This window comes from Schistocerca piceifrons, chromosome X (assembly GCF_021461385.2).
Source record: "Schistocerca piceifrons isolate TAMUIC-IGC-003096 chromosome X, iqSchPice1.1, whole genome shotgun sequence".
NCBI classification, from domain to species: Eukaryota; Metazoa; Arthropoda; class Insecta; order Orthoptera; family Acrididae; genus Schistocerca; species Schistocerca piceifrons.
In genome coordinates this window covers 380,357,635-380,429,723 of record NC_060149.1, presented here as the reverse complement: position 1 = coordinate 380,429,723, position 72,089 = coordinate 380,357,635, and the positions used below count along the sequence as shown (strand labels likewise).

Genomic DNA, 72,089 nt, shown 5'->3' with positions numbered 1-72,089 from the left:
ATTCGCGTGAACATTGCCCGTCACGCCAAGCTATTTGCTTTTTCTGTAATAGGAAAGGACATGTTCAAAGTGTTTGCCAGAAAAAGCTCAGATCAGACAATCACACCTATTCCAGGCCCTTTGCTTCGCGCCGGAATCGAACCAAGGACACTCAGGATCGTGGACCTTCGCCCATGGACATTCATGTCGTTACTTCCACCCCGTCCTGTGCCACTTTCTCTAACAGTGACTGTGTTCGTCTCACAAAAAGTGTGCGTCGACGTCGCCGGAAATCGCGTCAATTAGCAAGTGATGCTGTGCCTGTATCAGTTCAAATTGCACGAGACAGTCGCTCTTGTCGTCAGCAGGACAATAAACTTTTTGTAGATTTGGACTTTAATGGCAAGGTCATACCATTCCAGCTCGATACCGGAGCTGCAGTTTCACTGCTCAATCACGACACGTACAAACAACTGGGCAAACCTCCGTTGCGTGCCGCAAATGTTCAGTTAAAAAGTTATTCAGGACAGCTCATCCCTGTGTTAGGACAGTGCACTCTTCTTGCAACATACAAGGGAAAAACAAAACTTGTGTCATTTTACGTTCTTCGTTCTTCTACTGCAGTGAACTTGTTTGGTTTAGATTTATTTCAGTTGTTTAACATGTCTATTGTAAATCAGGTCCTATCAGTGAATCAGACTGTGCCTTCAGACAGTGTTTCTCGGCTATGTGACGAATTTGCAGACATGTTTGCACCGGGCTTAGGTTGCGCTAAGAACTATGGAGCACATTTGGAACTGAAAGTAAACGCGCAACCGAAATTTTTCAGAGCGCACATTGTTCCCCACGCATTGCATGATGAGGTCGCAAGAACATTAAACGATCTAGCATCACAAGGTGTGAGTGAATGTGCGCAATGCCTCTTCCCTTTCAGCTCTGCTTCATCGCTTACGCTGTGCAGGTGTTCCGTTTCTCTGGACGACGGAATGCGAACGCTTTCGCCAGTTGAAATCGGCGTTGCTTTCTCATACTTGCCTTACGCCATTCGATCCCCAGAAACCCCTTTTGTTGATGGTAGATGCATCGGATTTCGGAATCGGTGCTGTGCTTGCGCACAAAGATGGGTCGCATGATCGCCCTATTGCCTTTGCGTCCAAATTGCTCTCGTCTGCCCAAAGAAATTATTCCCAGATAGAGAAAGAAGCTTTGCTCTCGTGTTTGGTGTTACTAAGTTCCATGATTTCTTGTATGGTCGTCACTGTACCATCATCACAGACCACAAACCTTTGACGTCGCTTTTTCATCCGAACAAGCCTGTACCTCCACGTACAGCGCAGAAATTCATTCGCTGGTCTATTTTCCTCTCGCAGTACCGCTACGATATCTTGTATCGGTCCACTGCTAAGCACGGAAACGCCGATGCGTTGTCCCGTTTGCCTGTTGCTGAGGATAAAGCATTCGATTCTTCTGAGCTTGCTTGCATGTTCATTGATTCGGAAACCGATGAAGTGGTCGAATCGTTTCCGACTGATTTTCGTCGTGTAGCTACAGCCACCGTTGCTGACCCTGTCCTTGCTACCGTTTTGCGTTTTGTTGCTACGCAATGGCCTTTGTCAAAGTCTCGGATCGAGGATCCGTTGGTTCGCCGATTTTTTGCTCACAGGGCGAGACTTTTTGTTCGACGTGGTGTTTTGTTGTTGCATTCTGATAATGATCAATCCAGAGTCGTGGTCCCACGTTCGTTACAGTCCTCTGTTTTACGGCTTCTTCACCAAGGACATTGGGGTATAGTGCGAACGAAACAACTTGCTCGTCAGCACTGTACTTGGTTCGGAATCGATGCTGCGATTACGAATATGTGTTCTTCTTGCATGGCGTGTGCTGAACAACAATCCGCACCGCCGCGGAAAGTCTTTGCATGGCCAAAAGCCACTTCCCCTTGGCAACGCTTGCACATTGATTTTGCTGGTCCGTTCTGGAATGCTCGATGGTTGGTTCTCGTAGATGCCTTCAGTAATTTTCCTTTTGTTGTCCGGATGTCTTCCACGACGTCCTCCGCCACCATCCAAGCGTTGTCTGCTATCTTTTGCATTGAAGGTCTTCCGCAGACTATTGTTTCCGACAATGGCCCACAATTCATGTCTGCAGAATTTCAGTCATTCTGCCAGGCCAATGGTATTCAACATCTGACATCCGCGCCGTTTTCGCCTCAGTCAAACGGTGCCGCTGAACGGTTGGTCCGGACTTTCCAGTCACAGATGTTGAAGTTGAAAGAATCGCATTCTCGGGAGGACGCGTTGTTGCTCTTTTTGTCATTGTATCGCTCTCAGCCCCGAGATGGTCGCTCGCCAGCTGAGTTGCTCCACAGTCGTCCTCATCGAACCTTGATGTCTTTGCTTCACCCGCCACATCAGGTTCCTGTGCAGCGGCAGACTCCTGCTTTTGCTCCGGGCGACGCTGTATTCTATCGCAACTATCGAGGTTCACAGCGTTGGCTCGCAGGGCGCATTCTTCGCTGCCTCGGCCGCGCGATGTATTTGGTTTTGGGGGCCTCTGGTGAGGTGCGTAGGCATCTCAATCAGCTGCGCCTCTGTCGTCGCACAGGTTCTGCCGCTCCCCGTCTGCTTTCAGCGACGGTGCCGTCCGGTCAGCGCCCTGGGGACCCATCTACTGACTCGCCTCATCCCCAGGTGTTACCGACGATGCCTTCCATTTTGCCCCATGGCGATGCGCCGCCGCAGCAGCCGCCGCCGCCGCCGCCGCCAGTTCTCCAGCCGGCGCCGCCCGCAGTGGACGCTTCGCTGCAGCCACCAAGCGCCTCCCTGGGTCACGCGCCGCCGATCGCTTCCCGTGACCAGCCGTCCTCCGCCATGGAACTCTTGCCTGCTCCGGACCCCATGACGTCATCGCGCGTCGGGTACCCCGACGCAATGGAGGTCGACCCTTCGGCCCCTCCTGTCTGTTTACGGGCGCATACACCGCATGTTGATGTGCACCCTGGAGTAGGTTTTCAGGCGTTTCCTAGCTCCCCTCGGACCGAATGGCCGGGTGCGGGTGGCACAGCCTCACCTGTTGTTAGGCTCCCCACCTCATCGCATACATCAACATGGGGTCCTCCCCACGGTGGGCGGAAGCCTTATAATACGACCGTTCGCCGATTTATGGGGGAGGAATGTGGTGCCACCGCCAGACACCACACTTGCTAGGTGGTAGCTTAAATTGGCCGCGGTCCACTTAGTACATGTCGGACCCGCGTGTCGCCACTGTGTGATCGCAGACCGAGCGCCACCACAAGGCAGGTCTCGAGATACGATAGAGCACTCGCCCCAGTTGTACGACGACTTTGCTAGCGACTACACTGCCGAAGCCTTCCTCTCATTTGCCGAGAGACAGTTAGAATAGCCTTCAGCTAAGTCCATGGCTACGACCTAGCAAGGCGCCATTAGCCTTACATAGTTTGAGAGTTATCGTATGAAATGTCTCATCAAGAACGTTGTAAACCAACAAAGAATTAAAGTTAAGTATTCGAGGAGCTGCATACTTTTCTTATTAGAATCAATACTTATCCTGTTCCAGAATTCACGCCAGTCGGCATGTGTGTACGCGTGCCTTTCTTTCGGCTACCCGTCACTGTGGACTGGCTGCCTTGTCAGTCCACATCACACAGCACCTTTCTTTGGCAATTTAGTTAATGGTTTAGCTACCATGATATAATCCTTAACAAAACAATGGTAATAATTAGCAAAATCAAGAAAAGATTGCAATTCCTTAACATTGATGGGAGCTGGGAAATTCTCAGCTGCTTCTCTTAGTCTTAGATCTGGCTTAACTCCATCTGCACTAATAATATGTCCCAGGTACTGAACCTGTGACTTTGGAAAAAAATATTCTTCTGTTTTCAAGCTTAAATGTGCACTTTGCAACCTTGACAACAGACTTGTTAATCTCCCCACATGTTCCTCGATTCTTCTTGAAAAAATTATGATATCTTCTAAATATAAAAGACACATAGTAGGTTTCAAACCTCTCAACAGCAGGTTAGCAAATCTTTGGAAAATGACAGGTGCATTCCTTAGACCCAAAGGCATGTGTAAAAACTCATCCAGTCCAGAATGAACCACAAAAGCAGTCTTTAGCCAATCTTATGGTGCAACCAGAATTTGGTGGTAACCAGAACAAATGTCAAGGGTGGTAAAATACCTACAATTCCCTAATCTGTCCAGTCTTTCATCAATACAGCATAGAGTGTAAGTACTGTGACCTTATTTACCACCCACTTACCAGTGCATAGATGATGGGTTTTCCACTCATTGATTGACTTCTTGAGTACCACAACAGGTGGCTTGCAGAAGGTTGAATAATCCCTGCAGCCAACTATTGTTGAATAGTAGCCTCAACAATGGATTGTACATGAAATGGTAGTCTGTATGGTTTCTGAGCAATTGGTGTAGCATCTCCTTATCCTGACTTGAGTTGACAACCTGTCAAGAATGCCACTCTCATTGATTGGGTCAACCAGAAAGTCTGACTGCTGTGTTATCTGGGTTCTGACATCAGTCCAGAGAAGTCTCCCTGTAATTCTGCTGGTTGTAAAATGGGTGTTAGTTTTTAACACCCGTGTATGTGGTTCTGTCAGAGCCTGTGGAAGAGGTCTCATACCACAGGTTCCTCAAACTGAGACACATGCTTGTTGTCAAAATGGGGAGTTGCCTCACTGAATTGCACAATTGGCATCATATAATCTATCACTGCCTGAAAAGGGTGTAGGAAGTTGTTCCCTAAAATGACATTGAAATTGAGCCTGTGTTTTTGCAGTACTTACATATCAAATCCATACTTTTTCCCTTCAGTCTGGATATTTATGAAACAAGTCCCTGCAGGCACAATTATTTCCTCTCCTAATCCACTTGTGGCGTGGTAGCTTAAGCACATGGTTACCACTGTGATACGAAAAATAAAACATTAATATGACCTCCTGTATCTCCTAACATTTCGACAGTCTTTCCCATGAGCTTGCTTTCAAAAACTACATTTGCCACCTCATCAACTACTCCTTTCCTGACAGGATTTATTGTTCTTGCAAGGGGTGATGGTGGGTGGCAGGGTCTGTCCCACGCTCATTTCTCCACTACAACCTCTCATTTTGCCTGTTATTCCACAGTGGATAACTTTGCCCCTGATTTTGTGGGCAGGCATTGCTTATGTGACTTATTCTATTTCATTTTGTACAGCATCATATGTGACAGTGTTCAGCTGTGTGATATGGTTTTCCACAATGTCAGCAATTACGTTGACACACGAAAACATAGTGCAGCTCATTGTTTTGAAAAGGAGTTGAGACAAATTGAACCACATCTGCATGCAACAGAGCCAATCTCATGTCCTCGTGTAATTAGGTGGAAGAAGCCATTTTAACTTCACTCCCAATCTGCAGGATTATTCTGTAAATGAATATGTCAGTAGCTCTTCGATTAGAACCTTGTTGTGTGTGGCGTCTTTCCCCATCGTGTACATATGAGAAGATACAGTTTACACCCAGTCTGTGAGAGCCTCAAATTCTTCACCATTTTTCTGGTGCAAAGTAGACAAATGACCTCTGACGTCTGTAATAACGAAGTCCTCTCCTGTTGGAGTAGTGCTCTGCTAACCCCTTTGCCAGAACATCAACTGTTGTTGCACCACATAAAGCATCCACTGATTCCACACAGGTGAGCGTGCCACTGTAAAGTTTCAGTTTTGTTACATTTAGCAAAAAACTACCCAGCCAGAAGAAACTGCATCCTATGGCTTGGACATTTTGCAAGAAGGGAACAAGAGAGACTGCAGGAAGGGTGCTAGCAACATTTGGTACATAAGTTACTATATCCACTGCAGAGGTCTTGCTTGCAGTAGTTTGGCTTGACACCTCTCTAGGTTTGTGGTGATGCAATAGATCAGCAATCTGTCCCTGTAACTGTAATATTTGCAGCACTGATGCATTAACCTGTTCTTGAAGTAGTGCGGCATAATCTACCTCAGCATTTCCAGCAGCTGCTGCTTCCTGCCATTCTGGCAACCCGTAAGAGCATGTATTGGGTATGGTTCCAATTTCTAGGGCCATAAGTCCTAGAGACTGGAAGATTTTAACAAAAGAGAAAAGGTCTTAACATGTAAATGAACATTAAAACCTACCCACAACATATTCCAGTGGCAGCAGCTTTCAGAAAAATGGCAGCATGAAGTATACATGCATTACACTAAGACCTACTTTGACTTTCCCAGCATCAACTGAAGCAACATGAAGACAGCAGTGTCAGCAAGGCCAGCGCATGGTGCAGCATGTTGGCAACAATGAGGACCGGGACATTGGCTTCAACATGGGTCTACAGTGGCATGGCAGGAAGGCTCAGATGGACATGCAGTAACATAACAAGTTGCTCATGGCAGTCTGGCACCTGCATTTGTATGGTGGTGGCATTGTAGCAAGATGGACTGTAGAATGTGTCCACATGCTGAAAAGGGCCATTCACAGCTGAACACAGTGGTAGCACACCCCCCGTGCATTCCCCTGTGGCGTGGCATGTTGTAGGTGTGTCTAAATGCCAAAGGAATTCAGACTACTGTGTAGTCCAGCCCAATGTAGCCAAGCTAATGGTGTACAGCCAGCTGTCTTCCATGGAATTAATATGCGGCAACTATTTGCAAGGAAGTGTGCCAATAACCCATGCCAAACAGTGAGCCCTAATCCAGTGTCTGGAATCAGCTGTGCTGTGGATAGGTTAGGACTTAGGCAGAAAGTGGGCACCTAGGAGTGTCAGGAAATTTGTTGAAAAGTCAAAACCAGAACTGTTTAGATCACTGACTGAGATTTACTGCTACATTTCCTACAACTAACGGATACAGGAAAATACAAATGGTGTGCCAGGAGGCTGCTGCAGCCAGACTGAGGGACATGATTCCCAAATAGAGGAGCAGGAGTGGGAATGTTTCTTATATTTCATTTTATCTGTTTCTACTATCGTGTTATAATTTCATGTATTCACTCGTTCCACGACCATGGAGGCTTCTCCTAATTTGGTCCCATGGAACAATAAATAAATAAATAAAAAACATCTACTCAGGATGAGACTAACCCATGGTACCAGAGAGCTCTCACGAGTCTGCTCTGCATCCCCCTTGTGACCATTCCTAGCCCTCTGATTGGCTGGTAGAGGATACTTTGGATGTGTCCCTCTGTCAGTAATCCTTTGCAACAGTATTCCCCCATGTGACCATTCCCAGCCCTCTGACTGACTGAGTGAGGGTGCTTTGGATGCATCCCTCTGTCACCAATGCTTTGCAGTAGTGTCTGTCAGCAGTACCCAGTGTGGGAATGCTGTTCACTTAGAGTGAGCATGGGTAGGTAGTATTCTTGCCTCCTATCATTTGCATCCATGAGATGGACCATTGCTGGCAGAACTGCTTCACAGCCGCCACCATCGGACTCTGCTCCACCCTCCTCAGCAATAAGCGCTGAAGGAAGGCCATAAGTATCACTTCGCACTGCATTATATTGTGTTTTTCAGAATTTTTAGCATCAGCAGAAGGTGGGCACAAGGTGAGATCCTTCGTTGATTTGGCAAGTGCATTTATCTCATTTCAGGCCCAGATAGATTGCTGTGCCAACATCACAATCAAATTCGCCACTGTCATTCACAGTGATCCTTCTGTATCTCTTCCCCCACATTCACAGATTCTGAAGACAGCGCGGCTACAGCAGCTGCCAGAGTGTGTCATCAAGACATTGCAGGACGACCCCATGGAGACGGAGCCTTCGCCTCCTCTGCCTGCTCTTGTACTACCGATGGAATTGGACATGCCCACACTGCAGCAGCCAACACGTTCTATATCTTCGTATGGGCCTCAGGAAGTGGACGTGTACTTTTCTGGGCATTTTCTGGGGGACGTTTCCACCAGAGCGAAGGCCGGATGGTGGGGTATGACAAGAAGTCTGATGTCCCCTGCAGCCACAGCTTTCAGTTCATCAGAGCATCCACACTCCTGCCTCCCCTCTCATTGTTATGCTCCATATACGACAACAGTCTGTCTCTTTGTGGGGGAGAGGGGGGGGGGGGGAGGGTGCGAGGAATGTTACGGCGTAAAGCCAAGTGCTGGCATGCCAGTCAGGAATGATAGAGAAGAGAGGGCTGTGAGAAGAAGTCAGTCAATCACACACTGACTGACCTCCCTTCCAGGATGACAATGTGACAACAACATCCCCTAGGCGAAGAGGACGTAAGTGCCACACCCAGCTGGTGGCAGCCACTTCACTAGCAGCTTCAAGATTAGCCACTTGGATAGCAGCGTCAATGTTAGGCACTTCGATAGCAGTTCAGGAAAGACTTTGTCAGTTAGAGATCTGCAGTCACTGTGAAGACTGATTATTTCGTATGTTGCCCTTTGCTTGTGACACATCTGTGTAATTGCCAAAGTTAAGTATCTGTAATTGTCTTTTTGTAATAAAACTCATTAATACAAGTTGTTTGATTGTTCATCTAGCAACCTGAGTATGCAGGATTTCTAGACACAGCAGGTTGATTGTTATGTTGTATTTTAAGTTCCACACATTTCAAATGTTTGAAATGTACCATTTGGGTTTTTGCAATGTTCTGTTCCAACCCATTTAACTGGAATCAGTTTTCTAAGGTATCCAGTGTGCTTACAATGGAGCTCAGAATTTTTTCTGAATTGTCATCTTCAACTAAAACAGAAGTATTGTCTGCAAACAGAACTGATGGGGAATTTATATTTATGGGTAAGTCATTTATGTAGAAAAGGAACAGGATCGCCCCCAAAATTGAGACTTCAGGCACACCTTGTGATACTGTACACCATTTAGAATAACAGTTCACTGCTTCTGAGCTGATAGTTACCCTATGTTTTCTGTTGTGTAAGTGTGATGTTAGCCAATTTAGAGCAGTGTCCTTAATCCCATATTTGTCTAATTTGTAGATAAGCAAGTCATGGTTCCAACTTTACTCCTCTGATTTGCCTATCTTTTCGATGAAATTATTCACTGCATCCAGCGTGTTTTTTCCTGGTTGAAATCCAAATTGGTTACTTATAATAACGCCAATTTTTTCTTCCTCTGGATCTGCCACTATTGCTTTATCATTGGAAAATCTGAAGCAGTAAATATGAATAACATTAATTTTGGTTCCAGTTGTGTTTTTTTTCATGCCTGCTCAATGAGCTTATTATGTAAGTAAGGTCTTACCATCCCCCCACCCGTTCTGATTTTTGCTTCTTTCTTGCAATCATTAATATCTAGTTCAGTACTATCCCTTTTGTATATAATCAAAGTTAATCACCTGTTCTCCCAGTAAAGTTCCACTTTACACATTGCTTAAATAGTAATGTCCAATTCACCATATTGAATACCTTTACTAGATCAATAAAGTCTATTTGTTTTTCTGTTTACTTGTAATCTTTTTTCTAAAATTTGACATTGTATCAATATCTCCCTTCTCATTGCTTTCCCTTATCTGAAGCCGAACTAATCATTGGCTAAATTTCACTTTATTTCCTTGTTAAATCCTCTCTTTAACTATTGTCAGTAATATTTTTGATGTATGTAACAGAAGGGCTAGTGTTCTTTAAGAGCAACATAGTGAGAGATAAAAATAGGAAGCTGCTCTTTGACACAGAAAATGTAAGTGACAGATGGAAAGAGTATATTGAAGACCTATACAGGGGTGTTGAAATCAGAAGTTTAGATGAGTATATTGAACATGAAAACAATAAGTGATCACTGATAACAAAAGAAGAGTGCTTCCTTGCACTACATAGGTTAAAACCAAAAGGAGAAATGGGTATAGATGTCATCACTGCAGAACGTCTACAAAACAGTAGTATCACGAAAAGTAAATTGTTTGTGTCTAAATGTTGTGCAATGGCTTCACAAAAAGTAGAACTATTGCATTAACCAAGAGGCAAATGCAAAGGACTGTACAAATTAGAGAACTATTTATGTACATGTCTAAAATATCACGAGGAATATAATGGATCAATCTGCAGTTATGAAGTTGATGGAAATCTTCACATGATCATACATTTTTATGTAACTTCTTTCCCCTCCTGATTGTTTTGTGTCAATAAATGTTCGATTCTGTTGTTGTGTGTTTTGCTTTTAAATGTTTGTATGAAAACTTCCACCTCATTTGTGCGTATTCTTTTGTATCATTAAAAACAAATTCTTGCTTCACATACAAGCAAAAATATAATCACGCTTTTTGTGGACATGAAGAAAGCCAGTGACAGTTTTCACTGGTGCATGTCTTAAATAAATACTGTCCACACTAGGATACAACAACAAAGCACTTTTGTTACAAGTAAACTAATTCATTACTAGTTCAAATTTTTTCTGAATTTCATGATGTAATTCTATGGTGTCAGAGGATCATATTGTCTGCATAACATACTACTGAATTAGTAGGAATGGAAAGATAAATCATTAATTGCAACAATGAAAAGAAATCGACAAACGATCATTCCTGCAGTACAGTAGCTCATACTTCCTTAAGTAAGAGGTGAACTGTCACCTGTTGCCTCAGTAGGGCTCCACTACAGATAAAAATGGATAGTATATGCCATAAAATTCCAGTGTTGCAAGTAGGATGTTAAAGGGTACACAGTCAGTGACTTCACTGTGATCACAAAATACCAGATCCTTATTTTCAAATCTAGTTTAGCACTTAGTTAACAATTCCAGTGACAGCAGTAGTAAAATTTTTACCGTGTTGGAATTCAGACTGCCTGTTGGAGAAGATATCATGCTTTTCAACGTAGTTATTTAGCTAGTTGTATATAGGAGATGCAAAGACTTTGAAGAAAACAGGAACAATAGAAACTGGTCAGTAGTTTTTGGGCAGATGCTTATGCCCTTGTTTTTTGAAGGATTGGTATAATGTTTGCTGTTTTGAGTGCATCAGGGAAAATTCAAGACTCCAAACGTCAATTAAAAATGAAATTAAGTGGTTCACAGATAAGATTTTTATGAATTTTTTAATTGAATGAAATTGATTTATTTGCCCGTAAACAATTATTGTATTTTGTAAGGCATCATCAGTGCACACACAGTGATACAAATGGTTATACAAATGATTATACATTGATTAACATATGTAAATATTATTACATAGCTATTGCTTATCTTGTATTCATAATATAATTAGTTTTGTTACACAGATTACATAGACCATAAATTAGGTTGTATGCCATATATTTCAGATTTGTTTGTTTCAATCACATTTGTAATAAAAGATCATCTTTTTCTCTTTATATATAAATTCATTTGTGTTACAAGATGCTTTTCCTTTCAACCATATGTCAACCACTATTTTAAATTTATTTTCATGTAAGGCTCTTGTGTCACGTGGTATATTGCCAAAAAATATTTTGCCATCACATAAGAAATTCTTTTGATGATGATGATGATGATGATGATGATGATGATAATGTTTGGTTTGTGGGGCGCTCAACTGTGCGGTCATCAGCACCCATAGAAAGTCCCAATTTGTGCACAGACCCATTTTTTTTACACAGTCCAATCTAGCCACTGTCATGAATGATGATGAAGATGAAGCGATGAGGACAACACAAACACCCAGTCCCCGGGCAGAGAAAGTCCCCAACCCAGCTGGGAATCGAACCCAGGAACCTGTGATCCAGAGGCAGCAACATTAGCCACTAGAGCACGAGCTGCGGACAAATTCTTTTGAACTTTTCTTAAATGAGCCCAACAATGTCCATTAAGTTCCTGTTTCTGGTCTCATATGAGTGCACATCCTATCTATTTTCATACGTGTGGACATTCTGTTTAGCATGCATGAGTACTTTGAGTAAGTATGGACTGGAGACCATAAGTATTTTGTGCACAATAAAATATTGTCAGCAAGAAGTTAAGTTACTCAAACCAAAAATGCCTCTAATGGCTTTCTCCTGCCAGAGGGAAACCTCTTTTGCTCCAGCGTAGTTTCCAAAAGACGTATTCCATAATGCAAGTGTGTATGAAAAAAGGCATAATGTCCCATAAGCATGAGTTCTTTACTTACACAACCTTTCAGTTTCCTAAGGAGATGTAAAACTTTTAGTAACTACTGCAAAGCTTCTCTGTGTGGATGTTCCAATGTAATTTACTATCAAGGCATATGCGTAACAATTTTACAGAATGCTGGAGTTCACTTTATCCATTATTAATATCTCTGTAATTTTGGGGTGAATTTCTATCACCTTTTTTGTGTATGGGTAAGTTAACTGTCAGTTTCAGACAGTCCAGAAATGTTCCCTCCCTTAACATTCTATTGATAATGTAAGACAAGGGAATGCATATAGCATGTATTATTTTCTGTAGCATAAAACTGGAGAAGCCATATATGTCTTCAGTTCTGGAGCTGCTCTGTGATTTGACTACATCCAGCATATCCTTAGGACAGATAGTTCTCCACCTAAATTTTGGCAAGTCTACTGTAAGCTCTATTTCCTGTGAATTGGGAAGTCTATCCCCATTATCATCTAAATTGTTTCCATTTGTCATAGCTAACTTTCCAGAATTTATGAAACTATTATTTAGCTCATCTGCACTTAGATGAACAGGTAAATTTCCTGCTATTAGCCCTTTTCTGCACTATTTTCCGGTCTACTTTACATTTGTTATTGTACTGAGAAATATACTTATCATTGGCTTTTTTCATTGCAGAAATGATTTCTTGTCTGTAAAGCTTTTTAATTTGGCATATGAATGTCTACACCCTTTCTTAGTGCACAATTTGTCAGAGTAATTTTTTAACATAATTCTTAAAGTATCCAAGTAAAGTGTATACCATTCAATTACATTCCTCTTCTGTTGTTTACTTGCATTTAATCCATTTTGATTAGTGATGAGGGCACAATATTCATTATAGATAATGGTAATGGTATGTAAGAAATAATCAAAAGCATCACTTAATAATTCATTCCCCATGAGAATGGTACACCAACCAATGCTCAAAAGTTTTTGTGTGGGATTTGTTACATTTGGTGGATTTTACTTTCTCACTGCCCTGGGTTCTATTGGTTGATCATAATTTTTTTTTGGACCCCCATTAATTTTAGGAATATTCCATCATGCTCAGAGGCTATAGGTTTAACAACATTTAAAACCACATCATCTTTGCAAATGTTTGATACCACATTATCCAGACAGGCAAAACGTCTGGTAGGCTTATATTAAGACGAGAAATTATATGACTTGAGAATATCCAGCAGAAGTCTACTTTTAGAATATTCCACCATCACATCAGTATTAACATCACCAAATGTTAAGATTTTATGGCTCTTATGTTTAAGTAAGTACATTAACAGATTATCTATATGTTGGATAAAAACTTGGTAGCAGTTTTGGGGGCACAGTATGTAGATCTACAACAATCTTGCTTCTGGGAAAGTAAATGGTAGCAATTACAGTTTCTCCTTCCTTCACTTAATGTTCGAGATCTACACTCCTGGAAATGGAAAAAAGAACACATTGACACCGGTGTGTCAGACCCACCATACTTGCTCCAGACACTGCGAGAGGGCTGTACAAGCAATGATCACACGCACGGCACAGCGGACACACCAGGAACCGCGGTGTTGGCCGTCGAATGGCGCTAGCTGCGCAGCATTTGTGCACCGCCACCGTCAGTGTCAGCCAGTTTGCCGTGGCATACGGAGCTCCATCGCAGTCTTTAACACTGGTAGCATGCCGCGACAGCGTGGACGTGAACCGTATGTGCAGTTGACGGACTTTGAGCGAGGGCGTATAGTGGGCATGTGGGAGGCCGGGTGGACGTACCGCCAAATTGCTCAACACGTGGGGCGTGAGATCTCCACAGTACCTCGATGTTGTCGCCAGTGGTCGGCGGAAGGTGCACGTGCCCGTCGACCTGGGACCGGACCGCAGCGACGCACGGATGCACGCCAAGACCGTAGGATCCTACGCAGTGCCGTAGGGGACCGCACCGCCACTTCCCAGCAAATTAGGGACACTGTTGCTCCTGGGGTATCGGCGAGGACCATTCGCAACCGTCTCCATGAAGCTGGGCTACGGTCCCGCACACCGTTAGGCCGTCTTCCGCTCACGCCCCAACATCGTGCAGCCCGCCTCCAGTGGTGTCGCGACAGGCGTGAATGGAGGGACGAATGGAGACGTGTCGTCTTCAGCGATGAGAGTCGCTTCTGCCTTGGTGCCAATGATGGTCGTATGCGTGTTTGGCGCTGTGCAGGTGAGCGCCACAATCAGGACTGCATACGACCGAGGCACACAGGGCCAACACCTGGCATCATGGTGTGGGGAGCGATCTCCTACACTGGCTGTACACCACTGGTGATCGTCGAGGGGACACTGAATAGTGCACGGTACATCCAAACCGTCATCGAACCCATCGTTCTACCATTCCTAGACCGGCAAGGGAACTTGCTGTTCCAACAGGACAATGCACGCCCGCATGTATCCAGTGCCACCCAAAGTGCTCTAGAAGGTGTAAGTCAACTACCCTGGCCAGCAAGATCTCCGGATCTGTCCCCCATTGAGCATGTTTGGGACTGGATGAAGCGTCGTCTCACGCGGTCTGCACGTCCAGCACGAACGCTGGTCCAACAGAGGCGCCAGGTGGAAATGGCATGGCAAGCCGTTCCACAGGACTACATCCAGCATCTCTACGATCGTCTCCATGGGAGAATAGCAGCTTGCATTGCTGCGAAAGGTGGATATACACTGTACTAGTGCCGACATTGTGAATGCTCTGTTGCCTGTGTCTATGCGCCTGTGGTTCTGTCAGTGTGATCATGTGATGTATCTGACCCCAGGAATGTGTCAATAAAGTTTCCCCTTCCTGGGACAATGAATTCACGGTGTTCTTATTTCAATTTCCAGGAGTGTATTATCTTAACTGTATGGTTGAGATAATCTTCATCGACACCTATATCAATACTCCGCAACCCACCCTTGGCGGAGGATACCCCATGCCACTACTAATCATTTCCTTTCATAAATGATCACTTTTGATGTATACTGATACCCTATCATTTTCCATATTTGATCTAAAATAACCACTTAAAAATTTAAAGCCAACTGGAATATACACCTTGCATTCGTGTTCTTTAAACTAGTTTTCGTTAAGGCATTGTTTATCACACTGCAGTTCTTCAAAAATAGTTTATTTCTTACTGATTTTGTATTTATATGGAAGAAGCTAATACACACAAATCATGCTTGCTTTTATTTTTCAGCGCACTTAGTAAGTAATCAAACACTTCCTTTTAGTCCAGGAGTATATCGTGGGTGTAGGTTCAGGAATTTTCTTTGTTCCATTATGTCCCATGTAGCTTCACATTTGTTGGGAGCACTTTGTATGTATTGTTCAAAAGCAAGGTTTTTGATCAGAATCAGTTTTATCTTTGCAGGTTTTCTTTATGTTTTTTATACACTGGTTACACAACCAAGCAATGGTGATTTCTGAATAGGGCATTTTGAAACTGTTGTCATGTTGGAAGAAATGTTTTGAAAGACTTATGCATACCAAGAAAACAAGCTGAGGGGATTTTGTATCAGATATACATTTTTGACTGTTTTGTTCATTATAACCACTGAAGTATGCAATTAAGCAATATTTCCAATTTCACGTTTTTTATTATCATGTCTAGTTTCGACGAGTGACTATTTATCATCAGTTATCATGAAAAGTTCTTTTTTTTTTTTTTTTTTTTTTTTTTTTAATAACTGTCCATACAGAATTGGTTCCTCTAGAATGGTTGTTTCTGAGGTACAATGTGTTTGAGGATGATATCAAATCCACAGCAGAACTAAGGCTGAGATAGGCTCATACACGTCTATCATACAAGACTGGAAATTATGTCCAGCTAATGGTAATTTGTTCTCTAGTGGCATAATCACTTCCACAAAGAACTGACTTCAGTTTTCTGGAAATGTGAAACAAGTTCCTTCATTTCCTTAACAGGCACGTTTTTGTCAATTCTGTTGAGATGGGTTTGGTTTTCCTAAAGTTTCTACCATGGCTTAAGCTCTAGCCGATGATACACTCTATGTGCATCTTACACATGCATTACTAATCTCTGCCAGATTTTATCCTCAACCATGGTGGCTTGAAGGATCAGTGCCACACTACAAATCAAAAGACTGAGGTTAGGTCCCCTGTCAGTCATAGAATGTTTTTCTGTGACTTTTTGCTTTTTTCATTGTTAATGTGACAATGACTAGTTGCATCATGGTTTCAGGTCCACATTAAACTTTAGGTCAACCTATACCTAGCTGGGTAAGTCGGTTCAAAGGTCTGAGCAAGGGAAGGGCACACCACCTCCATCAAGTAGGACCATGCCTAGTAAAGCACTGTCTTCAAATCAACCTTCAGGTTGAGGACAGCTTTACTTTTATATACAAGAATGCCTTTTATACCATTACACCTCGCGATGCTGCAAATTGTGGTGCCCTTTCAGTGTTCTCCTAGCAATCTGTTACGGAGGGGAGTAGAAGGTCTGTAAACAATGGAGCAAATCAAGCGAGTTTCTAACTCTAAACAAAGGTGACTGTAGCACTGTCAAAAATAAAACTCAAAGCTACTTCTTTGAAGAGAACATGTAACAATACACATGTATAGTTAACAAACACTAATATGTCTCGTGGCCGGCCGCAGGTGGTCGAGCGGTTCTAGGCGCTTCAGTCTGGAACCGCGCGACTGCTACAGTCGCAGGTTCGAATCCTGCCTCGGGCCTGGATATGTGTGATGTCCTTAAGTTAGTTAGGTTTAAGTAGTTCTAAGTTATAGGGGACTGATGACCTCAGATGTTAAGTCCCATAGTGCTCAGAGCCATTTGAACCATTTTTTTGTCTCGCGTAACTGAACTGAGATTGCTTCGTGGCTGTTGGAATAAAAATGGTTCATATGGCTCTGAGCACTACGGGACTTAACTGCTGTGGTCATCAGTCCCACAGAACTTAGAACTACTTAAACCTAACTAATCTAAGGACATCAAAGACATCCATGCCCGAGACAGGACTCGAACCTGGGACCGCCGTGGTTGAGCGGTTCCAGACTGTAGCGCTTAGAACTGCTCGGCCACTCCGGCCGGTGATGTTGGAGTAAGGTTTAAATGTGGCCTTGCTGATGCCTGTTTACATTGTGACCACAATGACTGCTTGGTGGTCTGGTGTCGCCAGCTACAGCAGAATTGAACACAGTGCATTGTTGGCTGTGAGGTAAGCAGCTAGGTGTTGGCAACCCCTACAGGGTAGACAACTGAGGTATATAAATGAGATGCAAAGGATGCTCCTAGCCTATAAAACCAATGTTGGTAAATATGGCCACTAAAGTATATGTTTCTAGATAATTTTGGATTCACATGAGGAATATTCAGCCACAGTTTTTACTGTTTAGGCACCATCCCAATTCATTCAGTCCTTGGCAGGATTGTCATTTCTCTCTGGTCTAGAGCAGTAGAGGTCATGGGTTCACAGGTGAGAAGATTGACACAGCACCTCTCAGTTCAGTGTATTTATCTGTTCTTCCAGCCTGTTGTTGAATATATATGGTTTTCATAAAATTCTTCTTGGGTCAAGACGGTGTTGTGTTGCAAACTAAACTAAATATTTGATAACTACTCTCCTTAGTTTATATAATGCCCTGATGAAGACTGCTTGCAATAGTAGCCCAAATCTACTTAGTTTTACATACTTCAAATAGTGGCAAAACATGGTTTCTCTTACATTATGACACATTTACAGGGAGACACTGTGGCCACAAAAACTTATATACTTATAAGGAATTTTGTAAGTTTCGTGTGTTGTTGCTATCATATTTCTTAAACCAAACAAAGCAAGAAATGATTCAATAAATTATTTTGTTATGCAGGTAATGAGCAACGTGTTGCATTGGTTGGGACAGCTGAGAGGACTTGGGATTAAATTCACAGCTGGCCAACAAGGTTAATGTTTTCTAAGGCTTACATATTTCTTTTGGAAAATGCCACAGCCAATTAACTTCCTCAGTCCAAGTTTGTCCTCCAACATTAACTTGTTCATAAATATTCTAAATCTTACAACAAATCCATAACTTAATTTTTTAAATCCACAATTTGCAAATGAACACAAAGCATACCATTACATAGTCAACAAAGTAAATTAAGGTTTGACTTCAGCATACTGTCCCATCAACTCAGGATTCTGGTCATCAGCATAACTAACCAGCTGGGAAAGCACATGTTAGGCTATGTACACTGTCCAATCACATTAATGTGACCACATGTCATAACAGTGAATATGGTCTGCACGGATAGATGCATACTTGTGTTGATCCTTTATGCCTTGCAGAATGATGAGACCACTCAGAGAATGCCACAAAAGCATTTCCCAGACCATAATGCTCCTTCCTGTGGCTTGGACCCTTCCAATGATTGTTGCAGGGTATTTGCTTTCAGACTTTTCATGCCAACAGTCATCTGTCTGATGGGGCATAAAACATGATCCATCTGGAAAGACCATTCAGTGGATGTCTAGATGTGGTATTGGCATGCAAATTTCAGCCTTAGTCATTGGCGAGCAACAGTCAGTACGGATGCATGAACCAGGTGCCTGTTGCAGAGGCCCATACAACGTGTACTGAATGGTCATTGAGGAGACACTGTTAGTAGTTCCCTTGGTTCATCTGGATGGTCAACAGTTGCACATCTATTTTCTGGTACATATCTCTGCAGCTCTAGTTCATCCTCTCGTCTAGGGCCTGTGGTGCACCACAGTTGCCTCAGGGCCACTTTCGGATAGCACAATTTTATGAAGCACAGTATACTATAACCACAGTGGCACATGAACAGCTTAAAAATTTAGCCTTTTCGCAAATGGTTCCACCTTTGACCCGAAAGCCAATGATCATGCTCATTTGGATGCTCGATTTCCACATTATGCAGATGACACCACTGTTTCCCAGGTTCCCCTGACAACAGTGATCCCTTGGACCAAATTTACACATTATTCGCAGCACCTTTTTTCTGAATCAGTAATACCTTGCTTACATGACATGAGTGACTCCACAGCAACAGCAAATGAGATGTATGAGACTGAAAAAGTCCAAGGCAAGCTGTTCTTTGAGCTGATTTCCATATGAGAGAGGACACCTGTGATATCTTTTATCAGGCATGGTTTATGTGGGGTTGCAAATATAGTTTGGAATCAATATGTATTCCAGGCAGTTTTACATATTTTGATTCTACATCTTTAACTAGTCCCAGCTGCAGATGTTGAGTTTTCTTTGGATTACACAGTACTTTGTTAGATCATAACCAGTTTAGTGTTAAGGAGATAGTTTCGTGTGATTTCTGGTGCAATCATGACATATCTCGATCTGTGGTGTGCAAAGTTATATAAACCACACAGCAGATAACTGACTGAAGCCCAATATTATGTGGCAAATCATTAATTGCAACAATGAAAAGGAATGGCCCACAGGCAGAGCCCTGAGGCACAGCAGAAATGACCAGAAGATCGTGTTTTTCAAAATAGTTATTAAGCTGTATGTGAAAAACTGCTTCAATTATTTTGCAAAAGATGTAAACATTAGACACTGGTCTGTAGTTCTCAGGGAGATGCTTTTTCCCTCTTTTTGTATATAGGTATAACTTCTGAAATTTTGAGATGATCAGGGAAAACTCTAAATTATAGACATTTATTCATAACTGTTTGGACAGGGATGGGGCATATGACATAGGTGGTGACCTGAACAAGATAGCTTCCCTGACTCATGGCACCAACATACACTTTGTTGAGCTGTTCCGGCATCATGATCGACCACACCTTGATGGACCTGTGAGGTGAATCAATGTAGCGTTAGGGATGGCTCTGACTTTGCTTATGATTCTCTGGTGCCAGTCAGGACTATGAACAGATAGGGTTTCACTAGGCATGGCCTACACCTTAACAGGACTGGGAAGGGAAGATTGGTACAGCTGATTCATGAAAGTATAGGGGGGTGGATCTCGGGCCACACATGGTCAAATACCTGTTGTCATAGGTAGAAAGAGTAGGTCTTTTTTAGGATAAATCCAGACAACAGGTTCCCCTGCCTAAAGAGTATCTCCAACAGTTTAAAAAATACTAAAACAGTCACTCACAAAACAGATTTTAACACTTCAAATACCACACATACCAGATGTCACAAAGAAAAATAAACCATTGTAAAGAGTAACATGGGGCATTTCACAGACTTAACAATCCTCCATGAAAACATGCAGTCAATAAAAAATAAAATACAACTGTTATAAGTTGAGCTCCAATCTTTGAACTGCACAGTAGTTTGTATTACTGAGCACTGGTGTAGACACACAGAAATACAACATGTAGAATTATCATTGTATGAAAAGGCAAACTCTAACTGCAGAACTACTTCAGGGGATGGAGGATCATGCATTTATATCAGAAAAGGAACACAGTTGAAATCAAGACATGACCTCAGTACTGTAAGTGAAGACAAACACTTTGAAATATCAGCTATTGAATTAACAGGGTTTGATATCACCAAGAAATTAATCATTTTGTGTGTGTATAGATCTCCCAGTGGTAGTGTGGACACCTTTTTTAATAAATTAACAGAAGTTCTAGATAAAGTCTCAAGTACAAACGTCAACATAATTCTGTGTGGGGACATTAACATCAACACTAATATCAAAAATGATTCCAGCAGCACCTTCATAAACATCCTTCAAAGTTTTGGCATGTCCCTATTGGTCAATAGTGCAACAAGGATTACTATGACGACTTCATCAGTAATTGAGCATGTGGCCATAAATATGGACAGGGAAAAATGGGATGTAGCTGTAAAAGATCTCGGACTATCAGACCATCTCTGTCAAATAACAACAGTAAAATCAGGCATCGAATCATTCCCTAAACTACAAGCCTACAAACGATATCTGTCAGAAATCAAAATAAAAGACTTTTCAAAAGAACTGGAAAAACAAAGCTGGGATGAAGTGTATAAGGAAACCAATGTGAATATGAAATTCTCTAAATTGTCCACATTGTTTTAAATTGAACTTTGAGAACGCATTTCCAAAAGTACGCATGTCTGTATCAACATCTCACATAAACAGATGGATAACAGCAGGTATTAAGAAGTCCCCCCACACACTTAAACACCTCAGTTCCATGAAAAAGATTTGCAATGACCCAGAATTCTTAAATTTCTATCATAGATACAAAAAGATCTATAGGAAGGTTCTGAGTGCTCCAAAAAAGTCATTTAATGACAAAATAATATATAATTCAGAGAATAGAAAAATGGTTCAAATGGCTCTGAGCACTATGGGACTTAACTGCTCTGGTCATCAGTCCCCTAGAACTTAGAACTACTTAAACCTAACTAACCTAAGGACGTCACATACATCCATGCCCGAGGCAGGATTCGAACCTGTGACTGTAGCGGTCACGCGGCTCTGGACTGTAGCGCCTTGAACCACTCGACCACTCTGGCCGGCAGAGAATAAAAGCAAAGCAGTCTGGGACGTTATAAAAAAGGAAAAGGGGGGAGGCAAACAAACGCAGAATAACATACTGCTAAGGGAGAAGTATAAGGTAATAAATGAGCCACAACACTTAGCAAACTAAGTAAACAAGCATTTTTCAAGTCTTGCAGAGAAGTTACAGCAAAAATTCCCCAAAACAAATATAAAACTTGTAAATAATGTTGCACTAAATACAATGATGTTACTTCCAACCACAGAGATAGAAGTCAATAAAACTGTTCAAAAAGTGAAAAATAAAAAGTCAGTAGGCTTAGATGAAGTACCAATGTGTGTACTGAAACAATGCATAGGGATTATACAAGGCCCCTTAACAAATATAATAAATGAATCCTTGATGTCAGGAACATTTCCCGAGCAATTAAAACAGGCAAGAGTTGTACCTTTGCTTAAGAAAGGTAATGCAGAAGACACAGAAAATAACCAGCCCATTTTCCTGCTGTCACCATTCTCAAAAATAATAGAAGCAATTTTGAAAGACAGATTAATGAATTACCCGAATAAATACAATCTTTTAAGTGAATCACAGTTTGGTTTCTGAAGTGGCAAAAATATGGAATCAGCCATAGTAGAATTTACAAAAGTTGTACTTGATGCTTTTGACAAAGATGAGTGTGTCACAGGCATATTTTTGGATCTTTCTAAGGCAGTTGACCACTATATTCTATTAAATAAATTAGAAGCATTAGGAATAAGAGGGGTAGCTAATGAGTGGTTTTGATCATACCAAACAGAAAGGGTAGAAAGAGTAGAGATGATAACACATACTTCAACCAGATCTAAACATTTAGTAAAACACTTATCAGAATCAAAATACATTAATAAAAGGGTTCTGCAAGGTAGCATATTAGGACCAATACTGTTCCTGATATACACCAATGACTTTCCCAGTAGTGTTACTCATGGTGAAAAAATTCTCTTTGCTGATGACAGCAACATTATAGTCACTGAGAAAACAAGAGAACTCCTTGCTGAGAAGGCAAATGAAACTCTCAAGGAAGTTTATGATTGGTCAATAAGTAATAAAGTGACATTGAATGTAAAGAAAACTAATACCATGACTTTCAGTTTGAAAAGGACAAATTACGATGTTAAATTAATTGTAGATGGCACCCCTACAGGCTGTAACAAATGGAAAATGTCTAAGAATGAATATTGATTCTCAGTTGAAGTGGTGTGAACACACAAAGATACTTGCAAACAGAATGTCATCAGCTTGTTATGTCCTTAGAATCCTATCATCATTGTGTAACATGCAGTAACTTTTAGTTGCATATTATTCATATGTACACTCAGTTCTTAGCTATGGTATTCATTTTTGGGTAGCAAATGCACAAACTATGAACACAATTTTCAAAATCCAGAAAAGAGCCATAAGAATAATAACCAAAAATACTAGTCGAGCTTGTTGTAAAGATCTGTTCAAAACACTGGTGATTTTAACTGCTCCATGTGAATACATTTACCAATCAGTTGTACACATCAAAAACAACATTGGTAATTACTGCACAAACAGCTCTGTCCATGACCATGCAACAAGAGATAGACTCAACTTACATTTACCAAGTAAAAATAAACGTAAAACTCAAAAAGATTACAGAAATTGCAAAAATACACTTATTTAAAAAGGCAGCTAAAAAGTACCTGTTATGCAATACATTTTATACATCGAAGGATTACTTAGCTAAAACAGAGTAGGGGTTTGATAAAAAATGTTATACAAATAATACTACTACTACTACTAATAATAATAATTATTATTATGAAACATCCAACATAACACTTTCACTTTATGTTTTTTTCCTTTCTAGAAATACCTACCCCCAAGCTATGCATAATACAATACTCTTCCTCTTTCTAAGCTCAACATCTCACTCATTATGGAGGAACGCTGACCTAGTTTTTCAGGATAGAAAATGGGACGCTGCGGTACAGAAAATGGCCCACAGTCACCAGTGTGCGTGTGCAGTGACTGGTGAGATATGAGTGGACAGTGTGGCATTACATTATTTAATAAGTTATTTGAGGAGGAGGAGGAGGAGGAGGAGGAGGAGGAGGAGGAGGAGGAGAAAAGTATTTTATACCAGGAGTAAATCTAATGATTGTCTCTAACTCGAAGTCTGTAAATATACGTGTATGCGAATTAGCTTATTTTAAATTGATCTAAATTTGTAAATACCGCGTGATCAAAAAGGCAGCATAAATTTGAAAACTGAATAAATCACGGAATAATGTAGATAGAGAGGTACAAATTGACACACAAGCTTGGAATGACATGGGGTTTTATTAGAACCAAAAAATACAGAAGTTCAAAAAATGTCTGACAGATGGCGCTTCATCTGATCAAAATTGGAAAAATTAGCATAACAAAGTAAGACAAAGCAAAGATGATGTTCTTTACAGGAAATGCTCAATATGTCCACCATCATTCCTCAACAATAGCTGTAGTCGAGGAAGAATATTGTGAACAGCACTGTAAAGCATGTCCGGAATTATGGTGAGGCATTGGCGTCAGATGTTGTCTTTCAGCATCCCTAGAGATGTCGGTCGATCATGATACACTTGCGACTTCAGGTAACCCCAAAGCCAATAGTCGCACGGACTGAGGTCTGGGGACCTGGGAGGCCAAGCATGATGAAAGTGGCGGCTAAGCACACGATCATCACCAAACGACGCGCCCAAGAGATCTTTCACGCATCTAGCAATATGGGGTTGAGGGCATCCTGCATAAACATCATACGTTCCAGCAGGTGTTTATCAGCCAGGCTGGGGATGATGCGAGTCTGTAACATATCGAAATACCTCTCACACGTCACGGTAGCAGTTACAAACCCAGAATCACGCATTTCCTCGAAGAAAAAAGGCCCGATAACAGTAGATGATGTAAATCCAACCCATACCGTGACGTTCTCGTCGTGCAATGGAGTTTCCGCGACAGTTCTAGGATTTTTGGTAGCCCAAATTCTGCAGTTGTGGACATTGACAGACCCTCGGAGCGTGAAATGAGCTTCGTCGGTCCACAACACATTACTCAACCAATCGTCATCTTCCGCCATCTTTTGCAACGCCCACACCACAAATGCCATCCGCTTCACTACATCGCCAGGTAACAAACAGTTCATGATGCCAATGGATTTTGTAGGGATAGCATCGGAGGGTACGCCTAAGTGCCAACCAAACAGTAGTGTATGGAATGCCGGTGCGACTGCACGAGCGCTGACGTCCCCGTGGATAGATGAACCCGCTACAGTCTCCATTTCTTCCTGCACTGTCTCAGCAGCATTACGCCTTGTGCTCGGTCGGCCAGTACGGGGTCTATCATCTAAACAATCCGTGGCTTCGAACTTCAAAATCATTCTTGCCACAGCTACATTTGTCAACGGACCTTTACACGTTCGAGTCCCTTTCCTATGGTGATAGGATCGTAATGCTGAACCAGCACATTCCCCATTCTGATAATACAGCTTCACTAAAAGCACCTTTTCAGGTAACGTCAACATGCTGCGACTGCTGGCGCATCTGATTCTCTCTCTCATTACAGCTCCTTTTACACACAATTGTCATGCTCAGTCAGTGACGTTTTGCTGCCCAGCGTCATCTGTCGGACATTTTGTGAACTTTGTTTTTTTTTGTCCCCCCCCCCTTTTACAGGGCTGTCCCACATCACGATCGTTATTTAAAACCTATATAGATATTAGCCTTAGAACATGGTCTCGTAAATGTAATACTATGGTATTAGAAATAAGAGATGTAGTTTACCTACATCATTTATTGTTTGCTGATTATCAAGTAGCCATATCACAAGATGGGGAGGATGCTCACTACATGTGCAATCAACTAGCATTAGCAATCAAAACTTGGGGTTTGAAGATTAATTACCCAAAAACAGAATACTTGACTAATGATTCAGATGAGCTATTCATTAAAGGAAAGAAAATCAAAAAGATAAACACTTTCTGTTATTTGGGATCCATTTTAGAAATCAAGGGAAAATCAGAGTCAGAAATCAATAAAAAGAATTAGTAGCGGACAGGAGGTCACTGGGATGCTTAACTCAGTCTTATGGAGGAGGAATGTAATGAGCAGAACTAAAAACTTAATATACAAATCCATATTAGAGAGTGCGGTTCAATATGGATCGGAGACCTGGACTATTAACCTGAAGCACATTAAAAAATTACAAGCTCTAGAGATGGACTTCTGGAAAAGATTGGCAAGAATCTCCAGGAAAGAGAAGATAAGGAACATCGAAATGATAAGGAGAATGGAAATAAAAGAAAGAATATATGACATAATGGATAGGAAGAAATTACAGTGGTACAGGCATGTACAACGAATGGAGGAAACCAAAATTGATACTGGAGTGGGAACCAGAGGGAAGGAGAAGAAGACGAGGATGACCTATGACCACCTGGCTCCAAAATGTACAGCACACAATGAGGAGAATGGGTGCAGAGGAAGAGCAAACACAAGATCGAAACACCTGGAGGAATATTTTGAAAATATAGTTTAAGAGTGTTTATTTTTTGTAGAGTAATTTCAAAGTAAATTATTATGTTGGAGATAAGCCTCTGTAATGAGGAAAAGCTAAAAAAAATCATATCTAAGTACAGTAGAGCTGTACTGAGTGATAAATTGCATTCTGAGGATGTGACTGCTGGCAATGGGAGGGAACGGGGGTGTAGGGTAGAAGTGTGAGGAAAGGCAGGTCATTAGAATCAGGTCACTTGCTTCCCTCATTTGTGTGTTTGCAAAATGAAGAGCAAGCAAGTGAGTCCTCACTCTTCCTACACCACTAGTCACAGGAAACAACTACACATTGTTTCACAATCGTACCAACCTTTCTGCAGCACGCCTTGTAAATCGCTGGTGATACAGTGCGCAAACACACCTGGAGAGAGTAGAGATGATAACACATACTTCAACCAGATCTAAACATTTAGTAAAACACTTATCAGAATCAAAATACATTAACAAAATGTGTTGTGCGCAGACATGTCTGGGAAGTGTTTTTCCATAAAATGCGTTAACACTAAATAGACTACAGATATTAGTTACTAGTAAAACTACACATATCAAGAGAATCTACATAAATCTCTGCACACCACATTGATCTGCTAAAAGGAAAATTGATTGTTGATTGTTCGTCATCCTGTACGACTGTTGTGGCTTTCTTTGGGGAAAGGTCAGTTCCCCCACCACGAGAACTGTCCACTCTTCAGTTTATACGCAGAATGATCGACTATACCCTCCCCAGCATTTGCTGTCCAGTTCTCTTATGTAAGTAGGCAAAATAGCTTCATTGTTTCTATATACAACATGTTCCAATAAACAGTGGTTGAGACGTGCGTAATCTGTAAGAGTGATGTTGTCAGTGACCTATGGAATACTGGTGAGAAAGAAATACGGGGACTGGTAAACGCCAGTTATTCTAAAAAAAATTATTAGAGAGAGAGAGAGAGAGAGAGAGAGAGAGAGAGAGAGAGAGAGAGAGAGAGAGAGAGAGATATGGGAAGGCTGAAAGTTCCAGGAACCAAAAACACATTGTTGTTCATGCATCTTGCATAAAAGAGGACAGCAGAGCTAAGTCAATTAAAAGATTTCTAAGACATGCTATTTCAGAGAAATGTCAGCTGGGGTAAAACATTTGCATTCAGCTGAAGTGAAATTTGATTTTAAAAATAGCTGTCTGTTTTGTGCAGAAGCTACTGATGGTGAATTTTTTGATAAACAGACAAAAAACAAAAAATGGCGGCAAAATTTTTACAACGTTCGATCCTTCAGTTACAATAATACAACTACAGTTTGTGCGGAGGAGAGAAAGGATGAATGGGAAGACACCAACTGAACATGTATCTGTTCTGTTGGGTATCTATATCCTGCAGATGCAATATATAGCATGGACTGCTATAGAAAGTTATTTATAGTCTCAGAACCTAAATCTAGAAAAATTGTACGCCCTGAGGATGAAGGAATTAATGTGTCAATTGAGGAAATATTCAGTTACATAGAGGGGAATGATGACTGCCAGTTCACTTTAGAAAAGTTTTTCGAGCATTTTTTTGCAAAATTACCTCATATAAAGACAAACTGAGATAATAGTATGGGGATCACATTGTTTTCTGCACAATCTGCACCAGAAAAACTATTGTGTACTTTCGTTGTTGAGGTGAAAAATTTTGAATGAGGCATTGTTTGAAGTGGAAAGATGAACAAGCAGAACGGGAAAGAATTGTAAAAGCAACTGCCACTATAATCTTACAAGTTATTGAGTTAGTGGCATATGATAGTACTGTTTTTCCACTTTGTGCAAATTCTGTAGTGGGGCTGATGTAATGGTGCCTCGTACACACTTCGTCTTCATGGACTACATTTCAGTGAAGAAAAAGGCAAAACAGGAAATTGAAAAGAAGCTGACATCTACACTTCATGCCCTCATTACTACCATTTGCCCTTGATCATTCATATCACCTACGAGGGTCATTCAATAATTAAAGAAACAAATTGGTCTGTGAGAAAAATTGTTAGTAAGGCAAGTTTGGTACTTTTATGGCTTTAAGTTGGCATCACTGGGATGAACCCTGAATGGCGAGTCCTCTTGAAATGTCCACATTAATTGAACAACGTCCTGTTATTTATTTTTTACTTGTTGAAGACGAGAAAGCAGTGAATATATACTGTAAAATGTCTAAAGTTTATGGCGAAGGTTGTATGAATCATGCAAATTTCTACAATTGCATGCAGCAGTTCAAAAATAGTCGCGACTCAATAACTGACAAACACTATTCAGGCTGACCAGTTGCAGTTTCAACTCACTCACTTGAAAGTCGAATAGATGACATTATTTGTGCCGACCGCCGTGTGACTGTGGAAATGATAGTTGATAGGGTTCAAGTTAGTACTTGTGCAGTTCATAATATTATGTATAACAAGCTGAAGCAGCGCAAAACTGTGCAAGATGGGTCCCAAAGGAGCTAACGCAGCTACACAAGGAAACAAGGTTGAGAGTGTGCACAGAGCTAAAGGAACATTATGAAATAGAAGGTAAGCACTTCCACAACAAAATTTTAACTTGTGATGAAACTTGGGTTCACTATTACGAGCCAGGATCAAAAAGACAAAGCATGGAGTGGCACAACAACTCACTTGTCAAGAAAAAAAATTCAAAACCCAAGCATCAGTAGGAAAAGTCATGTTGACGGTGTTTTGGAATACTGAAAGTCCAGTTTTTTTGTGATTATCTTGAACAGCAGTGTACAATGAACAACCAACACTACTCAGATTTGCTTTTAAACAAAGTAAAGCCAGCCATGAGAGAGAGATGTCGTGGATCTAAGAGGAGAGGTGTGATTCTCCAGCAAGACAACGCACATCCTCGCATTGCTCAACTAACCTGTGAAACCATTGACAAAATTGCCTGGGTAGTACTGCCTCATCCCCCTTCAGTCCTGATTTAGCACCTAATGATTTCCATTTGTTTGGCGCACTGAAGGAGGCATTACATGGGAAAAGGTTCCAGGACAATGAGGACATGAAGTTTGTGGGAAATTGGTTCAAACATCAAGATAAAGAGTTCTTTGCAGCTGGAATAAAAAAGCTTGTAGCCCACTGGAACAAGTGCATAAATGTTCAAAGGGAGTATGTTGGAAAGTAGAGGAAGTATTGTTTTGTAAAAATAAATGCTTTTCCTCCAGACCAATTTGTCTCTTTTAATTACTGAATGACCCTCATAAATACATGTTGTCATTCTCTTCATTCACAGGAAGTTGGGATTAAAAAGCTTGATCAGTCTGAATGATGTTTTAGGATTCAGTGGAAAGTATTATGAAACACAACAGCTGGAGCTATCAACTGTCTACCACACTGAAGGCCTGCAACATTTTGTCATTATGTTTTCAGAAATGTCTATTTCAAAGTCTGCACTATTGACAGCTGGAATACTTTTCACAGTGTGGGACATATCAAATGCATCACCCCAGACTCAGCTCTCCACAATCTGAAGAGATCCAGAAGCTTAAATCAGTTCCTTCAGTCACAAAAGTAGGGCACTGGGTGTTATGGAACTTCAGGTATTTGAACATCAGACAAACAATATATTATTGTAGGGTAGTGTCCATGACTTGAAGGTGATTAGTCCCACTTCGTCTGACATATTAACACACACCATGCCATATATGCTGTGGCTGTGTGGTAAGTGGCTCCATGCCATGCAGTCCACTCTACAAGTGCCAGCAGTTTCTGAATGGAAGGGATTTATGAAGTCTGGCAGTAACACAATGATGAAAGAAACGCAATAAAATTCTTACCTTTCAATAACTCACCACCAAGTGACTAGACTACAGTGTATACAGCTTTAGAATACCCTGATAGCAGCAGCCAGCAGCAAGGTGCTATAATTCATTTTGTTACTTTTGATCAACCACCATACATAAGTCTCAAAAAATCCAGTCTGCAATTATTTCTGAGAGATTGGGAGGATTTCACACACTTACATCCTACATGGTGCGCATTGGTCACACAATGGCAGGGACTGGGTTGAAAGAAGCGTTAAGTTTAGTTTATGCTGCAGACTCAGTTGAGAAGATGTTAATTTGACACGCTTGCAGTAGAGGTGTTTGCGGACACTTACTTGTTCACGCTGTTTTAATGCAGATCATTCTGGAAGACCGCAATGTCTCAAAAGAAGAAAAGAAGTGTGTTATCAACATTTTGAACAATATAGAAGATATTACTGCACAAAAAATAGAGGTAGAGGCTTGTCTGGCATCAGTTTTAAATAAATTCAAGAACGAGCTGGCTCTTCTCAAGAAGATTGGGTGCAGTATTTTAACACAGTTTCATTAATGAAGAATTTCATAGATTCTGAGTGGTGTTGTGATTAGAATGGCCATTTAGCCTGTGTTCAGGAAATGATACCATTCTTTCATGCACATGGTCATTTTCATTACATAAAATATGCCCGTCTTTACATGCAAGACATGATAGCATTAAAAACTAACAACCCTCATGTGTTGAAGGATTTTGCAGATAAGGGTTATTTCACCATAAATCAAACTGCTTCCCCAGGGCAGGGGTTTGTTCAAACACAACCATAGAGCAGAATTTAATGGGCTCCATTAAAAGCTTAGGTGGTCTGACACAAGGAAGAGGCATAGCCAATTCCATTATGGTGAAGTGGGTTGGAGGATTCCTTGGAGCAGTTGCCATCTGCTTGTCATTAGAGCAGTTCATTGGAGTGGCATTTTCAAAGGGGAGCAGCATGCTGATCGACAGGTATCATGACAAAATAGGCATGAACAAGACTGGACAAAGACATGCGAGTGGTTCAATGACCATCCTCCTTTTCCAAAATGGAATTCACTTATGCCTCTGTCAACAGTGATGATCGAAAACTCAAAAATAAAGTCATTAATCCCTAGAAATTGGTACCAGAACCATGCAAAGTTATAATGGTTGCAATTTTGGTGACATATGTCGTCATCTTTGGCTAGTATGAACAATGCCATAGACAATGAAGATGTTGCAAAGCTTATGGAATACGAATTATCTCTATTCCCACTGGCTCTTTTTAATGAAGGGGAATGAGGAGATGAAAGAAATTTTCTCTGTATGATGCTTTTCCAGAGGACAATTATGCAACTCATAACCTAAGAAACGAGTGCCAATGTAATAGGTAGAGACTTCCTCTTTCGTCACGTGAAATGGATGATGGGCACCAAGTTTTCCGTACTTTGAAAGCAATACATAGCTTGTGTACTCAAATATTATGGTCAAATTTGTACTGTGGTTTTTGATGGATATAGTGACATCAACAGTAAAAAATGTGCAGAGTGGAAGAGAAGGGTCCCCACAAAAACTTCAACTGACATCAATTTTAATGAAAACCTGACAGTCACTGTTCGACAGGAGCATTTTTCTCCAAAATGTGAACAAAACCTGGCTTATAGAACTCCTCAGTGACAGCAAGGGGATACAAACAATAGTTATTACAGGCATTGCTGGTGGAACTATAGTGAGATGTGCATTAGAGAAAGCTGCCCTGCACCCAGCTGTCACAATAATAGTGAAAGGTGAAAGATGTGTACTCAATTGTTTTACTCATCATTTTTTCATGACCACCATTAACGTAAAATTTACGAAGCCTGGTAGGGGCAAGGTTCAATCCAAACTGTTTTCAACAAACTCTAACAACTTCCTTTTGCTGAAACCATCCTCATCCTCTCCTCCTCCAGGCATTTAGCAGGTGTAACACAACCTCCATAACTTATAACAAAAGTAAAGTAGCAGTGGTTAAACTTTCCACAAAATTCCTAGGCAAATGAAGAAAATAGCCAACATTTTCACTAAAAACTTCTGTTAATGCCTTTTTACAACACCATTTCCTGTTACTTACAGGTATTTTGATTACTTACTTAAAGGTACAATAATGGTTCAGTAGCCCCCTACTGCAGAGTGAATGGGGATGGAATCAAGAGGAGGATGGCTTGATCTACCAAATGGCAACCAAAGATCCAGTTGTACCTGAAGCTACACTGAACAACATCTTTTGCCAATGTTCTACTGGGAGTGGGAGAAGATGTTAATGCCAAAAAGCCAACATTACATGTTCCACAGTTTGAGACACATACTACAGTACACGTGCGAATGGTGCACCATTCCTCGGTCTGCAAGGTGAGGTTTCAGTTGATTTTTGAAATGAACCCATTCAACAAAAGATGCTCCTCTATAATATTTTCTGTTATTTCCAAGTTCAAATGCCGAGTGAGGTGGTGCAGTGGTTAGCACACTGGACTCGCATTCGGGAGGATGATGGTTCAATCCCGCATCTGGCCATCCTGATTCCCTAAATCACTCCAGACAAATGCCGGTATGGTTCCTTTGATAGGGCAGAGCTGACCCTTCCCTAATCCAATGAGACCGATGACCTCACTGGTCTCTTCCCCCAAACAACCCAACCCCCTCTAAGTTCATTGGGTATTAAACATTAATTTTATACCATTAAGACATTATTGTTAATAATTTGCAATTTTTCCATCCCCTGCAATGTGGAAACTATTAGTTTGACTGTACAAAAATTTGCAACTACACAAATTTTTTTCTTCATCATCTGGACTAATGCAGTCTGTGAACAACTTATTACATTCCTCTTTCTGAGATCCAACCATATCATGCTTCACTTCTTACCGACAGCCACGTAATCATAATCTGGCCAATGGCCTTGCCACAGTTGTAACACCGGTTTTCAACAGATCAACAAAGATGGTGCTGTTGGACTTGGTGAGCACTTGAATGGCTGACTGTCTGGGTCTGCCGAGTGCTGTTGGCAAGTGGAGTGCTCTCAGCATCTGTGACGCCAAATGAGGAGAAACTTGACAGAGAAGTAGCAACTTCGATCATAAAAACTGATGGGAGGATCAAGATTTGTGACACACTCATCTGCTATGCTAACAATGTGTACATCTTGAGAAATTAGCTATAATATTGTCCAAACAAGTATTCCCACACGTAGGGCTACTTTTAGTATAATATAAATTTAATTTTCTGAATAGGTTTAAAAATGATTTTAATTGAGTTCATCTGAGCCTAAAAAAATGTTGAAACTGACACAAATTGCAACGTTTGTTTTAAATTATAATTTTTTTTATCATTTGCTCAAATCTCTCAAAAAAATTATTTAGTGTCACTATTTGGAGATCTGTACAAACTAACAATATTACGATATTCCGGTTGAACAGTCTTACACAACTAAATATGTTTTAGATAATGTTATATCGGGTGATCAAAAAGTCAGTATAAATTTGAAAACTGAATAAATCACAAAATGTCGATAGGTACAAATTGACACACATGCCTGGAATGACATGGGGTTTTATTAGAACCAAAAAAATAGAAAAGTTCAAAACTGTCCGACAGATGGCACTTCATCTGATCAGAATAGCAATAATTAGCATAACGAAGTAAGACAAAGCAAAGATGGTGTTCTTTACAGGAAATGTTCAATACGTCCATCATTTGTCAACAATAGCTGTAGTCGAGGAATAATGTTGTGAACAGCACTGTGAAGCATGTCCGCAGCTACGGTGAGGCATTGGCGTTGGATTTTGTCTTTCAGCATCCCTAGAGATGTCGGTCGATCACGATACACTTGCGACTTCAGGTAACCCCAAAGCCAACAGTCGCACGGACTGAGGTCTGGGGACGTGGGAGACCAAGCATGATGAAAGTGGCGGCTAAGCGCACGATCATCACCAAATGACGCGAGCAAGAGATCTTTCACGCCTCTAGCAATATGGGGTGGAGCGCCATCCTGCATACACATCGTACGTTCCAGCAGGTGTTTACCAGCCAGGCTGGGGATCATGCCATTCTGTAACATATCGGCATACCTCTCACCCGTCATGGTAGCAGTAACTGACGTTTTGCTGTCCAGCACCATCTGTCTGACATTTTGTGAACTTTGTGTTTTTTTTTGTTCTAATAAAACCCCATGTCATACCAAGCATGTGTGTCAATTCTTACCCCTTTATACATTATTCCATTGTTTACTAAGTTTTCAAATTTATACTGACTTTTTGATCACCCGATATCTTGTCTGATAAATACTGCAACAACCATCCCTTTTTCTCTCCGCACTGCACAATATATTGCATTTTTTTTTATCTTACAAAAGCATTCAAACTCAGTTTTTTTTAAATCCCAAAGCCTTTAATATTCCAGAGAAAGATTGTCAGTGATGTTTTCCAGAGACAGTTACACTGCTTTGTCTAAAATAGAAATGGTAGTCTAGTTCAGGGACACTTTCTTGTCCTGCAGTTTTGAAAACCATATGTATAATGGGCTGTCTATATGCCCTGCTTTCCATAGAGTTGATAGTTGCTATATTTAGAAGAGTACTTTAAACTTTTTTCTGGCCTGTTCAGGTGCATGCCATGGTTAGTACATAACTCTCCACTAAAGCTGCTTACATCTAAAACATGACCATAGGCAGCAATTAGAAAGTTTGAAGCTGGCCTAAGGAAATAGAGTGTACATTCTTGTAAAAACAGTTAATGGACTTTCACCGCGAGTTTCAACATACTTTATGTACCTCTGAACAAAGGCTTTTCTCAGAGTATTGTACAAACAATTCATAAGTATCATTATTTATGTCAAAATGATCAGATGTGCCAGTTTTTTGAAAACAGGCCTAGTATTTCTGAGTGAAAATTATTATTTAGGAATTACTTTTATTTCAGTGCCAGCACATTTCTTAAAACAATAGTTTAGAGCCAGTATTTTTTTTTTCCTTTTCTTTTCATGCAAGAATTACATAGTTCTTCGTTTATTTGCTTTTCTTTATTCTATTCCTACACTCCACACAAACTATTGCTGTCAGTTTTACTTCAGTTGTGATCAACAGACCTCTCCAAGTCCTAGCAATTCATCCCTTCGGACAAAAAAAATCTGCCTAAGTATATTGAACACCAAGCTACTTTTATACAGAGTTCAGTATTATGAATATGGAACTTCAGCTCCCATATATTCAAACAATCTTTTTTGCATTTCTACTCACTTTCAGGCGCACACAAACCTGAAAATGTGTGTGTGTGTGTGTGTGTGTGTGTGTGTGTGTGTGTGTGTGTGTGTGTGTGTGTATAGAGAGAGAGAGAGAGAGAGAGAGAGAGAGAGAGAGAGAGAGAGAGAGAGAGAGAACCCACCCAGGCCACACTACTGCTTACTATTTATCTGAAAGAATTCAGACACTCCAGTTGAAATGGAATAAGGTTTCCTTCTCTGCTCTGTAACCAGGACTATTGCCATTGTATGAAGGGCAAAACTGTCCAAACCATATCACTTATCCTATGCTCCAGTCGTGTACATTGTTGGACACTCAAGGCAAAAGGAGGGTGTTCAGTGTCGGCAGAACTGGAGTTCCTGGTCTTTGCTACACTATCATGCTCACCTGACCTATGAGTGAGCAAAGTATCCTATCAGCATATGGAGTACTGGGATTGGGATGTTTTGTTGCTGATTAGTCAGATGTCCTCATTATTACAGTGGCTGAACTGCAATCCACTTAACTCATATGTACAATATCTATCTTCCTCCTCTCGTTATATATTCCTGGTTGTTGCTAATTGCAAGCTGAAACTATCTTCTCATCCACTGACTGCAACTGCTGCTGCAGCACCATATCAGTGATTTCTGCTCGACATCACAGGGACACCGCCTCTGCTGTCCATATCAGTAACACCCCCCCCCCCCCCCCAAACAGCAGGCCTGGTTTTCTGAACTAACCAAAGCTGTCCCATTAAGTAGAGGAGACTGGCACATTTTTTGGTTGTAGAATATACGGTCCAGTCGCATTTATGTCACCACTGCCTATGTTCGCATCAACATGCAAAACCTCTCACAGATAGCAAGTGGTAGCACTAGCAATAGAGGGTATATAAAGCATGTCGGGGAGGAGGGGGGTTATGCAGGAAACAGGGCTGTAGTTGTCATAATGCAGAAATGGAAAGATTTACCTGATGTCCAAACAGGCAAGACCATTGGCTTTCAGGGCAAGGGTGGAAGTGTTTCTGAATCTTCACCGTTTGTAAACTGTTTGTGTGCTGCTGTGGTAAAAATATACTGTACGTGGTAAAATAGTGCAATCCAAATCTAGCAACTGTGATGCACTATGGGCCATACATGACATGGGCAAACAACAGCTGCAGAGGCGTGCACAGACAAATATATGTGCAACTAACTGTCCAGTTGAACCACGGGGCTATCAACAACCATTCAGCCTGGTTCATGCGCCCACAATGACTGCTGTTCGTTGATGATGAAGGCTGAAATTTGCACGCCAGTACTGCAACTCAACATCCACTAAGTGGTGACAGGTGGTACCTTCAGACAAATCACACTTTATGCTCCATCAGGCAGATGGCCAACAACCACATGTGGTGATAAAATTTATGATGTCTCTAAATACGGTGTATTTGGAAAATCAATGTAAACTGCATAGAAATGCAGAAAGCTTCCCATCACTTTATAATAACTGTGCTGCTGATATGTGTGTGTACTAGATAGCAGCTTTTACATTTGCTGTGGTTGTGTAAGTCAGTTTCATAATCAAGGATCTAGAAGCTGAATGAATACCATGTAGAAATGAGGAGTCAAATTTATCACACTTTCCAACACTTTTTTTCCATTTACAATAAATTAACAAATTAATATCTGTAGAGAGCCAAGTATCATAAAACACCAGTTATGTGTTAAGTAGCTGACAGAAAAGTATGTTTTTTTTTACAAACTGTGGTCAAATTATATTATAAATGAAATACTTAACTCGTTACTTAAAATTCATCTCATCCACTTTGTGTGTGTGTGTGTGTGTGTGTGTGTGTGTGTGTGTGTGTGTGTGTGTGTGTTCCATTACAAAGGAAGGTGATTGATTTTTAACAATAGTTATGCAAGTATATTAGATACTTCTATTTCTTCCATAAATACTGTTTTTTTTTTACATTCAGTAAATAAGTATCTCGTTACTGCCACCTTGTATAAAGGAACTCCTTCCACAAAGAGGGTCCAATTATACATTATAAATCTGTGGTGAATAAACTCAACCTTACACCACTTTAAATGCATTCAGCAATCCAAATGCTGCAAATATTCAAAGTTCATCTTTTAAGTCATCATCCTCATTAGCACCAGGTGGTGGTGGTCCACCACTACTCTGATACAGTTTTGCTATTATTGGCTGAACCACATCTTCTAATTCCTTCTTCTGCTTCTTAAATTCTTCAGTTGATGCATCCTGGTTGGCTTCAAGCCACTTAATCTTTTCTTCAATTGCCTCCTCCATTGTAGTCTTATCTGAACCGCTCACCTACAAGAAAATTTAAAAAATGTACACACTGCTTACATACTGACCAACACAATTTATTTTTTTACTCTAGGATTAGTTTCAACCATTAGAAAGTTAAATTTAAATTCAAATGCAAACACTGTACAGAAGCTCATTAAATATAAAAAAAATCTGATTCAACACTAAGAAATTGTGATACATTACTACACTAAAGTATTAACACCGCAGGGTACATAGTGAGACCCTTGGGATCCAAACCAACTGTCACTTTATGACCAGTGCTGTAAAGCTTTTGGTATGATATGACAGTACTATATTATACTTTGTGCAACTGATAATACTGTTAGCACCAAAAGTAATACTGAAGTTTCTCTTCACATTATACTAGAATACTACCTGACCAACACCTTTCAACTGCATTAAATAATTTAATGCTTTTAATGTTACCATGAATGATTGGTATAGTGCTCTTTATGTCATCATATTTCCTCTCTAGTACCAATAAACTATCTCACATTCGTCATACATGTATATTAACATTACCAATAACTATAGCATGTATTCTTGTATTACATGTATTCTCAAACAATACAAAATGACATTTTATATGCCACAATTACACATCACCACCTGTAGTACAGTACTCTATGCATTTTGACATTTAAAGATATCACTAGTTAATAAGGACAGAAAAAAAATTTTTTTTAACAACTCAGTGTTATTTTTTGTCAGGTTATCTTTCAAATTATGTTCTTTATATATCTAAAAAGAAAGATGATGAAACTTACCAAACAAAAGCGCTGGCAGGTCGATAGACACACAAACAAACACAAACATACACACAAAATTCTAGCTTTCGCAACCAATGGTTGCCTCGTCAGGAAAGAGGGAAGGAGAAGGAAAGACAAAAGGATATGGGTTTTAAGGGAGAGGGTAAGGAGTCATTCCAATCCCGGGAGCGGAAAGACTTACCTTAGGGGGAAAAAAGGACAGGTATACACTCGCACACACACACATATCCATCCACACATACACAGACACAAGCAGACATTTGTAAAGGCAAAGAGTTTGGGCAGAGATGTCAGTCGGGGCGGATGTACAGAGGCAAAGATGAAGTTGAAAGACAGGTGAGGTATGAGCGGCGGCAAATTGAAATTAGAAATTAGCGGAGATTGAGGCCTGGCGGATAGCGAGAAGAAAGGATATGCTGAAGGGCAAGTTCCCATCTCCGGAGTTCTGACAGGTTGGTGTTAGTGGGAAGTATCCAGATAACCCGGACAGTGTAACACTGTGCCAAGATGTGCTGGCCGTGCACCAAGGCATGTTTAGCCACAGGGTGATCCTCATTACCAACAAACACTGTCTGCCTGTGTCCATTCATGCGAATGGACAGTTTGTTGCTGGTCATTCCCACATAGAACGCTTCACAGTGTAGGCAGGTCAGTTGGTAAATCACGTGGGTGCTTTCCTCAATCTTTCCTCTCCCACATCCACACCTGTTGTTCAGAGCATCCTCCTACAGGCCAACCGCAAATTAGAACAGCATGCCACCCTCCACCTTAAAAAACTATCCAATCTCCTGGTTTCCCACCTCCGGAAAGGCAACTCACTCACCCTTCACAACCTTTCCAGCAAACCTCAACCTCCTCTCATTGCACACAAACCAAGTCTCTCCCATCTACTCAATCTCCCACTTCCAGCTCCACTCCCTCCAAAACCTCAAAATTCCAATCAACGCAATCTGGAACCACAACACCCCAATTCAGTAGTTAACCTTTCCTCCAAACCTCTCTCCCAATCCGAAACCTCTGTCCTATCCAAAGGCCTCACCTTCAGCCCCACTCCCAGATTTAACCAAACAGCCCTCGTCAAAGATTTACTGTCCTACACCCGTACTCTCTGCTGGAAATATCACTTTGCCACGAAGAAAAATGATCCTAATCCTACTCCTAATGATCCAACTCCCCAAGACACTATCCAAATTGAACCATGCCTGGAACAGTTCCGTCCTCCGTCACAGCGGGACCCACCTCCTCTTCCTCAAAATCACCCTCTCCTAACCTTCCAGGAATTTCTGACTTCCAGCCTTGCCTCTCAATCCTTCTTAAAAAACCTTAATCCTACTCCCAACATCACCACTGCTGAAGCCCAGGCTATCCGTGATCTGAAGGCTGACCGATCCATCGTCATTCTTCCGGCGGACAAGGGTTCCACAACTGTGGTACTTGATCGTCGGGAGTATGTGGCTGAGGGACTGCGTCAGCTTTCAGACAACACTACTTACAAAGTTTGCCAAGGCAATCCCATTCCTGATGTCCAGGCGGAGCTTCAAGGAATCCTCAGAACCTTTCACCCGACTCCATCAACCTCCTGACCCCACCAACACCCCGCACCCCTACCTTCTACCTTCTTCCCAAAATTCACAAACCCAATCATCCCGGCCGTCCCATTGTAGCTGGTTACCAAGCCCCCACCGAACGCATCTCTGCCTACGTAGATCAACACCTTCAACCCATTACATGCAGTCTCCCATCCTTCATCAAAGACACCAACCACTTTCTCAAACGCCTGGAATCCCTACCCAGTCTGTTACCCGCGGAAACCATCCTTGTAACCATTGATGCCACTTCCTTATACACAAATATTCCGCATGTCCAGGGCCTCGCTGCGATGGAGCACTTCCTTTCACGCCGATCACCTGCCGCCCTACCTAAAACCTCTTTCCTCATTACCTTAGCCAGCTTCATCCTGACCCACAACTTCTTCACTTTTGAAGGCCAGACATACCAACAATTAAAGGGAACAGCCATGGGTACCAGGATGGCCCCCTCGTATGCCAACCTATTCATGGGTCGCTTAGAGGAAGCCTTCCTGGTTACCCAGGCCTGCCAACCCGAAGTTTGGTACAGATTTATTGATGACATTTTCGTGATCTGGACTCACAGTGAAGAAGAACTCCAGAATTTCCTCTCCAACCTTAACTCCTTTGGTTCCATCAGATTCACCTGGTCCTACTCCAAATCCCATGCCACTTTCCTTGACGTTGACCTCCACCTGTCCAATGGCCAGCTTCACACGTCCGTCCACATTAAACCCACCAACAAGCAACAGTACCTCCATTATGACAGCTGCCACCCATTCCACATCAAACGGTCCCTTCCCTACAGCCTAGGTCTTCGTGGCAAACGAATCTGCTCCAGTCCGGAATCCTTGAACCATTACACCAACAACCTGAAAACAGCTTTTGCATCCCGTAACTACCCTCCCGACCTGGTACAGAAGCAAATAACCAGAGCCACATCCTGATCTCCTCAAACCCGGAACCTTCCACAGAAGAACCCCAAAAGTGCCCCATTTGTGACAGGATACTTTCCGGGACTGGATCAGATTCTGAATGTGGCTCTCCAGCAGGGATACGACTTCCTCAAATCCTGCCCTGAAATGAGATCCATCCTTCATGAAATCCTCCCCACTCCACCAAGAGTGTCTTTCCGCCGTCCACCTAACCTTCGCAACCTCTTAGTTCATCCCTATGAAATCCCCAAACCACCTTCCCTACCCTCTGGCTCCTACCCCTGTAACCGCCCCCGGTGTAAAACCTGTCCCATGCACCCTCCCACCACCACCACCTATTCCAGTCCTGTAACCCGGAAGGTGTACACGATCAAAGGCAGAGCCACGTGTGAAAGCACCCACGTGATTTACCAACTGACCTGCCTACACTGTGAAGCGTTCTATGTGGGAATGACCAGCAACAAACTGTCCATTCGCATGAATGGACACAGGCAGACAGTGTTTGTTGGTAATGAGGATCACCCTGTGGCTAAACATGCCTTGGTGCACGGCCAGCACATCTTGGCACAGTGTTACACTGTCCGGGTTATCTGGATACTTCCCACTAACACCAACCTGTCAGAACTCCGGAGATGGGAACTTGCCCTTCAGCATATCCTTTCTTCTCGCTATCCGCCAGGCCTCAATCTCCACTAATTTCTAATTTCAATTTGCCGCCGCTCATACCTCACCTGTCTTTCAACTTCATCTTTGCCTCTGTACATCCGCCCCGACTGACATCTCTGCCCAAACTCTTTGCCTTTACAAATGTCTGCTTGTGTCTGTGTATGTGTGGATGGATATGTGTGTGTGTGCGCGCGCGCGAGTGTATACCTGTCCTTTTTTCCCCCTAAGGTAAGTCTTTCCGCTCCCGGGATTGGAATGACTCCTTACCCTCTCCCTTAAAACCCATATCCTTTTGTCTTTCCTTCTCCTTCCCTCTTTCCTGACGAGGCAACCATTGGTTGCGAAAGCTAGAATTTTGTGTGTATGTTTGTGTTTGTTTGTGTGTCTATCGACCTGCCAGCGCTTTTGTTTGGTAAGTTTCATCATCTTTCTTTTTAGATATATTTTTCCCACGTGGAATGTTTCCCTCTATTATATTCATATCATTAAATTATGTTCTTTATTTTATACCTATTAATTACATATTTATTGGAGTTCAAATAAGGAAGTGTTGTGTCAAAAATGACAAATCAAGTGGAAGTCTTTTAGCTTCTCCTACTAAATTCCGTCTCTTACCTCCAAGTTTGTGAACCCCCAGATCCTCAGCAACCCTGTGGAAGATTGGGTATTGAACTCTAATTGGGAACACTGTCAGGGCAGATGAGAGAAGGAGAAATGCTCCTCCAAAGAATAGGAGTTGAACTATGGACTAACTCATATCTGGAAATACGTCTTTTTAAGGTAAAGTAACAATGGATGTGAGAAATGAACCATGGAATGTACAGACATATATAATTGGAGCCCTTGGAAGCCTTATTGGAATACTGGAACCATACAGGGTATGTATCAGCCTTGGACTACTAGTAACAGGATCTAAAGCAAGAAGACTAGGGATATGTTACATGCAAATGAAGGGGAAATTTTTCAGTTAAAGCCTCCGAAATGCACATTTCCTTACCAAGGAGAGGACGGCAGAGGAGGAGACCTACAAGGCACTGGAGCAAGCTTATCGACAGTACTCAAAAAATGATATCAAGATGGTGGTAGGAGATATAAATGGAAAGGTAGGGCAGGAGTAGCACCTCCCCCCCCCCCCCGCCCCCCCTCCCACAGCATTGGTAAATACAGCCTCCATAAAGAGTAATAACATCTACATAGATACTCCACAAGCCACTGTATGGTGCATGGTGGAGGGTACCCTGTACCACTACTAGTCATTTCCTTTCCTGTTCCACTTGCAAATAGACTGAGGGAAAATGACCTACCTATACACCTCTGTACCAGACCTAATTTCTCTTATCTTACCTTTGTGGTCATTACGCACAATGTATGTTGGCGACAGTGGAATCACTCGGTAGTCAGCATCATATCCCAGTTCTCTAAATCTTTTTGATAGTGGTTTTCTAAAAGAATGTCGCCTTATCTCCAGGGATTCCTCATCTGAGTTCCTGAAGCATCTCCGTAACACTGTTGTTCAAATCTACCAGTAACTAATCTAGCAGACCACCTCAAAACTGCTTCAGTGTTTTCCTTCAATCCAACCTGATATTGATCCCAAACACTTTAGCAATAATCAAGAACAAGTCACACCAGCATCCTATATGCGGTGTCCTTCACAGGTGAACCATTACGTCGACAATTTGCCTTCCCTACCACAGTTCTCACATGTGCGATCCATTTCATATTGTTCTGCAAGGTTACACTCAGCTATCTAAACAAATTGACAATACAATATTCAACCATTACAGGTTTGTTCTTACTACCCATCTGCATTAACTTACATTTTTCCACATTTTGGGCTAGCTGCCATTTATCACACCAACTAAAATTTTTTTCTGTCACCTTGTACCTTTCTACAGTCATTCAATTTCGACACCTTACCGTACATCATTGCGTCATCTGCAAAGAACTGTACATTGTGGCCCTCCCCGATGGCCAAATCATTTATGAATATAGAGAACAGTAGTCCTATAACACTTCCCTGGGGCACTCCTGACAATACCCCTGTCTCTGATGAACACACGCCACTGAGGACAACATACTGGGTTCTATAACTTGGGAAGTCTTTGAGCCACTGACATATCTGTGAACCTATTCCATATGCTTGTACCTTCTTTAATGGCCTGGAATGGGGCACCATGTCAAATGCTTTCCAGAAATCTAGAAAAACGGAATCTGCCTGTTGCCCATCATCTATAGTTCACAGTATATCAAGTGAGGAAATGGCAAGATGGGTTTTGCGCAAGTAATGCTTTCTAAAACCACGCTGAGTTGTGAACATAAGCTTCTTTCTCAAGAAAGAACTGAGAGAAATGTTCCAGGATTATGTAGCAAACTACCGTCAGGGATTTTGGTCTAATTTTTGCAGGTCCATTCCTTCCTTGTCTTATACAATGGAGTCACCTGCCCTTTTTCCAGTCACTAGGGACTTCGTGCTGGATGAGATTTTCACAACAGATGCAGGCTAGGTAATGGGCCAATGCTGTAGAGTACTCTCTGTGAAACTGACTCGAGGTTTCATCTGGACCTGGTGATTTATTTGCTTTCAACTTTTTCAGTTTTTTCTCTACACCAGGAATACTTATTATTTCACCCATTCGGGAGTATGTCCAATGGTCAAATGATGGTATGTTTGTACGATTCTCCAGTGAAATATTTCTGGAATATGAAATTTGAAACTTTGGCTTTTGCTTTGCCATCTTCAACTGCTCCACCAGACTGGTCAACAAGGGATTGAATGGAAGTCTTAGACCCGCTTAGCAATTTCACAGAGGATGAGAATATTCTTGGGTTCTCTGCCAGACCTTTTGCTAAGGTGCGATTGTGATAGTAGTTGTATACTTCGTGCTTGTACCTTTTCACAGAAGCACAAATCTGTACTAACCTTAGCTTGTCATTTATCAGTTCCTTTTGAATAGACTGCAACAGCGTCTGCTTACTCAGCATCTTCTGAATTTCATTGTTAAACCACAGTGAATCTTTCCCATCATTTATCCACTTACTACGAACATAACTCCACACCACGATACTCCATCTGCTTAAGCTTCGCCCATAATTCCTCTATATCATCTTACTGGAACTAAGTGATGTCTATTCACTGCCTAAGTGAGATGCTAACAACTGCTTATCTGCTCTATCTAGCAGAAACACTCTGCTAGTCTTCTTGACTGATTTCTTAACTTTCGTAATCTTAATTGCTATAATGATATTCTCTTCGCTAATCTCCGTTTCTATGCTGACACTGTTGATAACGTCCAGCCTACTTGTAGCTATAAGGGGTAAGATATTTCCATTGCATGTGGGCTGCCAACCCAGTGTATACTCTGTAAGTTATGACTGTAGACTTACTTTGAATGACTAGAACTGTCACAGCAGAATCGGATGGCAAGTAAAAACAGCCAACAATTAACTTTGTTTCACGTACACCTGTTATGCACAACCAGGTAACTGTCACACTCAGCTTTGACCGCAAGAGAGAGAACATTTTTGTCAACTGCAATGGACACTCCCCCTCCTACAGCTTCTAATCTGTCTGAAATACATTCCGCCATGACTTGCTAAATATCTATGAGCTTTCCATCTGGCATTCCACCTGTTCTCAGTTCCAAGAATAATTTGAGCACAAGAACTTTCCTGGAGGGCAGTAAATTCAGAAACTAATTACAAATACAATGACAGTTTACTGAAAAAAATTTGACAGCAAGTGTGTATTCTGAATGCCATTTGACTTCCCTTGCTGCATATCGACTGGCGAGTGTTCCTCAGAGCACCTTCAATAACCATCCAGCCTAAAAACAGTTACGTGCACTCCGTAAGTACTCTGCTACCTGAGTAGCTGCATGCTTTGTGTAGTGCACCCCTGACCTATCAAGGGGAGTCCTATAAATCCCCTACACGATAACATAGGTCTAGAAATCTGCAGCCAAGACCGTCACAAGAGTCGACGAAGCCTTTGGTTGAGAACCTCCACTTGGCTCCAAATCAAAGGACCCCAATCAACCCTGGGAAGAATGCTACAAATTGTGAGCTCTGGTTGCACCCCACACATGAGGCCAGCAGTCTTCATTATCACTAGCTGCCTGTATGAACTGAGGATGGCCTCAGAACCATGTGACAGGCATCATCAGTGCTGATGCAAGCCACAACTTGCCGACAACTGCACCCTGCACACTATAGCTGCAGGCAAGGCTGCCTCCAAATCTGATGCTGACCCCTGGCATACAAACGGAATGCACATTTGCTTTCTTTCTAGCTCTGAACGATATCTGCCTAAGGGGCTCCATAAGACACCAAACATTGTAGCTCCAGATAACTAGCAAACCCCTTCCCTGTGTGCCTGCTCTGACACTGCTGAAGGCCCAGCTGTGAGGGTGGATCCACCGCATCAGGTGCACTAAGGTGTGCCTCGAAAGCAGAGCCCATGGGCACAACAAGCGTCACCTGAGATGGCCCATGTGATGCGCCAAATTCTCCACCACCACTACACCCCGACACAGCAACCTGAAGGTGACTTGACTGTAGCCACAAGAGCATTCACCTGTTCACAAACTGTTGCCAGCCCCTCCTGCATCAGCACACATCCTCACCATCCAAGCAAGACTGACTAAAGCAGTTAACTATAAAAGCAGACACAATACTAGAGATGCAACTTATTACCCTCCTGATGGGTCACCATTGGATGCTAATGCATTAATGAGCAATGTAGATGGTTGTTCAGTGACCAACTACTGCTCTACAGAGTGAATGGATTTACTCTTACAAAAATGAGAGATTAAACTTCTTAGATAGAAAAAACACGCACTAATAACAATGGAGCCTGCCTGATAAATTTTACAGCATACCTTAGGTAAGTTTCCAGCACATGGTTCCAGCATAAAAATATACAGAAAATGACCTGGGTGTCACCAGATAACAATACTATGAACCAAACTGACCACATATTAATAGATGGCATGGCACTGATGTACCATACTACTATATGTTTCAGTGGAATCTGATCACACCTCCTCACAGCAAAAATTTGAAGGAGAATTTCAAACGCACATAAAAGAGAAAGACAATACAAGAGTAGTACCTCAGAAATAGAGGACCCTGTAAAAGATTAACACCTAGCTTTTAATCTGGAAAATACACTGACAGGAATCCTGCAGAACTATACTCATAAATGAGCAGTAGAATAAAATCAGAAGTGAAATACAAGCTGTTGCAGAAGTAGTAATAGGTATGGAGCAACAGATAAGAAGGAATGAATGGTGCGATGGGTGTGAGGCAGCAACAAGAATGAAGAACTAAGCATACAAAAAGATGCAGGCTAGAAGAACAATGCTAGTAGATGACTACAGAGAAAAAAAGTGTTGAAAAGCTGGTTCTGAAAAAAAAAAAAAAAAAGAAGAGAAGCTCTTTCTTTGAAGGTCAATAACCTTGGAAAGGGATTTCAAACAAAAGCAGCACAATGTGGAGGAAAAACAAAAGAAATGGTGTATTGATAGCTTCACAGGAAGTAGTGTTACATTACTGGGAAGAGCACTTTAAGGAATAATTATATTCAGAATACTGAAGCATGGGAACTAACTGAAAACCCAACAAGTAGAAGAAGAGGAAAATAGGATGACCACAATGCAAGAGATTAAGCTAGCAATAAAGGAACTAGCCAACAATTGGTTACCTGGCAATGACAACCTGCCAGTTGAACTTATTAAGTAGGTGATGGAGAACATCTAGTCAAATGCATGCACACCCTGATCTCATATGTACACACAAAAATCATCCCATATGATTGGAATATTGGAGTAGTATGTGCTGTACATAAGAAAGGGGGGCATCCTGCGATGTACGAACTACAGGGGAATTACATTACTGAATGCCCCATATAAAATATTCTTCTCCCTGATTTGCACCCATGTAAAAGCTTTTGCAGAAAAAGCAAGTGGGAGATATCACGCAGGCTTTAGACCTGGCAAATCACCTATAGACCAAATATCCACCCAGAGACAGATATTAGGGGAAAACAAAAGGGAATACCATATAGAAACATCATATTTCCTGATTTTAAAGCAGCATATGACATCATATAAAGAAACAAGCTTACTGAAGCCACGAATGAACTAGGCATACAACAACAGTTAATATGCCTCATAGATCTGATTATGAGAAAAGTAGTAAGTGAAGCATAGATACAAAGAAATGTAACATCAAGTTTTGGAACTAACTATGGACTGAGGAGGTAACTGAATGCAGTCTCACGTATGGTTTTCGACATAGCGCTACGAAAGGTAGGCACAATAAACATAATGGGGTAAGTTCTGGCCTATACAAATGATGTAGATACTACTGCAAGAACAGAACTCGCTGATAAAGAAACATACACGGCACTGGTGGCAGCAGCTATAGAAATGGGACTGGAAGTGAAGATCAATAAAACCAGACATGAATAATAAGTCCAGAACCAAACACAATGTTAGAAATTCACCAAGTGCAAACAGAATCTGTTAGGGAACTCAGTTTATCTGGGAACACTGGTAACAGCACAGAATTATATTAGTAAGGAAATAAAGCAGCATATCGACCTAGCTAATACGTCCTATTATAGGCTGGCCCCACAACTTAAGTCAAGAAATCTGCCCAGAAGAACAAAATGTCAACTGTATAAAACTTTACTACATCCAGTATTAACATAGGGCTTAGGTGCATGAACACCTAACAGTGAGAAAAGCTAACTGGATTTTTCGAATGAAAGGTGTTGTGCAGAAACTATGGAGTGACTAACGAAGATGGAATATGGCATAGACGATATAATTTTGAACTTTACAGATTACATAAAGATCTTGACATCAAAGTTCGTTACAATAAACTGCCCGATATGGGTCACCACGTTTTTCGCAGGGAACATGAGAAGCCAACAAAAAATAGCATTGCTACTAAACACAGTGGGACAAAGAAGCAGGGAAAGACCAAGACTGATACTTTGATTACAAGAAGATTTAAAAATTATTTGTGTCAGAGGCTGGAGACAAGACATTAGACAGGGAAGAGTGGAATGATGTCCCTAGAGCAGGTCAGGCCCATTAAGAGCTGTAAAGCTAGGAAGAATTATACAGGGTGTTACAAAAAGGTACGGCCAAACTGTCAGGAAACATTCCTCACACACAAAGAAAGAAAAGATGCTATGTGGACATGTGTCCGGAAACGCTTACTTTCCATGTTAGAGCTCATTTTATTACTTCTCTTCAAATCACATGAATCATGGAATGGAAACACACAGAACAGAACGTACCAGCGTGACTTCAAACACTTTGTTATAGGAAATGTTCAAAATGTCCTCCGTTAGCGTGGATACATGCATCCACCCTCCGTCGCATGAAATCCCTGGTGCACTGATGCAGCCCTGGAGCATGGCGTATTGTATTACAGCCGTCCACAATACGAGCACGAAGAGTCTCTACATTTGCTACCGGGGTTGCGTAGACAAGAGCTTTCAAACGCCCCTATAAATGCAAGTCAAGAGGGTTGAGGTCAGGAGAGCGTGGAGGCCATGGAATTGGTCCGCCTCTACCAATCCATCGGTCACCGAATCTGTTGTTGAGAAGCGTACGAACACTTCGAATGAAATGTGCAGGAGCTCCATCGTGCATGAACCACATGTTGTGTCATACTTGTAAAGGCACATGTTCTAACAGCACAAGTAGAGTATCCCGTATGAAATCATGATAACTTGCTCCATTGAGCATAGGTGGAAGAACATGGGGGCCAATCAAGACATCACCTTCAATGCCTGCCCAAACGTTCACAGAAAATCTGTGTTGATGACGTGATTGCACAATTGCGTGCGGATTCTCGCCAGCCCACACATGTTGATTGTGAAAATTTACTATTTGATCACGGAATGAAGCCACATCCGTAAAGAGAACATTTGCACTGAAATGAGGATTGACACATTGTTGGATTTACCATTCACATAAGTGTACCCGTGGAGGCCAATCAGCTGCTGATAGTGCCTGCACACGCTGTACATGGTACGGAAACAACTGGTTCTCCCGTAGCACTCTCCATACAGTGACGTGGTCAACGTTACCTTGTACAGCAGCAACTTCTTTGATGCTGAAATTAGGGTTATCGTCGACTGCATGAAGAATTGCCCCGTCCATTGCAGGTGTCCTTGTCGTTCTAGGTCTTCCCCAGTCGCGAGTCATAGGCTGGAATGTTCCGTGCTCCCTAAGGCACCAATAAATTGCTTCGAACGTCTTCGTGTCAGGACACCTTCGTTGTTGAAATCTGTCTCTATACAAACGTACCGCACCACGGCTATTGCCCCATGCTAATCCATACATCAAATGGGCATCTGCCAACTCCGCATTTTTAAACATTGCACTGACTGCAAAACCACGTTCGTGATGAACACTAACCTGTTGATGCTATGTACTGATGTGCTTGATGCTAGTACTGTAGAGCAATGAGTCTCATGTCAACACAAGCACCGAAGTCAACATTACCTTCCTTCAATTGGACCAATTAGCAGTGAATTGCGGAAGTACAGTACATACTGACGAAAATAAAAAGAGCTCTAACATGGAAATTAAGCGTTTCCGGACGCACGTCCACATAACATCTTTTCTTTATTTGTGTGTGAGGAATGTTTCCTGAAAGTTTGGCCGTACCTTTTTGTAACACCCTGTATACTTATTGTCACCATACATCTCATTTATTTCCATAACTAAAAATACTTTACTTCAAGCTTATTAATATTATCCACTTACACAACAAATACCTCCACATCCAAACAGAGTCTTATGTTTATCGAAAGGAAGCGTTCTCGTAATGTCTAATTTCTATTTGGAGACAATACACTGTGAACACTGATCTTTACCACCTCAAGATACTTTTTGTTTATAAGTAAAATAAATGTAGCAAGCTATCAGGATCCACAACCAATACTAAAGAGTTGCATGTTTGCACCTGTTACTGCCCTTCAAAGTAGTCACCATTGTAGTATAGAACCCATTGCCAACAATGTGGGAGGTGTAGTATGCCATTAGCAGAGCCTGTTCTGTTGATGGAGCGAGTAGAACGGCCTACTGCCTGTCGAATCTCTGGAACAGTTCTGAAGCGAATGCCACCGTCAATTCCAAGTATTACTGTTCGTTTTTGGAGCATCACCTGCAACCAGCTTTGCAAAAGAAACAGCGACACCTTTCTGCACAACCCACCCATCATTTTGCATGACAATGTGCAAGCACATACAGTGCTGCTTTGTTCGGTCGATGGGACTGGAAAGCACTGTTACCATCCCCCATACTCCCCGGACTTACGTCCTTGTGACGGATTTGATTCCGAAGATGAAGGAACCACTTCAGAACTGTTCCAGAGATTTGACAGGCAGTAGCCTTACTCCATTAGTGGTGGTGGTGGTTAGTGGGATGCTTAAGGGGGACTAAACAGCGAAGGTCATCAGTCCCCCATTCCAAAAACAGGCGAGACATAAATTCGCGGAGCAGGTAAAACCCCAAGGGGAAGGAGACTCCTCCCCCCCCCCCCCCCAGGCACTGAAAGAACACAAATAAGGCAACGAACACTACAGACAAGAAGAGTACAGATGAACACCAGACAAAGAAACAGAAGAAAAGAAGATGGCCGGAGACTGGTTGACTGACCACAAGAACAAAAAAAAGGGAAAGAGTCAACCATCCGACGACACACCAAAACCGCAACAAATATTGAGAGACGCGAGGACAAAAGACACAGAAAGGGAAAGGTGCAGGACCTCCCTAAATGGAACCATAAAAAGGACTACCACAGATAGAATTTAAAACGACATCAGCCATGGAGGCATCATCACATAAAACCAAAGGCAAAGTGCCCGGGAGATTAAAAGACTGCCAGAGGGTGCACAGTCGGGGACACTCCAGCAAAATGTGGGCGACCGTCAGCCGGAACCCACACCGACACAGGGGGGGGGATCCTCCTGACGCAAAAGATGACAGTGCGTCAGGTAGGTATGGCCTATGCGCAGCCGACACAGGATGACAGAGTCCCTGCGAGAAGCCCGCAGGGAGGAGCGCCACACATCGGTCGTCTCCTTAACAGCCCGCAGTTTATTCGGAGATGTCATGCCATGCCACTCAGCAGTCCACATCCCAAGCACCTTACGGCACAACACCAGCTGCTGATCGCGAGCCGTGAGGCCGATCTCCAAAGCTGGGGCGTCGATCGCCCCTTTGGCCAGCCTGTCAATATGTTCGTTCCCCATGACGCCAACGTGACCTGGCGTCCAAACAAAGACCACCGAACGACCAGAACGGGTAACGGCGGAAACAGACTCCTGAATAGAGGACACCAGAGGAGAAAAGGTATAGCAGCGGTCGATGGCCTGGAGGCTGCTCAGGGAGTCACTGCAGATGATGATGGACGTACCTGAGCAGAAACGCATATGCTCAAGAGCGCGCAATATGGCCACCAGCTCTGCAGTAAAAATACTGCAGCCAGCCGGCAAGGAGCGCTGCTCAACATGGGCAGCGTGAGCAAAAGCGTAGGCAGTGCCACCATCAACCAGGGAATCATCAGTGTAGACAGTCTCACAGCCCGAAAATGAGGCGAGGAGCGCAAGAAAACGGCGACGGAAGGCCACAGGCGGAACCGAGTCCTTGGGTCCCTGTGCCAAGTCCAGACGGACGGACGGCTGAGGCAAACACCAGGGAGGCGTAGGTGCACGGACCCGGAAGGGAGGCAGAAGAGGGAATGACCCTAGTTCCGACAGCAGGGACTGGACGCGGACAGCTATGGGAAGCCCAGACCTAGGTGGCCTTTCGGGCAGATGGAGGACCATGGCAGGGAAAAGCAGGCGACGATTGGGACGGCCCGGCGAGCAATGCACGTGGAAAGCATAGTCGGCGAGCAGTCGATGGCGGCGAATCCGCAGTGGGGGAACCCCGGCCTCCACCAGTAGACTATCCACGGGGCTCGTACGAAAAGTGCCAGTTGCAAACCGAACTTCACAGTGGTGGATGGGGTCTAACAACGTCAACACTGAGGGTGATGCAGACCCATAGGCCAGGCTCACATAATCAAGCCTGGGCTGCACAAGGGCCCTGTATAATCGCAACAGCGTGCAGCGAACCGCACCCCAAGATGTGTGGCTCAGGCAGCGGAGGGCGTTGAGGTGCTGCCAGCACTTTTGCTTCAGCTGAGTAATAAGAGGAACCCATGTGAGCCGGGCACCAAAGACGAGTCCTAAGAAGCGGCAAGTGTCCACCACTTCAAGCAGGTGGCCATCGAGGTAAAGTTCAGGATGAGGGTGGACCGTCCGACGCCTGCAGAAGTGCATAACTCGAGTCTTGGCTGCAGAGAACTGAAAACCATGAGTCAGAGCCCATGATGCTGCCTTGCGAACGGCTACTTGCAGCCTGCGTTCGGCGACTCCCGTAGTCCTGGGGCTAAAGGAGATGCAGAAGTCATCGGCATACAAAGAAGGAGACACCGACGACCCCACGGCTGCAGCCAGACCATTAATGGCCACGAGAAATAAGGAGACGCTTAACACCGAGCCCTGCGGGACCCCATTTTCCTGTGTATAAGATGAACTAGAGGCAGCACTGACTTGCACCCGGAAAGAGCGGCGCAATAGAAAGGTTTGAAGAAAAGCCGGGAGCCGACCACGAAGACCCCACTCATGCAACGTTGCAAGGATGTGATGCCTCCATGTGATGTCATACGCCTTCCACAGATCAAAAAATACAGCAACGAGATGCTGATGTCGGGCAAAGGCTGTACAGATAGCAGATTCCAGCCGCACCAAATTGTCCGCAGCAGACCGGCCCCGATGGAAGCCACCCTGGGATGGAGCGAGGAGACCGCGCGACTCAAGGACCCAACACAAACGCCGCCCCACCATACGTTCGAGCAATTTGCACAAAACATTGGTGAGGGTAATGGGACAATAGCTGTCCACCGCCAGTGGGTCTGCACCGGGCTTCAAGATGGGGACAATAAGACCCTCTCGCCATTGCGACGGGAATGTGTGTCTGGCAGTCCCTGGAGATATGCTTCAGCATCTACGCATGGATGCAGTCTGGTCCTGGTGCTGTATTAGGACAATCTGCGAGGGCAGCGAGGAATTCCCTCTCGCTGAAAGGAGCACTGTATTTTTCAGAATGACGCGTGTGGAATGATAACGGCGTCTGCTCTGCTCGCTCCTTTAGAGAGCGAAAGGCGGGGGGATAAGTTGCAGTCACAGAGCTCTGAGCAAAGTGCGCAGTAAGGTGTTCAGCAATGGCGGCAGCGTCCGTGCAGACAGCGCCGTCCAAGGAGATCCCAGGGACACCCATAGGGGTCTGGTATCCATAAATCCACCGGATCCGGGACCACACGAGCGAGGGGGAGACACGGGAGCCCAAGGATGAGACATACCTCTCCCAGCACTCCTGCTTACGCCGTGCAATAAGGCGATGGGCCAAGGCACGGAGCCTCTTAAAGACTATGAGGGTCTCTAGAGACGGGTGCCGCCTATGACGCTGGAGAGCCCGCCTACGGTCGCGAATAGCCTCAGCAATCTCCTGCGACCACTAGGGGACAGCCTTCCTCTGAGGGAGTCCAGAAAAGTGGGGGATGGCAGCCTCGGCCGCCGAAATGATTGACTTGGTTAAGACACGGATCACCTCGTCAATGTCACCCTGTGGGGGAGACTCAATGGTTGCAGCGGAAGTAAAAGCCGGCCAGTCAGCCCTGTGGAGAGCCCAGCGGGGCAGGTGCCCAGAAGAATGACACTGGGGTAGTGACAAATAGATGGGAAAATGGTCACTACCACACAGGTCAGGATGCACTCTCCAGTGGAGGGACGGGACAAGTCCGGGGCTGCAAAGAGAGAGATTGATGGCCGAGAACGAGCCATGGGCCACACTGAAATGCGTGGGAGCACCGGTGTTCAAGAGGCTAAGGTCGAGCTGAGCCAACACATGCTCCACGGCACGACTGCAGTCATCGGAGACAGTCTCACCCCATAGAGGGTTGTGGGCATTGAAATCGCCCAGCGCCAAGAAAGGTGGCGGCAATTGGGCTATCAGTGCAGCCAGGACATGCAGCGCGAAATCACCATCCGGTGGAAGGTAAAGACTGCAGACGGTAATAGCCTTCGGCGTCCACACCCTAACAGCGACAGCCTCTAAAGCTGTTTGTAGAGGGACAGACTCGCTGTGAAGAGAGTTAAGGACATATATGCAGACGCCACCAGACACCCTTTCATAAGCTGCTCGGTTCTTATAATAACCCCGATAGCCACGGAGGGCGGGGGTTCGCATTGCTGGAAACCAAGTTTCCTGCAGAGCAATGCAGAGGAAAGGATGAAGGCTGATAAGTTGGCGGAGCTCAGCTAGATGGTGGAAGAAACCGCTGCAGTTCCACTGGAGGATGGTGTTGTCCATGGCTGGGAAACGCGTGACGGGACTGGGAAGGCAGATTACGCCGCTGGGTCACCTGCTGCCTCCGAGTGAGCACCTGTGCTAGTGCTTTCCATGGCGTCGGAGGGACCGGCGAGATCGAGGTCCTCAGTGGACGCCAGAATCTCCACCTCGTCCTCAGACGCAGAGCTTGTAGGAAGTGGTGGGACGGGTGCCACCGCAATGTCTGTATCCTTGGGGACGTTCTTCTGTTTCTGTGTCCGTTTCCCTCATTGTGCCTTCGGTGGTTCAGGCTTGGAGGGCTTCACAGGGTCAGTCTCAGGGACGGACAATGACCGTGAGGCCCTATGACCAGGGACTGGTGGTTGTTTAAGCCACGTGCGGGTGTCTGCTGTGCCGCTGGTCGGAACTTGCGAAGGGAGGTCCTCAAGGGACCCCTTCCTTGCGAGAGTAGCCGAAGAAGTCTTATGCTTCTCCGGCTGGGAAGGGCGAACTGATGTCCCCGATGGTTGGGGGGTGTTGCTCCTGAAGGAGATGGAGCAGGAGCAACGGGGAGTTTAGTGCCCCCCACCATCAAGGGGGCAGGTGTGGGCCTTCGACAGAGCTGACTGGAGCTGATGGAACTGTAGCAGGAGTGACAGTTGCGGCATAAGAAGATGTCATACGCACTGGATGAAGCCGATCATATTTCCGCTTCGCCTCAGTGTACGTCAGTCGGTCGAACGTCTTTATTTCCATGATTTTCCGCTCATTCTGCAGAATCGGACAGTCTGGCGAGCAAGGCGGATGGTGCTCACCACAGTTCACACAGATTGGAGGCGGGGCACAGGGATGATCAGGATGGGATGGTCGACCGCAATCGCGACATACGAGGTCGGAAGCACAGCGTGAAGACATATGGCCGAACTTCCAATACTTAAAGCACCGCATCGGGGGAGGGATATGTGGCTTGACATCACAACGGTACACCATCATCTTGACCTTCTCAGGTAACGTGTCACCCTCGAAGGCCAAGATGAAGGCACTGGTGGCAACTTTATGATCCTCGGACCCCGGTGGACGCGCCGGACGAAATGGACACCTCGTCGCTCCAAGTTGGCGTGCAGCTTGTCATCTGACTGTAAAAAGAGATCCCTGTGGAAGATAATGCCCTTGACCATATTCAGACTTTTATGGGGTGTGATAGTTACAGAGACATCCCCCAGCTTATTACAAGCGAGCAAGGCCCGCGACTGGGTGGAGGACACCGTTTTTATCAACACCGATCCGGACCGCATCTTGGACAAGCCCTCCACCTCCCCAAACTTGTCCTCTAAATGCTCTACAAATAACTGAGGCTTCACGGATATAAAGGATTCCCCATCAGCTCTAGTACACACAAGATACCTGGGCGAATATGGCTCACTTGCATTTAATGCCTTTCGTTCCTCCCATGGTGTGGCGAGGGAGGGGAACGATTTGGGGTCACAAACGTTACTTTTAAAATGGGCCCTCGAACGCTTAGAGACTGCTGGTGGCTGGCCACCAGCAAGAGAAGATGTGCCACGCTTCATTGCGTGTCATTCACCCTGATGCCACCTACTCCGATCAAGGGCCCTCCCCACGGGCGCCACCCAGCCACAGCAAAGGCCACCTGGCAGGATGGCCATTGCCGGGAGTCCCGATGCCCCAAGAAGATGGGCATCTACTCCTTGGCATACGTGGGGAGTTAACGGCGCAGGCATCAGTAGGGCGATCCCTGTGTTGTCAGGGGGCTACAACCAACAGGGTACATGGTGGCCCCACCACAACGGACTGGCTACCGTGCTGGATGTTAGGTGACATGTGGTCCATGGTCGCCGTCTTTGCATAAAGTGGCCCTGCACATTGCTTGGCATAAAGTGCACGCAGGAGCGTATCCATGCCCAAGAGATGTAGAGCGGGCAGGACTGCAACGCAACGACGAATAAGCTGGCAAAAGTTCTCAACGCAAGATGGACACAATGCACCACGTAAGGCGCCCTTCCCCAATCGGCTCGCTCTTCGGAAAAATTTTGAGATATGGAGGTCAAACCCGACAGGGGACCATCACATAAGGCCGAAACGTTTGAGACTCCTTTTAGTCGCCTCTTACGACAGGCAGGAATACCGCGGGCCTATTCTTATCCCCGGACCTGCAGGGGACTCCATTAGTACCATCAGCAGAACAGGCTCTGTTAACAGTATATTACGCCTTCCACGTCGCTGGCAACAGGTTGAACACCACACTGTTGACTACTCTGAAGGACAGTAACAGGTGCAAACATGACTTTTGTGTTGGTTGTGAATAAATAGTTGCCACTATTTAAGTTCCAACCCTCATAAATTTAAGGTGGCTGGGGGGAGGATTACAACCTGTACCTGTACCAAGTGACAATTTACACTCTTGAGCCTATATTTCAACACTGAAGCCAAACTGCTTTCAGTACAACAGCAGACTTTTAGCAATATCCATATTTTCCACTGGCATGAAAAGTTGCTATTTCATTAAATTTTGAAAGGATTTGTGTCCTTCCTGAATATCTATATTGCAGAGACCTGCAGGTAAACATAACAGGCTTGAAACAAAAACCTACTGCTGTGAACTCCACAGTCTTATGTATCTGTGACCACAAGAGCTGGCACCAGAGCCTCAAGGTACAGCCCAGTTTGTTTCAGTATTTCCTTCACTTCTGCCTGAGGTAGTACACATTTTTCCAACATTTTGCTAGTTTCATCATTAAAAATTTCTTTTCCCATAATAATGAATCCACGTTTAAACCATTCTAATATTTAATCAATGTAGCAGTCTTAACTGCCTATGTCATTTCCCATTTGTTTTACAGCAAATCTTACAAAAAAATATGCATTTTGGAGAGATCTTTAATTCTGTTCATCAAACTTATGCTTTCGTATGACAAATGTAAATATGAAGACCATCAAATACAGCACATCAGCTTCAAAAACACACAAATCAACATGGCACCTGCTTGGGTGCTTCAATCAAACAATTTCAGTACGAGACATGACATCGCCCAAACATGGTTCTGGTGGCAGAACAACACAATTATTGCAATATTAACTAAACATTATTTTTATTATTTTGAGAAATAAATTTGTGGAAACAGCCTGGTCCATAGTATAGCTTGAGAGACTGAACTAAGCAAAACAATGAGGTGTCTGTTGTTTAATATTCAGGCACATATTGTATGCCTTCTGGCTAACCACTGCAGTCAGAGACTGAAGAGTCTCTCAATGAGATCTATCTATATGGCATGCTCTTGAGTCAGTATACACTAAAAACTATCTTTGTTATGCACATTTTTAAGTATTTTTTTCTGTGTGTTAATTCTCACACTATATTCTTTCAGAATATTTCCACAAAACTGAATCAAATTGTTTCTCTTCATAATGATACACAGCGATAAATTTCTGAGCAAGTCTTTAAGAGGGGCAGTCAATTCAAAATAAAAAATATAAGATACTATTTAAAAACAACACACTGCTGTTCATATCTTCGTTAACTAATGAAGTTACAAGAAAGGATATCATGCTGGTTAATGTCCCCCCCTGGTAGCTGGACAGAATCTGCTCAATATATTTTAAATTTGCTTTGAGACAAAAGAGAGTGGGGCACTTAAGAAAACTGGGAGACCCTGTGTAGTGTAGGAGCTGTCACTCTTAGTCTATATTTGAATATGCAAGCCCAACTAAGAAATAAGTTTGTCTAAAATACTCATGAGTCAACAAATGAGAATGCAGAGAGGTAACAACTTATTCATAAAATGATATGTAGTACTGAGACATAACTTTTGAGCTAACCTTCCAATGCAAGTTCACCCACAACCAACATACCAACCTACAGTCATAACATTTAATACCTGTACATTAGATGTAGGTTTTCCCCAATTTTTATTTATTGTTTCCACCTTGGGACTTCCATATCATTATTTCTCATTTCTAAATCAAGTAATTTTGACACTTATTTTCTATTATACCTTTAGATAGCATAACTTATCTATGTACACCATCCATCCGAAAGTTCCAAGACTTATTGTAATTCTTGGTGCACAAGCAAGATCAGAGCATTAATCATGGCGGTAGCTTTAACTAACAACTGCAACCAGATGTTCATTCAACCAGTCCGTTGTGAGCACACCACTTAAGTAGCGGACATATTACCATGGTGTGTCGGCATCTAGTCACAATTAACAAAGGGGTAACTTCTCTAAATGAAATTTATGGCATCCAGACTGTTTTGAAGAGGAAAGAGTATGCAATGTTCATCCCAAACACACCAAGTCTGGAACAAAAACAACGCACTGAGCTCAGATTTCAAATGAAAGAACACTGTATCCATCTCATTATGTAAATGTAGCGAGATCCCAGGCAGAAAACAACCTACCGCCATGAACATCCAGTTAAAAAAAATACAGCATATAAAGCAACAAACTACTTTCAATATATGGTCATCAGGACATTGCTCTAAATGAGGTAAATCAGAAATTTTCTTCAGCACCATGTGACTAGATGATTGCAGAAACACTTTCTTGCTCAAGTAGCACTGTGTTTAGGGGAACACAGTGGTAATTAAACAGCCACACATCAAAATTATCTTATTCTTTATATTACCTTTGCCCCAAGCTTTTCTTTATCTGACAGCTGGTTTTTCAGGGAGTAGGCGTACGATTCCAATTCATTGCGAGCTTCAACACGCTCCTTCAGCTTTTTATCATCATCGGCAAACTTCTCTGCATCTTTGATCATTCGCTCTATGTCATCAGGAGTTAATCTATTCTGGTCATTTGTGATTACAATCTTCTCACGATTGCCAGTGCCTTTATCTTCTGCTGAAACCTGCAAAACAAAAAATCAACTTTATAGATGTATCAAATATAAAAGCAGTCATGAAAGCATACATTCTTACACAACTGCGTCATAGCAGAATAAAAATGATTAGCTCACTTGTATGTGAGCCTGTCTGCAATTTGACATCTCCCTAAGGTAAGTAGCAATCTCTCCTTTCACAATATTGTTCCTCCACCCTGAACTTTATTTCAATCAAATAATAGATAAACATTCAGATGTGACTGGCCCAATGTTTGAATGAGGATCAAAGAAACAAGCAAAAATCAAGGTTCTAGCTGAACAATCACATCTCATCATAACCTCTTCACATCTGAACTTTCAATCTTGTAAATGGCAGCCTCCCTAAAATGTCTTATCATCCAACACTTTTGGTTGGAGACCAACAGCTGGGCTACTGAAACAGTCCCACATACAGCTTCTCATTATTAACATACAACTGGTTACACCTGGAGTAGCAATCTACCTGGAAAGCAAGGACAATTAGTTCTGTCACATTGGGGGGGGGGGGGGGGGGGGGGGGGGGGGGGGGAGAGGACCAGACAGCAAGGCCATCGGCCTCACCGGATTAGGGAATTACGGAGAAGCAAGTTGACCATACCCTTCCAAAGGAACCATCCCGGCATTTGCTGGAGCGATTTAGGGAAATCACCGAAAACCTAAATAAGAATAGCCAGACATGAGATTGAACCGTCGTCCTCCGGAATGAGAGTCCAGTGTGGTAACCAATGCGCCAACTTCCGCAGTCACAGTGTGGAGATTTAAGGTCTAAGTTCAGGTCATGTCTGCCAGTGATTCAAGAAATATTGCAGCAATGGTACACTGCAGATATACAGCACACACTTTTTCTCCCTCACAAGACCTTATCCTAGCACCACCCTTTAACAGGATAATGGTCATCCACAAACCATGCATATGAACTAGTTGCATGAAGCTGGGATATACTTCACCACCAAGCTTTCATGCTGTACCTGACAGAACATGGTTGAGTACATCTTGGCTATCGAACCCATTCCAGTGCCAGTGTTCAGGTAAATGGGAACCACTTACAACTGTTGTAAGCTAAGTTGCCTCAATAGAAAGTAAAACAGCACTATGAAAGCCTTCTCAACAAAACCACTGCTCATTCCAAGGCTTGATGTCATGTAATCCTGACATGGGTCAGTACACTTTTACCACCTATACTTATGTTTCATTTTATTTTTTACTCACAAAATTTCCCCACACCTAAACACGGGATTTCATTTTCTCTGATGTCCTTTAAGTTTTCAGACAGTGTATACTTGATAGAATGAAAGAATTGAGCTCGGCCCAGCTTTTAGCCTCAGTATATTTAAAAGCAACTTAACAATGTTCACTGGTATCACAGATTCTGAATAAACAGTGATTTTGCTGCAGGAGGCAGCAGAGTTTCAATAAGTTTCCATTTTACACTACATGCTCTACGCTAAAATCTTACTATATTTTAAATTTCACATACCTGAAGAATGCCATTGGCATCTATTTCAAATGTCACTTCAATCTGTGGAACACCTCGTGGAGCTGGGGGTATCCCAGTTAAGTCAAATTTTCCTAGCAGATGGTTGTCTTTTGTCATGGGTCTTTCTCCTTCATAAACCTGTAAAAAACCACAATTTTAATGTTCAACCATGTTGACAATATGGAAACAAAACATAACTTTCTAAAATAAGATACCTGAATTGTTACTGTGTGCTGGTTGTCAGATGCAGTAGAAAATATCTGCGACTTCTTTGTTGGTATCACAGTATTTCTTGGTATCAGTTTAGTCATCACCCCTCCAACAGTTTCAATGCCCATAGTCAGGGGATTAACATCCAAAAGAACAATTGCATCTGTGTCTTGTTCACCAGACAACACACCTGCCTGCACAGCAGCACCATATGCCACTGCTTCATCAGGATTTATACCCCTTGATGGTTCTTTGCCACCAAAGAATTCCTTTACTAACTGTTGTACTTTAGGTATCCTTGTGCTTCCACCTACCAAAACTATTTCATCAACATCATTCTTGTTCATGTCAGCATCCTCCAATACTTTCTGTACAGGCTTCATTGTAGATCTGAACAAATCCTAAGTGCAACAAAAAACCCAATATAAATAGCACACCACAGGGACAGCGCGCAAAGGAATCACACAGCTTACTAACTTACCATGTTAAGCTCTTCAAACTTTGCCCTTGTCAGTGTCTCTGAAAAATCTTCTCCTTCGAAGAAACTTTCAATTTCTATTCTGACTTGGTGACCAGAAGAAAGAGCTCTCTTTGCTTTTTCAACTTCACGGCGAAGCTTCTGCACAGCTCTGTTATCTTTACGGATGTCCTTTCCTTTCTTCTTCTTGTACAGTTTAATAAAATGGTCCATTACACGTTGATCAAAGTCCTCTCCACCTAAGTGGGTATCTCCATTTGTTGACACAACCTACAACCAAAATTAATACTTCCACTTAACACTAAATCAAGTCACAAAAAAGATAAAACTACTTTCTTGTATTTAAAAATTGATTCCTACACCTTAAATTAAGTTAGAATGAGGAATGTCGTGTAAGTATGAAATCTTTGTGGGAGGCCGGGGAGCAAGATTCCAATATTTAGCTATGTTTTAGGAAAAATGTCCAAAAGTAGCTCAAGATTAGTCTGCATTCTGCACTAGCTTTCAGCTAATTCACTCTGGAAATCCCCAAAGTGGTTGCCCCACAGCACTCCATTTAACTTAGGTATGTACACCCAAGGCCAACACAACAAAATGATTCAAAATGCCTGCTTTAGTGTGAAAGTCAGTTCTAAATTTTTAGACTATATAGGCCTACTTTCACAACTTTCTAAAAAGAAAACAATCAAACACAGTTATTGTCAACACTAATATCTCCACCCCCCTCCCCACCCAAATGCCATAACTGGTTCCTGGAATCACTATTTTGATCTGTAACATGTAATAACCATGACTACAGCCAATTACAAACCCTACAAGCTAGAACAACTATTTGTGAGATTCAGTGGAATCTTTTACTACACTGTGTAAAAAGTTCTCTCTCTACATAAGGATCTGTACTATTTGTATATTTGTAAGCACTGCATGTTTAGTCCAATTAACAAAATTAACTATTTCTTCAACTTATCAATACGTAAACTATTGTTCTAACTGTACACAACCATTTAAATACCATAACAGAAGACCCATATAAGAACCAATTTTAACTGGTAAGTTTTAACTTACTATCCTTGTGTATCATACACTTTGTCATAATGACATTTCACAAACCCAACAAAGGTTAGATGAACAAAAGGGAAATTAGTTGGCAAACCTCTAACATAAGCACACAATTCTGGCAAGTTTTCATGTGCTGTCATTATTGTACATTTTAGGCAACAGCTAAGTTCACAACCAATACATCATAAACTATGAATTTGCACTGACACCTACAGTACAAGTGCCAACACTTTACTCCTAATCCTCCACTTTTATTAACCTATGGACTTTGCCATTAGTGTCTTCTGTTTGCTGTCAAAATGTTCTCAGCATTGGTTAAACTTTTCATCTTGCCTTGCTGGTTTTGAATTACTCATGTCAGAATGAATTGAGAAAGCAGACAATTTTCCATCACAAGAAACAACTCACATTTCTGTTTTGGCAATACTCACCAAAGACGGGGTAAAAAATGAAAATTTTTTAAGTGTACTGCATGATTAAGATGGAGCTTACTTCCATCATTCTCCCCACATCAACCTATTAAATTTTTTTGTATTCTCAAATATTACACCTATATTCAGGGAGACAATTACACAGTACTGTAGTTTCTGCATATAACCCACAAATACTCTAGTACCTTAATGCTTCATAAACAAGCATACTTATCTGATTGTTTCACTATCTTGCATAAAAATTACAACAAATGCCATTCTAAATTATTCTAATAGTTCTAAATTCCTCTAGCAACACATGTATTTCAAAAATCTAAAATTTTTTGTGCTCAACTGTGCTGAGAATGTTGGACATATACTCCTGCCATAAGTTACAAAACTTTCCTGGGAACACACAAAACAATTAGACTACTGTTATTCATAGAAAGTAGCACCATACCTCAAACACTCCATTGTCAATAGTTAGCAATGATACATCAAAAGTACCACCACCAAGATCGAAGACCAGGACATTCTTCTCTCCTTCCCTTTTATCTAAACCATAAGCAATTGCAGCTGCAGTTGGCTCATTGATTATTCTCATTACAACAAGTCCAGAAATAGTGCCAGCGTCTTTCGTTGCTTGGCGCTGAGCATCATTGAAGTATGCTGGTACAGTGACTACAGCATGGGTGACCTTCAAAAATATAATTACGTTTTGCAATTTCAGCACAATAATTGAAATATATAGCTTAGAAATAAGATTTCAAATACACATCAAATAGGCTTTAAAAATATTATAAATACACAGCAAATGGGCTTTGTTAGCTACTCCCTAAACAATATGAAATCACAGCCAGCCGAAGTACCCTCTGAAAATTATGCTCGTGATAATTTAATTGATTGATGATTAAACAGATAGAAAACATAAGAGTACAAAAAAGTGGGCACAGAAGAGTAATTCACAAATACTAAGCTTATTTCAGCCAAAACAATGTTCTTTATGCTCCACTTTATTTCACTGTTTGCAGCCTGAAGTTCCCTCACAGTAAAACTAGACCAAAGCAGCCAATTGTTTGTGGCCCTTTTGAAGTATGGTTACAAGTGCTTGTGCATAGAATGTTACTTTCTAATTACACGGTGAACCTAAATGCCAAAAGTTTTTTTTTTAGGTTGTTCAGGGACATTATCCAAGTGTTTTTGTATAAGAGGCTCTGTATCTCCAGCAGCTTATTACAGAGCAGTACAGGAATTTTAATTTACTTCATTTGTTACCCCTATTACTTATGTTTCTGTGAAAATACAGTTTACAACAGTGAGAAATACTAATATTCAAACATTTGGCATGGTTGCTATTGCTGCAGAAACAGCATAAATGTCAAGCCACATTCAGAAACTACACAGGAGTGCGTGTGCCAACTCTTCATCAGCAAACCTACCCACATAGCTGTTTATCACTGTTAATGTATTAACAACACTGACAGAAAAAAAACCAGTTTGTTTCCAACAGACCATGCACATGGCTTCAACATATGCTCTGCTGTGCACTTTCAGTTCAATCCAGCTATAAAGTGAGTAAGAGAAATTCAATTTCTCTTAACAAACCACTGGACATCACAGGTCATTTATACCAAAATATTCAGAAAATATCTGAAGGACACCAAAAATTTTCAGTTTTAGTTCACCCTGTATAACCTACCACTGACCATAACTCTTACCTACTTAAGATGCCTTATTCAGTTACAAAAAGTTAACAAAGTCGTGAATTTTTGTCCCCTCTTATAAACAGGACATTTACATTCAGAAGTCCTTAACACATCATCTGATTTACCATTACAAGACAAAAATCTGTTAAGCTTTACATTCATATGCAATCTTCAGCAATACTTTTAGACAAATTATAAATTGGAAACTACTACTAAATCAGTATAGAATTTAGTATTTTAGCTAAGAATACATGGTAACTGCTGGGAAAAAAAAGTGGGGTGCTTTTCTCCAGTCTCACTATCCAGACTTTGTGAAGCAGTGTCTAAAATTATAAAATGTTAAAGTCAGTCACTGAACACAAAATATCTACAATTTTTATCCCTCAAACAATATCACCAATTTCCCCTTATTCCCCTTAACATATTTGTAATGGGCATATCCATTCGTTATTGACATTTTCAGTTCCATGATTAACTGCCAAACTTTCTCTTATCCTTAAGCCCTGTGTTCATTGTTCCACCAGCCTGGCACCAGTACACACATGCATGCTACTAACCTTGTACACAGCTCTAGCACCATTCTCATTATGCTGGCAACTAACTGCAGCCACAGGGACTACATAAAAAGAACTCCCCAAGATACAGCAATGCTTGACATCCACTTTAGAAAGACCGAAAATTAATAGCCATATACTTATTAGTGGCTTATGGAGTACAGATTTAGATTTCAGTTTAGCAGAATTTAAAACAGTAAAATGAAGGCTATGAGAACAAAAAGGCGTTAATATGATACAGTGTGGAAACTTATGTCATACAACCAAGTATGTGGTTAAAGTGCACTTAAGGTGTTTATGGCTCTTCCACTGCACGCTGCTGTTTGCAATTTGTTTCCACTGATCATAACCAATTGGGTGATAGGAGACAATTGCCAACGAAAATCGCCAAATCTAATGACTTGTTTTGGCAGATGATATGTATTTATTACTTTCTGGACATGGGCAGCATGAGTGACAGTTATTGACCTGGCTATTGTGGATTAAAGAATTTTTACTGGTTTCTGCATATTTTTATTTTTCTCTGAATAAGACAAGATTTTTTTGGGATACTTTATTTTTTTTCAGCATATAGTTTGGTTGTGTGTTGAAGCCAAGCAATGTGGCTTGAGGAAAATGGGCTGGGGCGACAGACTAATCTGCAGTGTAGATTAATGATCATTTTGAAAACTCAGTGAGGTATTTTTAAAATGTCCAGATTTCCAAGATGGTTGTTACCACAGGAACCTAACAGTATAGTTTCAATTTTATACAATATTCTGTTTTATATGACAATTTGCACAATGTATTCCATTGCACCACCACACAACTTCACATCACGACATTTATCGAACACAATTATGATTGTTGTTCTGCCGTCTTGTCTATCCATTCGATTATCATCGAACTTCCCATGTTCCACCCTTCTCACTGTAACCAACTGCAGCATGTAACAGAAAAACCATCAACACCATATGTGCTCTTTACTCGTGTGCACTTTAACTAAGACATTGATGCAACCTCATATGTACATAGGAGGGGATGTTTTGGTCATACTTCAGATCAGAAATATTTAAACAGAGCAGTTGGGCACACTGTAAACCTTTTCCAATGGGCTTAGCCTTCTGCTGCTAAAATATGAAGTTTTAACTCACTATTCATGGCATATGTGGAATTAAATGAGATCAGCAACAGTATTTTACATTTATATAATAATTTTTGCTGCTTCAGTCACTTTTTACTGATATTTATTACCATGACAAGCTTTCGCAGCATGCTGCCATCAGCTGCATTACAGTTATATGCACATTTATCTAAGTGTGTGAATTTTTTGCTGGGTGTGCCAGTGTTATTATGTATTGAAATTCAGCTCTGTACAGAAAGATCCACCATTTTTAACAGTTAACACTTATTAGTCCTAAACTGATAATATGTCCCTCAAACTTCAGAACAATTAAAATTGGCCACTGCAGAGAAACTGCTACTACATATTGCCAAGAGAATTTACCCCTGAATTTCTAGCCCAACTTCATCACTTGTCATTTATGGGTCACAGGTTTCTGTTAACAATCCAATAGTAGTGTATGAAAAATTTATTGGTAGGACTAAGTCCAATTTACTGAATCATCTGAAATACTTCTATTGCAGCTAAATACTTGTGATTAAAGAAGTAATAAAATTTGAAAACTATGACACGTATACACACTGTGTACAAAAATGTAACATCACCTTTTCTCAACATATCCTTGAGGCCAGTTTCCACAGAAAACCTTATCTCAAGGATAATTTTCATAAACCTAAGACAAAGTCACACTTCAAACATGCTCAACAAATCCAGCGGTTGATTATAGCTACTATGTCATGAAAATACAGTATACATACTGTAGCACCTATACCTTTAGTGTACAAGGCAGTTTCCCTGGAAAACTTAGTAACTGCTCAACAGCCACTGTTTACACATTAAGTTTACATTGAACAAGTCTAACACACTAAAGTTATTCCACATCCCCTGTCAAATACTTCTGAAGTAAAGTCAATCTAAAAGTTTTTCATACTTTTTTTAGACCAATATTTGACCATCTATTATAAATGATAAATACCAAAGTCTTTTACAGTAAAGTCTTTCATATTTCCTCCATTTCTTTCTCAGCACTACACTTGGTCAGCAGCAAGGCCCTGGGCAAATGCACAAAATATCCAGCCATTGCTGAAATACCAATATTTATAAAAACTGTCCAACTGACTTAAGGACACAAAACGTTTTGTAGCAATGTAATAACCTGTCCCCTTTCAAAAAGTTTCACTGTGCAAGCATTTACTATAAGGGCAGGAAATATAGAAAATAGGTCCCTGCACATACATGAACAAACCTGCTGTTTGAATAACAAACTGTGCAACAAGAAGCTGAAGATGCACTGTGAAAGACTAAGCAAATACAGTGCATCAAAAAGTTACATTTCAACATGAATATTCATTGGTAAACATTACTTACAGCAGTCTTACGTCTTTTAAATGTATCAATACCCACAATCTGAGACATTACAATCAAGTAGGTGGCGTTCAACGGGATGCTACAGGAATTTATACTTTCAACAAGTCTCTATTTTGAGCTTCAGTTTCTAATCAAACACTGTACCTGAAAATTATAGTTTTATTGTTGCTATGCAATTAACCATTTAAAAATACATTACCTTTTTCCCTAAATATGCTTCGGCAGTTTCCTTCATTTTGCCAAGCACCATAGCAGAAATTTCCTCGGGAGCAAACATTTTTTCACCTTGTGATGTTGCCACCTGTATATGTGGTTTGCTGTTTTTCTCCTTCACCTAAAACGACGATTAAAATATTTTCCTTAACGCATGAAAATCGTTGCAACTGCAATAATTTATTTTTAAAAATCTTAAATGGCTTAGTGTCATATTGATACTACAGTACCTTAAAAGGAAAAAATTTAATGTCATGCTGTACTGTTGGGTCAGTCCACTCTCTGCCGATCAAACGCTTGGCGTCGAACACAGTATTTTCTGGATTCGTTGTAAGCTGATTCTTAGCAGCATCTCCAATTAATCTTTCGCCGTCTGGGGTGAATGCAACGTATGAAGGTGTAATACGATTACCTTGATCGTTTGCAATTATTTCTACTCTGCCATTCTTGTATACCCCAACACTATTAACACAAAACATTAAAATATATTAGGTAAAAAGTTTTCGTTGTTTACCTTGGAAGAGGATACACAATCCATATGCCGGTGACAAATATCCATCACACAGGATTTTTACTTACCAGGAATAAGTTGTTCCTAAATCAATCCCAATTACTGTTCCAACATCCTTATTCTTCTCTTCTTTCGCTAAGCAAATACTGATTATTACGGCTAGAAACGCCGACAAACATTGGACACGCATGGTTTCTGAAATCAAATCTGTCATTTCATAATTAGAATTTACCGTCTGGAACTAAAATCATTTGCTACATGCGTACCTCGTATAAGATAGAGCAACTTACTTACTTTCGCAGTAAAAACTTAATAGATCTCCCAGTAAGCTAACTCACACGTATATACACCTAACATTCAAACACACATTGTCGACTACAAGACACGCTACGTCAATTCCGTGAGTTGGGGTTATTGGTCATAGTGTGTAGTCTGCGGAATCCCATTGGTCCGAATTCTCAGAGGTGGCTAAATTCTATTGGTTCACGCATGGCAGATCGCAGGAGCCCTCTGAAGTCAATGAACATTTTTTATGCGAGCTTGCTTGAAAAATTATAACGATTTATCGCCGTTCTTCGTCTTGGAGGCAAACCTCAATTTGAATTCTAACTTCAAATTAGACTGACATTTCTTTTACTTATTTATCTTTATGCATTCAAAGGACCACTTCATAATGACGTAGGGTTTGTCAAGGTAATACAATGCAAATCCATTGACCAAAATCTACAACACACAACATACATAATATATTTTCTGAGGATATGACAGGTAACCTTATGAGAATAGGACAGGTGGTCGGTAGTGGTCTTCATTAAGGAACCATTCCGGTATCTGCCGTAACGATCACCGAAAACCCAAATCAGGATAGCCGGACTGAGAAGCTCCATTCTCCCGATTATGAGTCAGTGACTTAGCAGCTGCACTGTCTCATTCGCTAATTTCAGGACATTTGTACAGTAATATTATGTTAAAGTTAAATCACTGAAAAAACAGTAGTTCGTCATGACTGAATATATACTGAGCTTCGATCGTATGCGTAGATATTTGGAAAAGCTCATAAGATAATTAATAAATGTGAAACTTCTGGGTCTTATAGTCATGGTCCATGGTCCAAGAAACATTTTTATTCCTAATGGTACGTCCAGACCTTTGCTGGGTATCTTCAGAGGTACTCCTGCATCCTCTGAGCTGGCAAGGTTCATGGACCACGACCATATAACACGGAGGGTTCTCCAGAAACTAAAACAACTGGTCCTGAAAGTCTTAACTTTATGTTTACCTCCTTATACTTCTTCGTTCGGTTGTATGCAGCTTTGTGAAGCTACTTTCGCGATTGATACTCTCTTAATTTGGTGTACTATGAGCCACCAGTCTGTAAAAATGTATATTCTTTGCCCCTTTAATCCTTTTTTTGTTTTTGACAGTGTCCTGTACTATTTTTTTACCTCACCACTTTACTGGTAACCAGTATCTAGAAGTCTACTGAGCTATGGTTTCATGAGAGGGGGTTTCTTTCTGTGTATTCCGTTAAGATATGAACTGCATTCTGTTTGTGGGTAGGTACTTAACTTGAAATGGTTTGGCACATTTTTCTTTTCGCATGACTATCACTGATGTAGCTAAAATACTTCACAAAAGCGTGGCTGCATCACACACAAGGTGCATGAATTTTTTCTGTTTTGTTTAATGTGAATATGGTTTCCATTATAATTAAAAAAGACACATCGTTAGTTTTAATTATATTTGTTCTAATATAATCCAATACAACAAGTCTAAATCTTCTGACGATTAACTTCTGCTCTCTAACTAGCTAATTTCTACATAAATGTCAAATTAATCCAAAATTTTGGTGCTTCCAAAGGATAGGCCTACTCCTACAGTGAACAAATAATGAAATTTCAAAGTGGATTGCGCATTATTTGCTGTAGTTTGGGTCATTATCCTTTTTTATTTTGGAAATGAACAACATTTATGATAATAGAAACTTAGTTGAAGACATGCGACAATTTATATGCCATGTTTTGTCAAAACATGCAGAATAAGAGTAGCGCATGTGTACCAATTTAATACACAACTCTCTGTTCTTTTGTACTGTGATATGACTAAAACTGATTCTCACTGAGCATCAATGGAACGGAAGGCGACACCACCATCAGGCATCAAATAATGGCTGTCCACACTAAACAGAATGTCAACATAACGTCACTTTGGTCAGTCCAGTACCAAACAGTGAAAGCGACGTTATAAGATACAACCTGTGATATGAACAGACAAATTATACGAGGTGCATTCAAGTTCTAAGGCCTCCGATTTTTTTTTTCTAATTAACTACTCACCCGAAATCGATGAAACTAGCGTTACTTCTCGACGTAATCGCCATTCAGACGTACACATTTTCCACAACGCTGACGCCATGATTCCATGGCAGTGGCGAAGGCTTCTTTAGGAGTCTGTTTTGACCACTGGAAAATCGCTGAGGCAATAGCAGCACGGCTGGTGAATGTGCGGCCGCGGAGAGTGCCTTTCATTGTTGGAAAAAGCCGAAAGTCACTAGGAGCCAGGTCAGGTGAGTAGGGAGCATGAGGAATCACTTCAAAGTTGTTATCACGAAGAAACTGTTGCGTAACGTTAGCTCGATGTGCGGGTGCGTTGTCTTGGTGAAACAGCACACGCGCAGCCCTTCCCGGACGTTTTTGTTGCAGTGCAGGAAGGAATTTGTTCTTCAAAACATTTTCGTAGGATGCACCTGTTACCGTAGTGCCCTTTGGAACGCAATGGGTAAGGATTACGCCCTCGCTGTCCCAGAACATGGACACCATCATTTTTTCAGCACTGGCAGTTACCCAAAATTTTTTTGGTGGCGGTGAATCTGTGTGCTTCCATTGAGCTGACTGGCGCTTTGTTTCTGGATTGAAAAATGGCATCCACGTCTCATCCATTGCCACAACCGATGAAAAGAAAGTCCCATTCATGCTGTCGTTGTGCTTGGCAACATGCCACACGGGCAGCCATGTGGTCATCTGTCAGCATTCGTGGTACCCATCTGGATGACACTTTTCGCATTTTCAGGTCGTCATGCAGGATTGTGTGCACAGAACCCACAGAAATGCCAACTCTGGAGGCGATCCCCCAAAACAATTCTCTCCACTTTCTCGATCATGTCGTCAGACCGGCTTGTGCGAGCCCGAGGTTGTTTTGGTTTGTTGTCACACGATGTTCTGCCTTCATTAAACTGTCGCACCCACGAACGCACTTTCGACACATCCATAACTCCATCACCACATGTCTCCTTCAACTGTCGATGAATTTCAATTGATTTCTCACCACGCAAATTCAGAAAACGAATGATTGCACGCTGTTCAAGTAAGGAAAATGT

The 72,089-nt window shown here is 42.0% G+C and overlaps 1 protein-coding gene across 2 annotated transcripts; it reads right to left on the bottom strand.

The window, feature by feature from the left end:
• Nucleotides 1-36,975: 36,975 nt before the first annotated feature.
• LOC124721186 (endoplasmic reticulum chaperone BiP) lies at nt 36,976-69,167 on the bottom strand. 2 transcript variants are annotated; one of them, XM_047246025.1, is made up of 10 exons: nt 69,008-69,167; nt 68,782-68,920; nt 68,433-68,664; nt 68,189-68,323; nt 63,720-63,956; nt 61,794-62,060; nt 61,318-61,713; nt 61,103-61,240; nt 59,389-59,613; nt 36,976-37,396 (listed from the first exon to the last, which is right to left on the bottom strand). In XM_047246025.1, exons 2-10 carry the CDS (start codon nt 68,901-68,903, stop codon nt 37,181-37,183), a joined length of 1,968 nt encoding a protein of 655 aa, XP_047101981.1. In that variant the 5' UTR covers nt 68,904-68,920; nt 69,008-69,167; the 3' UTR covers nt 36,976-37,180. The 2 variants fall into 2 exon arrangements, with proteins under 2 accessions (XP_047101981.1, XP_047101982.1); XM_047246026.1 differs by having other exon boundaries at nt 69,004-69,152.
• Nucleotides 69,168-72,089: the final 2,922 nt, after the last annotated feature.

Coding starts and splice junctions, on each gene's coding strand:
- LOC124721186 (XM_047246025.1), bottom strand. CDS start 68,903: ATGCGTGTCCAATGTTTGTCGGCGTTTCTAGCCGTAATAATCAGTATT. Junction 63,957..68,188: donor AAGCATATTTAGGGAAAAAG/GTAATGTATTTT, acceptor ATATTTTTGAAG/GTCACCCATGCTGTAGTCAC. Junction 59,614..61,102: donor ATGCCAATGGCATTCTTCAG/GTATGTGAAATT, acceptor TTTGTTTTGCAG/GTTTCAGCAGAAGATAAAGG.